At 38.0% G+C, this 72089-nt stretch overlaps 2 protein-coding genes, 1 long non-coding RNA gene and 1 pseudogene across 5 annotated transcripts; 3 read left to right on the top strand and 1 right to left on the bottom strand.

Annotated features, from left to right (window-relative positions):
• Nucleotides 1–11199: 11199 nt before the first annotated feature.
• LOC114314154 (uncharacterized) lies at nucleotides 11200–15042 on the bottom strand. The gene is made up of 4 exons (XR_014327748.1): nucleotides 14661–15042; nucleotides 13901–13958; nucleotides 13775–13792; nucleotides 11200–11565 (listed from the first exon to the last, which is right to left on the bottom strand). It is a non-coding gene; the product is annotated as an uncharacterized LOC114314154 (long non-coding RNA).
• Nucleotides 15043–24546: 9504 nt separating this feature from the next.
• Nucleotides 24547–38107, top strand: LOC114314152 (serine protease SPPA, chloroplastic). Of its 2 annotated transcripts, XM_082866705.1 has the most exons (13): nucleotides 24547–25148; nucleotides 27194–27377; nucleotides 29366–29503; nucleotides 31646–31816; nucleotides 31889–31992; nucleotides 33783–33850; nucleotides 34559–34725; nucleotides 35774–35843; nucleotides 36200–36354; nucleotides 36742–36847; nucleotides 37027–37114; nucleotides 37200–37343; nucleotides 37654–38107. In XM_082866705.1, the coding sequence occupies exons 1-13, from the start codon at nucleotides 24675–24677 to the stop codon at nucleotides 37885–37887; spliced, it is 2103 nt and encodes a 700-aa protein (XP_082722831.1). In that variant the 5' UTR covers nucleotides 24547–24674; the 3' UTR covers nucleotides 37888–38107. The 2 variants fall into 2 exon arrangements, with proteins under 2 accessions (XP_082722831.1, XP_082722832.1); XM_082866706.1 differs by lacking the exons at nucleotides 35774–35843; nucleotides 36200–36354.
• Nucleotides 38108–40359: 2252 nt separating this feature from the next.
• LOC114314150 (receptor-like protein kinase FERONIA pseudogene) lies at nucleotides 40360–44240 on the top strand (annotated as a pseudogene). The gene has a single exon (XR_014327750.1). The product of XR_014327750.1 is annotated as a receptor-like protein kinase FERONIA pseudogene (transcript).
• Nucleotides 44241–45175: 935 nt separating this feature from the next.
• On the top strand, nucleotides 45176–48368 carry LOC114314151 (Pentatricopeptide repeat (PPR) superfamily protein). Its single transcript, XM_028260612.2, has one exon. The coding sequence runs from the start codon at nucleotides 45265–45267 to the stop codon at nucleotides 48232–48234; it is 2970 nt and encodes a 989-aa protein (XP_028116413.2). The 5' UTR covers nucleotides 45176–45264; the 3' UTR covers nucleotides 48235–48368.
• Nucleotides 48369–72089: the final 23721 nt, after the last annotated feature.

Below are 72089 nucleotides of genomic sequence, written 5' to 3'. Positions count from 1 at the left end.
TAGTGGTTTAGTTTCAACCAAGCCTACATCCACTCCTTAAGCTTCACTTGAGATTTTCCGCTATCTTCTAGCTTCATAGGGGTGCTAGCAACCTCTTTACAAATGGAGCAATCCTCCACGGATTTTACACAGACTTCACAAGCCCAAACCCTTGCAAATCTTAGGTGATTCACAATCACTCTCAAGATTTCAAGAACAAAGTGTTTACAATACTTTTACAAGATGAAATGGTATTTTTGCTTTCAAAGAAAGCTTACAATAAATATCTCTCAAATATGGATATATAAAATGAAACTTTGATTTTTCTGTAAATCTCACACAGGAAAGATAGGCTTAAAGCTGTAAGGCTCAGTGTATAATTTCTGAGAAAAGATGTGAGTAATTATAGATCAAGAATATTTTCAAGTTTTTTGTAACTTGTTTACATTAGAGGCTTTGGTATATATAATGAAAATTATAGCCGTTTATAACCGTTGTATTCATTTGAATTTATAGCCGTTTATAGCCATTGTAGTCATTTGAATTTATAGTCGTTTATAACCGTTGTACTTCCATCATTACCAATTTGAATATCATCCACTCCATCATTGCAAATTTGAATATATTTCACTTGAACCTTTTGAATCTTTTGGCCTTTTAAACTTTTATAGCGGTTTATAGCCATTGTACTTCCATTATTACTAATTTGAATATATTCCATTTGAACCATTTGAACCTTTTGGCTTGTTGCTGTGCCAGGCTGTTTGAACCTTTGTTTTGGGCTGTTTGAACTCCTGATTTAATCAAATATTAAATACATTCTAACAATATTTAGGATAAAGGTTTAGGTGAGAAATAATGGGACAAAATAAATTTTGAACCTTTGTTTTGGGCTTTTTGAACTTCTGATTTAGTTAAATATTAAATACATTCTAACAAAATTTAGGACAAAGGTTTAGGTGAGAAATAATGAGATAAAATAAATTTTGGATTCTATTTTTCTCTTTCAAATAAATCATCAAAATAAATTTTGGATTCTATTTTTCTCTTTCAAATAAATCATCAAAATAAATTTTAATTTTATTTTTCTCTTCCAAATCAAATTAAAATATAATTAAATAAATCATCAAAATAAATAAGTCTAACACGAGAAAATTATTTCGTGCTCGTACAAGTGTATAAAAAAAAGGTGAAAATTATGAGATTTATTTGAATGCCTTAGGCTTGGCATTGTTATGTTGTTTTCATGAGTAGATAAGAGATTGTATATATATATATATATATTGTTACCTCGTGCTCAGGAGTAGACGAGTGTTTTGATTTACACGCGCACGTAGATACTAACCATTTGGGGAGTGTAGGTCAAATTAGGGACGATATCCCCGTGCAAGTTTGGCTTCAGAGCGGTGTTAGGTATACGGGAGGCACATGGAATCTATGTGTAGGCCGGAAGTGGAGGGCTGAAGTGGTGGAGTTAAGGTACAAAAAGTTAAGTATGAACTTATTGGTATAGTTTGAATTGCTTTGATTTGTACATCTCGAAAAATAGTAAATGACCTTGATGAATTATGAAATTTGGGTAGAAGCATGTATATGTAATTTTAGATAACTTTTGTGTTTTAACTTTGTACTAAAAAGATCGATTAGAACTCGTAATCGGATGATCTTGGTTACAATAGTTTTTATTCATTTTAGCACTGCAAATTTTAGATGTTGTTTTAACCCACGAAACTAGCTCATTTTTATTAATTTCACGTAAACTGAAGTAGAACAGTATTTTGAACACTTTTTGTGTTTTGAATTTTTCTGAAAAAAAATCATCTTAGGATAGTTTCTTTTCTTTTTCAGTTCTAGATTTTTTTGATTGAATTTCGTGTAGATTCTTCTATTAAGTTTTTCTCTCAACTTGGTTAGTTTTTACTAAATTCGTTCGCAAAGCCTTTTAGGAAATTTGATTCTGTACAACTTTTGTTTTTTGAGTTTTGGTCAATTCGAATGATTTAAGTATGAAACAGTATGTTTTTATAGTTCTTCAGCCATATACTTATGATTAAATAATACTAACTTTATTTTTTACAAAATGGTGGGTCTTATTAACTTTCTATGCAGGGCTGACCCACCATATCCTTTTATGTTTATTTTGTTATTTTATACTCAAATTATATTTAGTTGTGTACGGACAAGAAACTAAATGCCACCGTATCTTGGAAAACTACCTATTCATTTCGGTGCGAGTGAAACTACTTGTCTTGTCCCATAACAAGAATTAATTGTATTTTTATTTGTGTTTGGTGGACACGTGGGTGTCAAATATTTGCACTCATACCAGTATACTTGTATACTGACCCGTTTTGTCTCTTGGCATCTTAGGTGCGTTCTGTTTGAGCGCAGCCAAGCTTCCTTTGTATGATTAGTTGAGAGTACGGTGGTTGTAGACACCCCATTTTTGACCGACCTTAAGACTCAGACGTCACCGATTGAGTGCTTGGTGATGTTGCATAATGTACTCGTTCAGAAGTTTCAGAGTCGCGGCCGTGAGCCCTGCCTCCGGACTTCCGAACCCTTTTCTGTGCCTTGTCTCGGTTTGCGAGCTAGACTCAGTTTTCTCTGTTTCTTTTCCTGAGGGGAGGGAGAGGTCCCGTAGACCATCTCTCAATGTTTGCAGGCTACATTTGGTGGCCGTAAGCCATTTTTCCCATTTCGGAGTCTGGTTCCCGGTTTTCGGAGCCGTCAGGCCGTGTGCCTCGGTTCGGGACCGCTTAACCATCTCCTGTTGCTCTGATTTTTGGCATACATCTTATTTGCTCCCTTTTGAGGGACACTGGGGTCCCAGAAACCCACTTCGTGGCCGAACGCCACTTTCGGTGTTTAACAGCCCATTTTCGGGATCCCGAACTGCGTGTTTTGGCTCCCGAACATTCGTTTTGCAACGGTTTTCGTTCATTTTTGGAAGGTACCTCTGTTTTATCACAGGGAAGGTCACTGAAGGGTGGGAGGCCAGCAATTGTTGCAGCAGCCAGTTATCTCTCCTCCGGAGCCTCCCGGCGCCCGTTTTTCCAACTTCCGGGCTAATGTTGAACACCCTAGGGTTAGTGTTGCCAACTTTCAACCACATATCTGTGATCTACACACCTAGGAGGCCCCTAAAAGTTGGTGGCCGGCCATTAAGGTCACCTGACCCTTTTGACCCCTTTCTTCCGGGCTAATGTTGAACCCCTTGGACCCCTTTTCTTGAACTTTGAACCACATATCTGTGATGTACACACCTGGGAGGCCACGAAAAGTTCATGGCCGGCCAGTAATTCAACTTGACCCTTTTGACCCCCTATTTCCGAGCCAATGTTGAACCCCTTGGACCCACTTTCTCGGATTTTTAACCACATGGTTGTGTTATACACACATAGGGGTACCTCTCCAGTAGCTGGCCGGCCAGAAAATCGCATTGACCCTTTTGACCCCTAGCCGGCCGGCTAGGGGGTGTGGCCGGCCGGCCACCTCCAGCAAAAGTGAGAGGCCGGCCGTGTTCCTCGCACTGTGCACTTTACAGCTGTGGGGCAATATCCCCCAGATATTTTCTGTATCCGGGGGATATTTTGTGGGGGAGTTTTGCTCTCCTTCTCCCCCACCTTTACACCCCCTTTTGAACCCTTTTAACCAGCTGGTGGCCTCACTTACAAGGGTTAGAAAAACTCTCCTTCAAGCTTCCATAGCCAACTCCATCTTCTTCCTTCTCAACTCTTGAAAAAACCCTAAGTCCCTAACCATTATTCCTTCTACACCACCAAGCTCTACCACCACCATCTCATTTCCAGCAACAAGGAAGGATTCTTGAAGGCTAAAGAAGCTGCAAATCCATCCAAGAAGCAACAAAAGTTTGAATCTTCAAGGGTAAGTAACACTTTTACCCTTTTGACCCTTTTTCTTGATCTATTTCTAAGTCCCACTTCTTTTTGGTTTCAAGCTCCGGCCCTAACTGAAAAGGGCCATCTTTTGAGCTCATCTTAACTTCTCATTAAGGGCTCAACCCTGTTTGAGCCCTCCATAATATACTTGCTTCAATGATCCTCTTGTATGTCATAGTTTTGCATGCTATTTTTGGCCCATGAGAAATCTGTTTTTGAGCATGTTATAAACTGATATAAGGCTTATTTTGAGCCCCTCTTCAACATTGGAGAAGGGCTCAACATTGTTTGGTGCTTCCATGTGTCACTTGTAGTTATATCCCCTATTTGGCCCCATTTTTGCATAAATTGATAGCCCTCTTTGCTTCTGTTTTTGGCCCTTGGTCCGAACTAAAAGTGGCCTTATTTTGGCCTATACCTCATGTTTCATTCACACTTTTTTCCTGTTTGGTGATTATTTTATATACTTCATGTTATAGCACCTTTTGAGCCTTGTCTTGCATCACATTTTTGGCATATTTGTATACTGATTTGAGGTCTACCATATACTGTAAATATTCATATTTTTGGTCCATATTCAGTGTTGTAGAAGGAAATTTTTCATTTTGAGTTTTGCTTATACCACTTGCTTCATTACCCCTCTTTTGGCCCCTATCCTTGCATGCTATTTTTCCCCTACCTATACTTGCTGTTTGGCCATGTTTATAACTGTGAAAGTGCATCTTTTGGGACTGTCTAGCTTCTGTCTTTGCATTGCATGTCCATATTGTGCATGTTTGGCATAGCTATAGGCCATTTCGGGTGCCTAATGTTGCATTTCGGGACATTTCCTTGCATTTCATGTCATTTCGCTTCATTTCGGGACTGTTTTCCCCCATATTTTAGTGCTGAAATTCCATTAGTATGCTTGCATATCATTTTTGCCATATTTCATCACATTTTAGTATCGCCTCGGTTTGCGTGCCCGTGTGCACGCATTTCGAGGCACTTCATTTTCTGCCATCGGCTTCTCATGTGAGTGCGGCTGAGGCTCTCTCATGTTAGTATAAGTCCATTTGTCATTTTCCATGTCATTTGCATTGCGTATTCACCGCCTCGGTTTGCGTGCCCGTGTGCACGCATTTCGAGGCACTTCATTTTCTGCCATCGGCATCTCATGTGAGTGCGGCTGAGGCTCTCTCATGTTAGTATAAGTCCATTTGTCATTTTCCATGTCATTTGCATTGCGTATTCACCGCCTCGGTTTGCGTGCCCGTGTGCACGCATTTCGAGGCACTTCATTTTCTGCTATCAGCATCTTATGTGAGTGTGGCTGAGGCTCTCTCATGTTAGTATAAGTCCATGTTGCATTTTCCATGTCATTCGCATCGCTTTTGCATCGCCTCGGTTTGCGTGCCCGTGTGCACGCATTTCGAGGCACTCCTTTTTTACCCGCAGGCATCCTATGTGAGTGTGGCTGAGGCTCACTCATGTTGGTATAAGCCCATTTGTCATTTCCATGTCATTTCATCACATTTTACCATTGCCTCGGTTTGCGTGCCCATGTGCACGCATTTCGAGGCACCTCATTTTAATAGCATCATATCATCGCCTCGGTTTGCGTGCCCGCGTGCACGCATTTCGAGACACATATCATTGCCTCGGTTTGCGTGCCCGCGTGCACGTATTTCGAGACATATATCATCCCCTCGGTTTGCGTGCCTGCGTGCACGCATTTCGAGACACATATCATTTTCTCGGTTTGCGTGCCCGTGTGCACACACTCCGAGGCATTTCATTTTCATAGCATTCTGCCATTTTCTCGGTTTGCGTGCCCGTGTGCACGCATTTCGAGGCATCTCATTTTCATAGCATTGAGTATGTTAGGATTGTATCTTAGTTGCATTTCATGCATATCATGCATATTGCGTCGTGTCCGGAATAGGAGTTAGTCCGGGCACGGAAAACGAGGTGCCTTTCGTACTCCGAGTGACGGAATGTGTCTCAATTCCCTAGTCACCGACACTCCGGATTATCCATGATGGAGTTAGGTTTTAGCTGTAGTTTCATGTGCATTCATCCTATATTGAGTTGTGCATTTCGACTCCTCGGCCATCATGCCTCGGTATGCGTGATTGGTGGCACGAGGATCGAGACATGCATACATCTGTGCAGATACATTGCTATGCCCCTTTCCTGCTCTCTGTTGCAGCAAAACGAAGAATCAGCAACCTTTCGGGGCTTGGCACGCATTTCAAGAACAGGTGTAAACAGAGGCTAATTGGGGCATTCCGGTGGATTTCCGCGCAAGACAATCCGGACATGCATCATCCACTAGAAGCAAGGCAGTCCCTGGCTTGCATGCCAGTTTTACTTGTTTTCTTAGTTAATTCTTTAATTAATTAGAATTTTGTAATATTTTTGGACTGTAATATTCTTTTATTTGGGGACTGTAATATTTGGACTGTATATTTATTCGGACCCTCCGAGTGAGGGCACAACTGTAATAAGTGTGGGTGAGTGTGATGTATGTCTTCCAACCCCACGTCTTTCTCCCTTTTATTTATCCGCTTACGATGTTTAGATTAGGGCATGTTTAAATTAGCATACAGTATGACAGCATGTTCGCATCATTCATCTGTATTGCATGCACTGGGCTCGGCGCATCATACTAACTGCATCGTACTTTCAATTCCAAGTTGAATATATGGTAGTTGTAACATTTCATATATCATCTTAGAATAGCCGAGCCTGCTATAGTTGCATTTTGCATGTGTTGCATTAGGCATTTCTGTATACTTAGGATTCATGCATGATTTCTAATAAGTTTCTATTTTGGCTTGGAGTACCCGGTGAGCTTTATGCTTTAGCATCCTTGCATGCGTGTGAGTATTGCCATGAATAGCATGCTTGCCATGAGGCTATGTGCTTATATGATATAACTGCTTGAATGCCTGTGGGTGAAGGTTGAGTTATCTGAATTGGAGTAAATCATCAAATGTTTCAAGCCTACCTGTGGGTAGCAAAAACCTCTTTCAAAAACACAAAATGTTTTGTTCCAATTCAAGCGATCCAGTCTATACTTGTATGCTGTGCGCATCACATAGTAACCTAGGCTAATAAACCGGAATAAGAACTCACAATGTTTTCAAAAATTGATATCATGGTTAGTAGAGGCCGGTCTATGACCGGGCGAGCGGGGGTGCTCACGAAGTGACCTTCCCCAATCGTACCCAAGTTCCCGAGCCGAGGCAACTTTGGTGATGACGGACACGTGGCCTTTTGGCACCGAGTCAGGGTTTCCTAAATTTCCCAAAATAAAATATTTAGGTGGCGACTCTGTATCTGGCAAAGCAGTCCATGTTTGGCACTTCTTTCAAAAATCTGTTTTCTTAAAATGATTTGCCGGATTTGGACTCTTTGGTTCAGATTTAGAACCGTGACTACAAAGTCGAGTCCGAGCTGTAGCGAGGTCCCCCGCGGGCTTGTTACAGTGGTGACGAGAAATAACTATAGTTGTTGGACATGTCTTTCAGACTTTTTTTTGTTTTCTGGAGTCTAGAGTTTAGGGTTGATATTAGTTTATTTATTAATTTTTTTTATGACCTTAGTATTTTGATAATTTAGTATTGTGGGTTATTTTCCAACTTTACATTATTTAAGTTGTTTTGACTAGTTGTTGCTACTTTAATGTTGGGGGTATTGGATAGTTATGAATTTACGATAGATAGTTTGGTTGGCATTTATTAAAATTTTTTTATCCCTTATATTTTTTTTTGAACATCGAAATTTATTTAAACTTTATGGAGACGAGAATGTTTAGATTTTGTTTCACTCCTAAGATTTGAATGATGGAATATTGATTAGGGTTTAGTCATAATTTAATTTTTAATTATCCAAATTTTAGGGGCATGACACTCCCCAAGTATCCTCCTCGGGAATTTTTTCACTATTCTTTAAATAATAATTGCACCACTAGCTTCACGGGAGCTAGTGAACCTTTACAACAAGTGAGCAATCTCGATTTAGAATCTGGTGCCTAGTTACACCTAACCTAAGTGATTTTATCTCAAAAAAATCACTCACAAAAATATCCTAACTAGTTTTGAATCTGGTATCTACTCACACCTAACCCAAATGATTTTATCCTAAACAATCACTCACAAAAACTCTTTTTTTTAACAAGTATAAAATTAATAAGGGATAGAAAACCCTTTTACAATTTTGCTCAAACTGTGACACCTGAATTTGTAAATTTAATTCAATACTGCAATAAAAGAATTCTTTATTAGTATAATAATAATAATAATAATAATAATAATAATAATAATAATAATAATAATGATGATTAATATTATGGTTGTAGGTGATAAAATGTAATCTAATTTTGGGCCTAATGTAAATTAAATTAAAAAAAAAGAAAGAAAGAAAAAGAAGTGGTGATTTATCACCATCCTAATGCATAGGATGGTGACTAAGTAAGTACCTTAGGCCACGTAGCAAGGAAGAAAGAATGTCACCTGTTGCACAGGTGGCCAAACTTAAAACAATCCACTTGGTATGAGTCCATGCAAACATGACTATAAATAGTGCCATACTTGTTTAGTAAACTTCAGAAGTAAGAACAAAAATTGGAAACCGTTCCTAGTAAACTTCGAATGGAGTGTAGCTAGGAGTTGTAGTAAGAAAATATAGACTAAGGATCAATCTTAAGGTGAGTTATATTATACCTTGAACTACCATAACATGTTTTAAATGTGTCTTGAGTTACCATAATATATTTTACGAATGTTTTAAGTTACCATAATTTATTTTATATAATTTATATTTTATGGTTATGTCAATGTTTCAATTACGTGAATTATTTTATGAACCTTATTTGCTTAAATTGAAACCCATGGATAAGTTTGTTTAAATTTTAGAAATTATTTGACAATAATTTTATAAACAATTATGTTCTGTAAATACCACCTCGTGGGTCCCACGTCTTGGGGCACTTAAATAAACCATTGGCCCTTGTTTGGCCACCTTGTGGTCCCCTATTTGTCATGGATCCAGTGACCCCTGTTCTGATTGTCACTCTAGTGATCCATGTTCTGCTCTGTTCTGTATCGTGGTTATAGTTATTTACGAAATTTTTATTTCAGTTTCTGCCACTTAAATAATTTATTTATGCCACTTAAATTATGTTAATGTTTTACCTTAAATAACCATCCATGGCTATTTTGTGCCCCTATACTCACAGTATAATATTTCTCACTCTGCTATGTACTTATATCTGTTACCCCTTTCAGGTGACGAGGTTTAGCGGGATCAAGATAGGAGATAAATCACAGTGTTTTTTTTTTTTTTTTTTTGCACTACCTGTATTTTTTATTAGACTCTTATAATAAATAAAAGCCCAAATAACTATTTTTCTTTCGTTTTAATAAACATTTGATACTCAATTATTTTATTTTAATTTATTTAATTCGCCCGCTTGCGCTACGATTACAAAATTATTAGAATTATTTTATTTTTATCTTGTTGCGATGCTAAGTCTTTGGGTATTGGGTTTGGGTCATGACACAAACTCTCAACAAATTTTCTCACAAATAATATAACTCAATGAAGCACAATACTGTTTTGAGAATCACAAAATATAATCACTTCTCTTTTCTTCTCTTCTTATTTTTCGTCAACCAAAATACTACTATATATACCCAAAAATATATTTGATGAGAAGGCATACTTCTCCTTTGACTTGCACGGATCACGCGGAGATAGAACCTACGCTTGTCTTCATGACTAGGCAGCTTGTGCAAAATACAGACCAGACAACCGTTTCTCTTTCAACATTTGTGTTTGAAAATATAGGTTAGCTCGCTTTTGATGAATAATAATTTCAATATTTTCAAAATATTTGCCATAAAAACAAATAATGTACAGTGACTGCATGGTAACTTTTATATTAAAATATTTAAATGCACAGTAACTTTTCTATTAAAATATTTGAATGCGCAGTGACTACTCTATGAAAATATTTGTATGTATAGCAAAATTTATTTAAATAACATTTATATCAAAATTAATACCTTTTAAAATTTTTATAATTGTTGGAGAGATTTTAAATACACTCTAATAAAATATAATCCACTACCTCACGTGGGTATATCAAATTTTGTCAAAAGAAGATAACTCACTAATACCAAATTTGTCAAAATATGACAACCCACCAATATTACATTTATCAAAAGAATACAATCAATCAATATCAAATTTGTCAAAAGATGAATGGTGGTCAGATTTTTCAAAACATGAATAGCGAATAGTGAATAGTGACAAACGGATTTTATGCACAGTAACTTTCACAAATTTCAAATATGCACAATAAATATTTTGTGACAAAAAATGTAAAATATGTATATTGAAAAATCACAATTTATCCAATAATATTTTAGACATCATCAAAATTAAACCACATGATTAACAATGGAGACTACTCTAAAGGAGATGAGAGATGGCTCTTTGGCGATCGAGGTGGACCCCAAATCCATTGTCGGCGATTGAGGCTGCCTCGGAACTTTCAGCAGTGCAACTGCTCTTCCTCATACTCCTTCCTGCGCCATCGTCCTCGCACTACCGCCAGTGCCTTAAACCCACCCTTGCACCACTACTAGCGCGCACTACAACAAAAAAGGCCTTTGGTGACAGACTAATTTTGTCTCCAAACATCAAATTTTCGTCACTAAAGTGATCTGTGACGAAAAAATTTTGTCACCACGTTTGTTGCCTATACGTTGTCGCTGGAAGTACCTGATAACGAAAAATAGTTTCATCGCCTATTTTTCATTTTTGGAGATCAAATTTTTCATCTCCAAATGTTGCATTTTTCGTCCTCTATAACATCAATTTCGTCACTAGAATTAAATAATATTTTATTTTAATTATTTTGGCGACGAAATATTTCGTCACCAAATAGGATTTAGTGACGAAATTTTTCCTCACCAATGATATAGATTAAGGTGACAAAAAAATTTGTCACTAAAATGAGCACAAAAGAAAATTCTTCAATGACAAAAAAATTTTGTCGCCAAATATTTCAATTTAACGACGAAATATTCAGCAAATGTGACGAAATTATTTGTTTGGTACTATATCATCAGTGACAAAATTACTAGTCATGTTGTTTGAAAACTAATAGTGACATTTTTTTTTCGTCGCTAATAATAATTAAATCTTTTTGAAATGGGGGTAATATTTTCAATTTAAAAATTTTCTTTTCACTAAAAATTCCTTGCACATTTCAATAACCTGTTCAATAAAATATCTATTACAAATCAATACAAAAATCTGATCATTTTCATAAACACAACAGTTGAATTTCATCACAATATCCACAAAAATACAATATCAACTGCATGCGAATTACCAAACATGTCTCATAATATCCACAAAAGACATGTCTACTAATATCTACAACAATACAATATCAACCGCATGCGGATTACCAAACACGTCTCCTAATATCCACAAAAGACATGTCTACTAAAATCCACAAAAATATAATATCAAGTGCGGATTACCAAACATGTCCTGTAATATCCACAAAAATATAAAATTTACAACGTAACCAAGATACATGTAAGCTAATATGAACAAAAACACAAAATGAGCTAGCTTTTGCTCTCCAAATTACCAAACATGTCCATATCTAATCTCGAATCTGCAACAAAACAAAACACACAAAAAAAAAGAAAAAAAAGAAGAATGCAAGTTAGACAATTATAATCTTATCAATTAAATATACAATTTAACATTCATTTTTCGACTTAGTTTTCAAATCGGGAATTCCATGCAAGTTTCGTAAGTTTTCACAACTTACATTGGTCTCTCCTGAGGTGTTTGAGGTGTTCCACAGGCCTTCCCGTACCTGTTACACGATTTTGGCTCCCGATGGCCTATTTAAAAGTTTAAGTGTTCGAAAAATGCATTTTTAGACTTAGTTTTCAAACTGGGAGTCCCGTGCTAGTTCCGTAAGTTTACATAAGTTACAATGGTTGCTTCCAAGGTGTTTGAGGTGTTCCCGGGCCTTCTCATGGTTGTTTGATGATTTTGGCCTCCCGTTGGCCTATTTTCAAGCTTAAGTGTTGGAAGAGTGCATTTTTGGACTAAGTTTTCAAACATGGAGTTCCGTAAGTTTTCATAACTTCCTGAAGTGTTTGCGGTGTTCTCTAGGCTTTCTCGTGGCTGTTACATGATTTTGGCCCCCGATGGCCTATTTTCAAACTTAAGTGTTAGAAAAATGTATTTTTAGATTTAGTTTTCAAACCGAGAATCCCGTGCAAGTTCTGTAAGTTTACACAAGTTATAATGGTCCCTTCCGAGGTGTTTGAGGTGTTTCCCGGGCCTTCTCCTGGTTGTTTCACGATTTTGGCTCCCAATGGTCTATTTTCAAGCTTAAGAGTTGAAAAAGTGCATTTTTTTAACTTAGTTTTCAATCTGGGAGTCCCGTGCTAGTTCCGTAAGTCTCCACAACTTACATTGGTCCATTTTAAGGTGTTTGAGGTGTTTCACAGTCCTTTCCGTGCCTATTACACAATTTTGGCCCCCCGACGGCCTATTTACAAGCTTAAGTGTTAGAAAAATGTATTTTTAGACTTAGTTTTCAAACCGGGATTCTCGTGCTAGTTTTGTAAGTTTACACAAGTTACAATGTTCACTTTCGAGGAGTTTGAGGTGTTCCTCGGGCCTTCTTGTGGTTGTTTAATGATTTTGGCCCCCGATGGCCTATTTTCAAGTTTAAGTGTGAAAAAAGTGCATTTGTTGATTTAGTTTTCAAACCGAGAGTCCCGTGCTAGTTCCATAAGTTTTCACAACTTATATTGGTCCCTCCCGAAGTGTTTGAGGTGTTCCCCGAGCTTTCTCGTGGCTGTTACATGATTTTGACTCCCGATGGCCTATTTTCAAGCTTAAGTGTTAAAAAAGTGCATTTTTTTGACTTAGTTTTCAAATTGGGAGTCCTGTGCTACTTTTGTAAACTTCAACAACTTAACCTCATCCATGTGTATGATTGTGTACATGTGTGTCTATATATATATATATATATATATCAATGTGTATAAGATACTTGCTTGTCAATTCTTGTCTAAGACTTTTGAGAAGAGTCACCTTAAGATCAAACTCGATTACAAGATCCACAAAACCTGAGGCCAAAACATTCAAATGAATCTTGTTGTGGAATATATGGCTTTCTAATTTAATTAGTATTATGTCGTTGTTGTTATTTATTTATTTATTATTACCATGGAATAAACCAATCACATCTTCGACAAATAATAAATTTATTTAAAAAATATTTTTAACATGTTCCAAGCGTATCATATCATGTACATATTGAAAATTGTCTTGATAGCGTGTCACATGTCTGTGTATCTGCTAATTCTAACTCGTGAAAGGCACAAGGTGGTTTATTATATGAGGTAAAGGATGCTACTTCGTTTGTTCAATTTTCTAACTCAATAAAAAGCATAAAGGTGATGTATTAGGTGAAATCAAGTTCATTATGCACTAAGTGATCATCATGGATGTAATCAATAATAAGTTAGGTGCTAAACCAGGATACTTTGGTTGGAGATTACAATTGAATCCCTAAAAGCTTTAATTGCTGACATCAACAGAACAGATGTCAGCAGCAAAAAATAAGTTTCAACCTCTGATATTCATAATCAATGGCTGCAACATTGCCTTTATTCTATAATTCTTCTTCCCATTACAGCAAAAATTACAAACAAGCAAATTGATTTTAAGGAGCCAGAAGAGATGATGGCGAGATGCTTACATTCTAGACATTGATTTTGCAACCCGAGGAACATTTAAATGGTACTATAAAATTTACCTGCAGTGTAATTCCAGATAGATTTTATGACACTCACCTTTAAGTTTGTAGCCACCTGCCATGTAATATTCAGGTTGTCAAAACAAATGCAAAGAAATGAAGCATATTATAAAAATCAAGACTAATGTTACATAAAGAGCATGTAAGTGATCGAAATTCTCACCCATGAGAAAAGTGCAGAGAGACCAACACCAACTCCAATCCAAAATAGTGGAGACCCACTAGAAACACAACCAAAAGAGTATAAAGCATGAGTATATCTATATAGATACTTAAAAACTTAGAAGTCCACATGGAATTCAAGCACCTAGTTAATAATGCAAACAATTGAAGCACAATAAATAAAAGACGAAAAGAAAAAGTGATTATAACACATTTGATGGTGGGGGTGGCACGGTAAGTTGTGGGTTAACACCAACTGAAGAGTTTTCTTGGCTACTAGAAAAACATTCCTCCTCAGCTTCTCTAGCACTGTATAACAGAATGTGTCAAAATAAGCAGAAAAAAACTCACAGCAAGAATATAACAAAATAATACTGATTGACCTAAACAATAGATGAACAAGATTCATTTGCATAAAAGGAAAAAGGTGAACCAAAGAAAGATGGACAATCATGTGAGCACTCTATACATCATAATGGACCAACAAGAACAACTTCTTCGCTCCGTGAAACTGCCTTTGGCCCTAATTCGAGTTTGAATTTGCAAAATCATTTCAAATTGAGTCAAATCTGATGAATTTGAACCTTATCTGAACCAATTTGAAGCCCTAGCAACCTGAATTGAACTAAAATTCCCTTCAATTAAGTTTCATACTACGGCGAATTCATGTGTGAAAGGTGCAACCATGTTTCCTGAATTAGTTTTAAAGCTAAGTCGAATTGTTAACAACATTTTCAAAGAGAGAGAGAGAGAGAGCATACGGGCAGTAAGACTTGGAGAAAATGACGATGGAGTGGGATACTACTGCCACTGCCCTTACTCGTTGTCGCAACTCGTAGTCGCTCTACGCCACCTCATTGCTTTACACCGCTAAGTGAGTGAGAGAAAGGCGATTGAGACTGAGTGAGCGTACGAAAGAGAAAGAGAGAGACGCCGCTGAGAGAGAGAAAGAGATGAGCGACTGAGAGTGATGCTATTGCTGCTAGATGCTGCTGCACGCTGTCGCCTTTGATGCTCTACGCCGTTGAGAGAGAGAGATGAGCACGACTAAAAGATAGCAAGAGAGAAGAAAAAAAAGGAGGGGAAATTTTGAGAATAATTTGTTAGTTTTTTTTTTTTTTTTTTTAGACGTGGCAAACGAGCGAATTTGACCGAGTTAAAATAGGTTTTGTATTAAAAATATGTTTTTATTTTTGAAAATTATTTTTTGAGTTTTTAATTAGTATTTTTTATTTTAGTAAAATTTTTCAATATTTTAATCAATTAAAAAAATGATTAAAATATTAAAAAAGTTCACTAAAAATTAAAAAAATAAGGATTGAAACTTGAAAAATAGTTTTCGAAAACTGAAATCAACCGAAATTGATTCAAACTCACCTATTTAGTAAAGAGGTTTAAATGGGTTTGGTGGAGGTGGAGTGCTAGTAGTGGTGGTGGAAGAGTAGTGGTGGTAGTGGAATGGCGGCAATGGAAGTGAAGTGACGGCAACGGTAGTGGTAAAGTAAGGCAATGGTGGTGGAAGAAAAATGGTAGCGATGGCGATGGTAATGGTAATGGTGGGGCAGTGGTAGTGGTGGTGGTGGAAGTAGTGGAGAGGTGATGGTGGTAGTGGTGGTGATGTAGTGGCAGAGGCGGCGGTGGTGGAGTAGTGGTAGTGGTGAAGTAGTAGCGATGGTGGTGCAAAGGTGATGGAGGTGGTGGTAAAGTGGCTGCGGTGACAGTGGTGGTAGAAGAGAGTTAATGGTGGCGGCGGTAGTGGTAGAGTGGCGATGGCAGCGGTGGAAGATAGATGGTGGTAGTAGTGATAATAATGGTGGAGTGACAACGATAGTAGAGTAGTTACGATAGTGGTTATGGAGTAGTGGCAGTTGTGGCGATGGAAATGAAGGAGAGGTGGTGGTGGAGTGGTGGCAACAGTAGCGGCGATGGTAATAGATTCATGGCGGTAGAGATGGTGGTGGTGTTGGAGTGGTGGCAATGATGGTAGAAAAATCCATTTAAATAGGTACTCATGTCTAACCCAAAGAGGGCTTTGCAGAATAAGAACTAATATGGGAAAACAAAGAGGGCTTCTCACTTATAGCATGAAACGATATCGTTTTGCATAATAAAACTATAGGAGACAAAATTATTTCATCGCGAAAAATTTTGTACAATAGTGACGAAAATTTTTGTCTCTAAAATGGCGCCCAAATATTTTGCAAAATTTTCTAAGGGCGGGAATTTTTTTGCGATGAAAAATAAAATATAGAGACAAATAAAATTTTTGTCACCTATTGTTTTACTGATTTTAAGCATTTGGTGACGAAATTTGATTTTTCTCTCTAAAAATATTACAATTGGAGACGAAATCTTACTTTTATCTCTAAAACATGTATATTTGGAGACGATTTTTTTTTTCATCATTTGTTTTCGTCACCAAAGACCTTTTTTGTTGTAGTGGCGAGCCCTTTTCCTTATCTTCTTCTCGATGATCTAGAAACCCCGATTTAGGATAAGAGATCTGAGACAAATCCGAAAGACATCTGCGACAAAGAGAGAAGAATAAGGACGAAAATGAGAATAAGCTGCCAGAAATAAAGGTTGCTAGAGGAAGAATGAGACGTCGGTGATGCTCTCTGTTTCGTCCTCCTCTCAGTTTCAATTTTTATTTTTATTTTTTTTAGGGCTAGTTCTATCCTAAAACAATATCGTTTGGGGACACTACAGGAACCATGGCAAGAGAGCCCTACAGAGGATCTGGACTCCACATGGACCCCAAGAATGTGACCTCTCAAATGACAAAGCAACAAGAAGGATTTATGGGTCCAAATTGTCTAGTATTATCGTATAATAAGACAATGCAAGAAATGGAAGTTGGGAACAACTAAAATTACACTCACAAGAGGGTGGATGAAAGGAATGCCCCAACCAAATTGGAGCTCTAAGTCTTTTTTGTTTCCTTTCCTTCAAATCAAGGAGGGTCCATTAAAAGAGCCAACAAAACAAGAATTTCTCATGTGTTGATGACGTGGGTTGTTTGAGATGACCTAAATAAGTGCACTTTTTGTCTTTTTACGAAAAGATATGCAGAAAAGTAGAGAGGTGATGTGATGAAAAAAAGATAAAAAGATAAAAAGATGGATTATTTTGTGTATGCCAAACTTAAGGCCAAGTTTGACATCTCTTAAAAAAGTCAAAAAGTCAAAAAGTTACTCAAAAAGTCAAAAAGTTATCACTATTCATAAAAAAAAATATTAAAAAATTAATTTCTCACACATCAATTCACACAGCCGTGCAACTCATCAATTGACCCGTGAAGCTCTGTGCTACGTTTGAAAGGAAAAATTGCACAGTTTGGTGCAATTTTCACACACTGCTGTTTGATAATCTGAACCGTTTGATGTGTAGAACTTGTCGAGTCCTCTATGTTTGTAGAAAATCACATTGATCGAATATCGATAACTATATGATCAAATCAGTTTTGTATAAAAAAATGGATGGTGTTATAATTAACGATTGAAAAAAAAACACATCTGATCAGGTGATAGCACCCACGAGCCGAACAAAATCGTTCAGTACAATGCCCGAAAATTAGCCAATAATTTTTTACTATCAATTCAACCCTCAGATTGTACGGCTATTGACTTTTCATTTTTAATATTCTCCTACACATTTCTTTATACAATTTTTTAATACATATTTCAAAAAATTAATTCAAACATCCATATTTTTTTCTTTAATTTTTTAGTTCAAAAAGACAAAAAGTACACTTATTTAGGACATCCTAAACAACCCTTAAACACTCAATTATAATAAATCATATAAATTAGCAGGGATTGAAGGAACAGATCCCACTTGCTCAAATATGGGAGTTTGGGGGCTCGCCCTACGATCTAATTAAAATTTATGCACTTGTGACCACAATTCTTATTTTTTGTATGTATAGTTGAAAGGTGAAGGGCCGACAATTCCTATATTTCTCTTGAAACCTTTTTTATTATAGTGAAATGACAACGATTGTGGATGAATTTATAATTTTGAAGTAAGGTCTCGTTTGAGAACATGTTTTTTTAGTAATTTTTTAATTTTTTGGCTAAAATGTTATGTAAAAAAAATTAATATGTTTGGAATGACTTTTTATAAAAAGATGTGCAAAAAGTAAAGAAAAAAAGGAATCCTTGATTTTTTGATATGAATTGTTGGCTTTTTGATTTTTTAGTAATTTTTTGACTTTTTGATTAAAAAAGTCACTTGCCAAACGAGACCTAAATCATGTATATCTTATATGTGTATGTGCTTTACAATTCATGTTTATCTGTTTCGTTTATTTTTCATGTCTTACCAATTTAAGTTAGGTGTGACAAAGTCTTAATTGATAACAACAAAAAGATCACAAATTACACCATAAAAATGAGAAGTTACTAAAAATGAGAAAATAAAAGAAATAGAAAAAAGAAGGAAAAATGATCCTCAACAAGAGCGTTCTAGTGCGTTGTAAATTCTTATCCAAGACTTGTATAGAAAATGACTTTTCTTTTGTTGGGTTGAATTATAAAAATAAAAAGAAACTATAGTACCTTGTGAAAAACTTTTTGTTTTTGTTTTTTCATAAAAAATGAATAGGTATAATCAATTTTATTTTATTTTCTAGATAAATTCAAAATTAAAACATGTTTGTGATAAGACCGATTACAACTCCAGTTGGCTTTTTGTGCAATTTCTCACATGAAAAAAGCTTGCTCTTTCATGTAATTGGACTTTCTGTCTTTTGTTTTATATTTTGACAAGACACAGAACTAATGTGGTGAAAGATAAATGAGGACAGCAAAGAGGTACTTTTCCAACCTATTTAAGAACCATACCTTGTGTGTATTTAGCATGTAGACTCTGCCTCTTCTGTATTTACATTGAAAGTAATTTCTTGTGAATTTTTTAGTCTTAGACGTGAATGGTTTGTCTTTGGTTGGATTGAGAGGATTGCAGGTAAACTGGCCGACACTCCTGACCGTTGAACCAAAAAAACAAAAAAAAAATTTGATTGTTTCTTAACATGTGCAAACCATCCAATGACCAAGTGACCAATCTTGTTGGTATGACTGTTTATTCAGATTTAATGTAAGAAGTCTTTTACACCGGTGGAGAGCTGAGGGCGGTAAGACATAGGCCAACATCCCTTGCCCGAAGTTTTTGAGGTATTTATTTATAGTATTTTTTAGTTAGGGTTTTAGTGTGAAAATATGACAATATTGTAGAGTAGTTTGAGTTTTTTTTTTTGATTAGCAAAAGAAAGATTTATTGATGAAAGAAGCAATGTAAAAAACATCAACAAATTGTAAAGTAGTTGAGTTGAAAGAGTTAGAACTCTGTAATTCTTATAGTGCATGTTAGATTTTTGATCTCTTACTATGAACATATTGTCGAACAACGTTGAAGGGGCTGAATATGAAAAGGGTCGGATCCATGCCTTGGGCCGACCCAATCCACTAAAACCCAAATCCAAGTGGGTTAGATAAACATATGGGCAAGCCAATTAAGCCCAACTTGCAGTGGAAAGGCTAGTTCAACTGCGATGCTGGGTTGGGCTCAGCTGCAAGACTTAATCTATGGGCTGAGCTGATGGGCCGAATCGATCGTTAGAACTAAAGTGGGCCGAGCCCATACAAAGATATCTGAATGGACTAGCCCATCTCCATAAATAATCTTGTAAAAAGCCAAGCTGAGGCACAATGGTACCGAGCTGAGGGAATCTCTCGGAGAAACATGGAAGTTGTGAGTATATGCATGTGCAAGTTGCCACCTCAGCTGGTCCCCTACACCTGGAATCACGGAAGCAGTTAAACCAGAAGAATGTGGTTTGTTACAGTATGACTACAATGAGTATATGCATTCTATGACAACTACCAGATGGTCCCCCACCTTGGACAATGCTAAAAGGAAGCTTGGCAGCACCTGAGCTCTATGGAACCATCTTGGGTAACAAGTAAGGAGTTCTATAAAAACTACATTAACTTCACATTGAAGGTAACTGATCTAAGCTAAACCCTACTTACTAAAACCCAACTCTCTACCCTTAGAGAGCACTTTACTTCTTCTCCGGTTACTCATTGCCACACCGGAGGGGTTTTCCGACCAACCCCGGCCAGGCAGCTCTTACGGTGTTCCTTGTTGCAGGACCTCAATTCCTGGACAGTCCAGTCGAGTGCGAAGCTCCGATCCACTTTCATCTAGTGCGGTATCTGGTACGTACACACGTGTATCTGTTTTGTGATCGGAACCAGTCAATTTCGACATAACACCTTTCCTTTCAAATTCTGAGGAAATTGGGGTTTTTTTTAATGCCTTTTGCAAAAGACAAATTTCTCCTTCTTTGACAGCTTGTAGCTGTCCAGGTGGTGAGACTGAATCCAGCCATTAAACACAATAAATAAATTGTGGGTTTTGTGTAGCTTTCAAGCCTATCAAATGGGTATATATCTGTTCCTTTGTGTGGAGATAGCTGTTTGGCTCCAAGACATAAAATACCCACATCCAATTCTTACTTCTCAAGTCGAAATACTTATTTTCATGTTTCATATTTGACTCAGTAAATTTTTTACATTATTTCTAAAATCATTCCTGCGAACCAAACACCACCTTGTAGCTAAGACACACTACCTTCTAGTTAAGAACTCCTGTCTCGTGGTTGATTCTTTGTCATCCTTTTTGCCTTCCTCTTGCCTATTGTTAATTTTTGTTATGGAGTCCTCTCACAATCTTGGAGATGCAGAAGAGTGTCAAAGCAGCGAGTCCGGGTGGACGATGTATATTGGCTCCCCCATAGACAACAGTGATGACGGTGATGATAATGATAGTGATGTTGGAGACGACAACAACAATGATGATTATGTCAATCGTATCATTAAACATGAAGATGAAAGTGATGATTCCATGGCTTCTGATGCTTCTTCTGGACCGAGTCATCGGGAAAATTCATGGGGAAGTGGAAAGGGTAGTTCTGGAAAGCATTGCTCAAACAAGAAAGATAAGCATACTGTGGAGAAGATGACTGGAAATGAAACAAGGAAGCTAAAGAAAGAGAAGGAAGAGGTAGTGTTTGCTTCAAAAGGAGCTAAAATTGCAAGCCGAAGTAGTGAGAAGGTAAGGAAAACAAGTAGTTGGTTTGGCAAAAGAAAGTAGATCTTGTTCCTATCCAGTGTTTAGTTCGTTAAAATGAGACTGGAAGATCGTTATGTGAACTCGTTCTCATGTTTACATTGAAAATGAAATCGTCATTCACTGTTGCAAGGCCAAGAAATAACCATTCCATATTCCTGATCATAATCATTCGAATGAACCAAACATGAACTTAGGGTTGTTTTTGTATGTTGTTAGCAACTTAGCATGAGCTGTGAGCCATATTATGGACTATATCTGTGATGTGTTTTCAGTGTAAGAAATGTAATAGTCGTTAGCTTTTTAAATGCATGTATCTATCAATAGCTAAGCTAAGCTTTGTGACATGTTCCTCTACAGCTTTAGAATATATTCCAACACTAATACACTCTCCACAGTTGAGCAAGCACATGCACACCAGGAGGCCACACAGTATTCATATACACACACACACAGAGAGAGAGAGAGAGAGAGAGAGAGAGAGAGGTAGGTTAATCTATTATTGTGTGAATTTGTATATATTAGGATGGGAATATCAGAATTTCTATAAATAGTTAGAATCTGACTAATAAAATCTTACTCACATAAGAGTATTGAATCAATAAGTAATTCCCATTATGCATGGGGAGATGGTTCCTTCTTAAATATTTAGATTGGGAATCATGCCTATTAATAGGTCACTGACTCAGTCCATCTTGAAGGAATGATTTTGGATCTCTCAAATTTCATATTTGTAAATCTATCTAAATTCCTTCTATTCGCCTCTTCTAAGATGTATAGGGAATTCTTTAATCACGCTTAGAAGAGTTGTCATGCGTTGATTACCCACTCCTACCTTTTTCAGTGAGGAAAAAAACTGAATCCCTAAACAAACATCATCCAAGACTTTGTTTAACATGAGGTAAAATCGATAAAAAAAGTAAGAATTTGTTTGTCTTGAATTAAAAAATAACTAAAAAAATTAAAAAAAAGTAAACAATCAATTGATCAATAAAGGTGATTTTCCTTTTATTTTATTTTTTTAAAAACAAATTTACAATACATTTCATATACTTGAACCCAAACTCCTTTAAATCACATAGTGGTTTCATGGAAGAGTTCATCGTTTAAATTCATTAAACGCAACACTTCAGCGATCAAAACTTTAATAATGAAAAAAATCAAATATTGATATATTGAGATTATTGAATAATTACTCGAGATATTTGTTGAATAATTACGTGAGATACTTGTGGAATGTGGTAGAACACTACTACCTTCATGCATTTGGCAATCTAGTTCAAAGTTAACTTTTAACTTTTGACTAATTTTAGGTCACATTACCTCTCACATTTTTTACACGTAAAAAGATAAAAAAATTAAAAAAATAATTTTTAACAAACTTTTCAAATCACCCAAATATTGGACAACAAGCCATTTTTGGACAACCTGTCTACATAAAACAACAAAAGAAGTGGCTCCAGCATGGGTGTAGTAGTTCCACTCAGAGAAACAAAAATATAAATATTTTTTATTTCTTTTATAAAAATCTCTTTAAAGATAGGACCCTTTTTGAATGCATTTGATTTGATTGGAATGAGACTTGGGGTAAGCTTAGATAGATTCAAATTGAGGGAAAAAACAAGAGAAAATTACTCTGAAATATGTGTATATTATTTAATTTAATAATTTTTTGAGTAGATCTAAAAATTCTACTTTTCCTCTCTCTTTCTCTCTTTCAGCTTTTTGCCTCATTCTTTACGTTTTCCTCTCTTTTTTTTTTTTTTTTTGCGTTTTCCTCTCATTTTGTTTGTCATGAATGATGACCGGTGATCACACATTTCTTATTGTCTTTCTCTTTCTAATATATAGTCACTTGTGACCAACGATAACCATTGATTGGGGTTCGCCGGTAACCACCAACCATTGACATCAACTCGCGACTTCATCCTCACCGACGGCAAAGAAAATGAGTAGATCTACTCAAATTTGATGAGTAGATTTACATGAGATCTGACTAGATCAAAATAAAAAATAGTTGCCGGAGTATAATATTCTTTCTATATCTATTATTTCCTTCGATTTCTCAAATTTTCTACCTTTTCTCTATTACACAAGTCTATTTTTCTATTTTAATGGAGAAAATTTTCAAATTCTGAATAAATTGTTTTCGAGTATTAGTTACAGACGGTGAAAACTGTAAAATTTTACAGTTTTAATTTTTTTTGGTACTGGAACGAATCATGGTTTAAAAGTGTAAAATTTTACAGTTTCATAACATTCTTTAGAACTGTAAAATTTTGCAGTTTCATAACTTTTTTTAGAATTGTAAAATTTTGCAGTTTATAACATGTTTTTTAGTTTAATTAATAAGGATAAATACTTAATAGATTTTTACTCTAAAATTATAACATTTTACAGTTTCAAAACTTGCTTTTCAGTTTGATCAATATTGGAGATTATTTGCTTAACCTTTACAAAAATTGAAAAATAACATATGCTTTTCCCATTGTTATTGTTTTTTGTCGTTACATTTTTTTTCTTTTAGTTTATCAATATTTAGCACATTTTACTATGTTTTTTCGCTCTAATTTCTCCATTTGTTCTTTTTTTTTTTTGAACAATATTTTGAATATTCCGGTGAGTCTCCAATGATGTTTTTAACGTTCAGTGAACGTTCTGGACATTTCGGTGACTTCCACTGGCATTCATAACAGTCCGGTGAACTTCCGGCGACTTCCCGGCTATACTCCGACAACTTCCCGGTGATGTTAAACATTCCGGCGAGTCTCTGGTGACCCGTCTGACGGAAGTCCGACAGTAGTAGATGTAACAGCATCTGTAAATTTAAAAAAAAAAGAAAAAAAAAAGAATAGGATTTTTTGATAACAATTAATAATATATAGAACTAATTGATACAAATATTTTGTTTGAGATTAGATGAGTTTTGAACTTTGTATATGGGATTTATGGATAAGTTTTCTAAAAAAACAAAAACTCAATACAAATCTCGGCCCAAGTTAACATGGCTAGATGGAGTTTGGGATTAAAAATTTGGCCCACATTTTAGTCCGGCCTGGCCCATTCAAAATAGTGTCCATCAGGTTTTCTACTTCTTAGCCGGCACGATGCGGATTGTCAGGGTTATCTTCCCCGTCGAACCAAACTGTTTTGGGACGATTACAAAAAAAATCTCAGAATTTAAACCTTCTAATCTTAAAATTTTAATTTTGTTTATTTAAATTATTATTTTTTAATTTATTTTTAATTTAAATTATTTATTTATTTATTTTTATTAAATAAAATTGGCAAAAAAATATATTTTAACTATTAAAACAAATGTAAACATATATAAAATATTATTTTTATTGAATTTAATAATTAAAATGTTTATTTCTCCATCAATTTCACATAATTAAAATAAACAAAACAAATAAACATTTTAAAATTTAAAAATTAATTTGGTTATTAGAATCATTTTTTATTTTTTATTTTTTTAAAAAAAATTTCCCAACTGTTTTTGATGCACAAACGACTACGTGGACTTAACGTAGCCTTGTCGTTAGAAACAAAGGAAAACGTTAGCCTCTAAGCCTCTTCTTCCTCTATCTCTCTCATCTCACTCTGCAATTGAGTGTTTTAGAGAGAGAAAGAGAGAGGCAATGTCGAAGCTTCTACACACTTCTCACTTCACCTCCATCCACCGCCGGAGCTTCTCTTCCATCACTCTCTCCTCATCTCCACCTTCGATTCTCCTCACTCCCTCTCTCTCTCCTCTCCGTTCCAAATTCTCTCTCTTCAGTTCCCTCTCAAACCCCCCTCAACCTCTCTTCCAATCTCTCTCCAATTCACGTCCTCGCCGAAACCTCTCAATTCGAGCTTTCGATTCGTCTTCCGAGGCCAAAAAGGACCAAGTATCGGCTGAGAAAGAGAAAGACCCTAATTCTTCTGAAACTCCGGGCGATGGTGGTAATGGAAGTGTGAGGAGCTCGGATGATGTGTATCCGAGCGGTGAGTTTGAATTTGAGGAGTTTGGTGCGTGGAGGAAGTTTGTGGTGAAGCTTCGAATGCTTTTTGCGTTTCCGTGGGAGCGCATTCGCAAGGGCAGTGTTCTTAATATGAAGTTGCGTGGGCAGGTTAGCATTGCTTTACTATGATGAATTTAGGAAAGTTTGCATTAAAGATAATAGCAAAATGCTAGGAATTTCAAAAGTTTTATCAAAAAAATCAAGTGGGTCTCATACTCATGTAAAGATATTTGATAAATTTTTTGATAAACTCTAGCATTACTCAAGATAATAATTGGATTGAATATATTTCAGTTATATGGTAGTGGATTACTGTTGTCAGTTATGTTGTTGTTGTTTTTTTTTTGTTTTTGTTTTTTTTTTTTTTTCAATTTGTTGGAGATTATTAAGGAAGGAAAAGATAGGCCTCCTTTGGTAAGTGGCTGTTTGTCAAAAAAAAGTTATTAAAAAAAAAAAAACCTTAATAACTTGTACTAAAAAGTTAAAGGTTCGCTTTTCTGTCTACTTTTTACACATTTTTTCGTAAAATGTAAAAAAGTTATCCAAAATATACTAATTTTTTTTTTACCTCATATTTTAACCAAAAAATCAAAAAGATACTAAAATAACCTGTTCCCAAATGAGGCCATATATGACTCTGCTTTGTAGACCTATTTAGAAACTCAGTGATGTGTACGTGATATGATTAGTTGATAATTAAAAAAATACGAGAGAGCATTGCCGTAGATATCCTTATTGATTGCCACATTAGGTTTGAAAAGTGAATCTAATTTTTGGACCCGAATAGCAATGCACATTAACAAATATTAGGAGACAACAATTTCTGGGGGTTAAATTTTTTCTGTGTTTGGTTTGTATTGGGTGCAATTGGGGCATGTTAAGGATGTTTTGTGCAGTTGGAAGGGGGGCTGGGTAGGAAAGAGAGGTTGGAAGGCTTGGGATCTTGCAACGTTGTGTTTGATGTGGCTGGTTTGGCTAGAATGTAATTGGCAGATTTTCACGGGATAGAGGTTTCTGTGCCTCGGTTGAAGTATTTTTTCTGGGCGGTCTTGTATAATTGGGTGTTGGGGAGCGTGGTTCTCGACTTATTTTCTTTGGTGGATTTATTGATTCTTTATTTGTTTAGATGTAGGTTTCACAGTAGTGCTGGTTTGTGGTTATATTTGTGAGCATCATCTTGATGCATTTTCTCTAATAAAATGGTTAGTCTTTATTTATCAAAAAATATACATATATACATTAGGAGACAATCATAGTACACCAACACATGAAAGCTTCACATCACAAAAATTCTAAAGTTCACACCATTTTTTCATTTCATCATTGATATTTGTGAACCATGAATTTTTGTTCTGTAGTTGATATTTCAACAGTTGATTTTGTTTGATAGTGGATATGTGAACAGACAAAATGGTGTGAACTGAGGAAAAGCTCAGAAGTAATCAATCTTTGTCTTTAGTAGGGATTGATCTCCTGAGTGGCCAACTGAGTTGGCCTGGTTCTTACTCTGTATTGTCTGAAATACAAATGTCAACTAAAACCTGTATGTATTATGAACAGAAAATAGTAGTGAACTTGATTAACTCAGCTAAGATCAACATTATCTTGGTTGAACTTTCTGGTTCAGCTACATCAATTATCTAGGATCATAGTTGGTGTTCTTTATACATATGCTGTCATATTGTGACCATCCATATTACTTGGCATGGTTTCACCAATTTTTTGTGTCACATAGTTCTTTTGAAACCAGAGCCCACTTAACCAATAGTAAGCAGTACTTACAACCTTATTGTAAATGATAGCAATAGCATAAAACTATGCTGCCTTAGGTTTGAATCAAAGTGTCGTTACTCAATTTGGGTAATTAACCATAAGACTACCATTCTTGTTTGTGATGTTGAGTGCATAGTGGGATCATTGAAGTACTTGATAAGTCCATGAGAGCTTTGATCCATTTCAGACTCAAACAATTCTTAATGATCTAAAATTCAAGTTATCAAGTTTATTCCTATTTATCAGATTCTCTGTTTGTTTGTTTTCTTCTTTCCTGCATATAAATTTTTAGATATTGATGCTCTATTTGGTGATGGAGATGAGATTTATTTACTTCTTTGTCTCCCTCATTTTTTTTTATCTTTTTTAATAATTTTCAGATATCTGATCAGCTAAAGAGTCGTTTCTCTTCAGGACTATCTCTACCTCAAATTTGTGAAAATTTCATAAAAGCCGCATATGATCCTCGTATCTCTGGTATCTATCTCCACATTGAACCCTTGAATTGCGGGTGGGGTAAAGTCGAAGAAATCCGGAGGCATATGCTAGATTTTAAGAAATCAGGTATCATTATTATTTGACATTTTTATTTGGAGTACTTGAAATCTATGGTAAGTTTCTTGCTTCCCTATGTTGAACCTTTGGTCCTTCTCTGGCTTGTTGGCATTTTAGATTGAGAAAAAAGTTGATAAATCCCAGGAGACCTGCCAATTCAACAATCATAACTGCATGTACGAGTCTCTAGTCATATTGAACACATCCGAATGTATAGATTGACATGGCCATATGTAGCTAGATCACATATATTTCTGTCAAATTTGTGAGCAAAAGTGCCATAGAATCACTTGCTGAGCATGATTATATAGTAGACTTCTTTATGACTCTTTCTAATGGTTCTTCTCACATTTTATTCTATAGCATTCCAAGCTTATTTGTTTGGAAATGCCTTGTTTCCTGGATATGGAGTGTTGTATTTATATCTTATAATCTTGGAAGTGAGTAGCTTTTTGAAACATGAAGTCATGTTTTATCTCCCTCACAATATGTTAGTTTTGTATATCTGAATGAAATCTTTTGTCTAAGAGGCACAAACACATCTAAGAAGGTGCCTTGTTACATTATCTCATAACCAACACGTTGTGGACACTCCTTAGACATGGGCTGATGTAGGACGAGTAGGGATTACTTTCTTACAAATAGTGTACCCAGTTTAAGTATACTAGCAGCAGCAGCAGCAACAATAGACTTATAGGGCTGGATTTGGTGGGATTTTGTTGCTGCAAAAGTATTTAAAGAAATAGAAGTTTAAGGGTTTGTAAAAGGATAGGGTTTTGGGAATGAAAACATGAGTGGTTAGGGGCTGTCGGGTGGCTGTTGTGAGCACTGTGAATAGTGATGTGAACAATAATCTTGCTGGATAGAAGAAGAGGAGAGAGAGAGAGAGAGAGAGAGATGTTTCACCCTCACAAGGGATAGGCCAATCACACAAATATAATCTCTAATTTTCATAATATTAACTTTTCTCCAATCATTGAAATTACACATATATTTATAGGTTAAAGACTCTCCTAATTCTATAAGGACTATAACTCAAATTTAGAAACTAAAAATATTCAGCAATTACTAATATTCTAGACCAACTTTAACTTCCAATTCTACTTCAATTATAATAGGAAATTTTAATGACTTCTAGTTATATTTCAATATCAAAATAGGAAACTTGGACTTGTGACCGGTAAAATTATTTTAGACATAATAAAATCCATATAAAGACCCATTTAATAACTTGACCCAAAATAAAATTCATGGGCGACCCCTACAACCCATGCCCAACAATTACTAGAATTACTATTATACCTTTAATTACTAAAACCTACTATAGTGACATGAACACTTGAAATTATTCCAAATCTTTAATTCTTGATACCCTAAATGTGTTTCATGTGAAATTCCAGATTTGCTATTTTTCTTCTTTCCATGATCTTCATTATGGGCCCAACACCTTGTGAAATTGTCCATAATTAGAACATAGCACTATTATAAACAATTGGATGGCAACATCAGATGCTTATGAAAACATAGCTTATGTAGTGAAAAGGGAACATCTTAATGGGAGCCATGTTTAACCCTCTTTAGATCATGATAACTGCACCCTCAAGTGTTTAACCTTTCCTTTCTTAAGAATGTTTAATATTGTATATGGCCATAGAAAGTCGAGCAAGCAATATAAGTAATAGCATACAGAGCACAATTATCTAAATGAGTTTGTCAAGCTGTATCTTCTACAATATTAAATTCTTATTAAAGAAATTTGGAAGATAAAAAATGTATATATTTGTTTCAAAAAGTTGATATGCATGTGTATATATATGAATATAATTGAATTATATATATTGCTATGTCGTTGTCTGTATCCTAGTTTTTGGGGGTTATTGTGTTGGTGTATCAGCATTATATCACATTCGTGTCGTATGTCTATGTGTGTGCTACTTAGTCTTTTAAAAATATTTCATGTATTTGGATCTTTGACTTCATTTGTAAATACCTTGCAGGAAAATTCGTTGTGGGTTATGTCCCTGCATGTGGAGAGAAAGAGTATTACCTTGCCTCTGCTTGTGATGAGCTATTTGTCCCTCCAAGTGCTTATTTTGCTTTGTATGGTTTGACAGTTCAAGCATCATTCCTTGGAGGTAACTTGTTCTGTCACAGGTTTCAAGTTCATTTGACAAATGTAAAATGTCCGCTTATTCTAGCCATTCATTTTGCTTTGATGTGTGTGGGATCTGGAATCAATTGCTTGCATTCCTGTACATGTAAGGCCTCGTTTGGAAATAGACTATTTAAGTAACTTTTTGACTTTTTACGAAAAGATATGCAAAAAAGTAGAGAAAGTGATGTGACAACTTATAGTAATTTTTTGGTTTTCTGGCTAAAATATTCCCTTCCCAAATGAGGCCTTACTGATGTGACTAAACTAAATCCTACCATGAAGATTGTTTCAGACTAAATGGCTTATAATTGACACAGTGGATGGTTTTTAACTCTTAAAAATCATATGGACTTTCTTTACTGCTAATTATTTTGTCTCTCTTAATGGTTGCTTTCAACTACTCATGTTACCATTGTGCATTGTTTTGTTACTGTAATGTGGGACAGATCATATGGTTGATCTTAGTTGTATACATTACATTCCATGTGATTATTCATCATAAAACCTAATATTGCTTGTGAAGCCTACATCATGAAGTACATTATATATATTATTGGGCTCATTTTTTATCACCATATGCTTTTGGGACGTGACTTACCAAGTAGTACATAAATTTTCTTGACTGCTATTTTCAGCTATGCAAGATGAGTCTAAAGTCCTTGAATGTGTTTAGACCACCTTTTTAAAAAGCGGCCACAACTGTTACGTAACGCCGTTACGTAACGGTTGTGGTGGTTACCGCCACCCGTTACCGCCGCTTTTGTAGTGTGATTGAGATTCATAGGTATATCGGCCGTAGCGGCTGCCATAGCGGTCGTAACAGTGCCATAACGGTCTGTTATGCACCGTTACGTAACGGTTCCGAACTACTTCTTTCGAAAAAACACAAAAAAAAAATTGAAAATGGGGGAAGAGAGATAGAGAGAGAAGAGGGAAGATGAAGACGGAAGATAGAGGAGCAAGAGCGAGCGAGAGAGAGAGAGAGAGAGAGAAGATGAAGAATATGTTATTAATTTGTTGAAGCTGTAAAACCTATGCTATTCTATTCAGCTGCTATCACTCAATCATTTGTTTGTTTGTGTCTATCTATATATTTAGGCTCTTATTTATTCTCTTATTTTTGTCATTGGGTATTTTATATATAATAGTTAGTGATTGATTTTTTGTTTAATATAAAGTTATTAATTATTAAAATAAAATATAAAAAACTCAGTTTATAGTGATTTAAAAATATGAAATATATTGGATCATACTTAAAAATTTACAAAAACTGATCAATATTTATTTTAAAACCCAATAAATATGATCATGGAAAAAAAATGTGCGTATCGGTAATTTGTTTTTCAAATTGTGAGAAAAATAAAAAAATTTACGGTTCCGGTTACCGCAACTGTTACGCTACAACCTTTACACCCCGCAACCGCAACCGCAACCGCAACCGCACCACTGTTTCGGCGACCACAACCGCTTTTTAGAACCTTGGTTTAGACCTAAGAAGCACGGACATGGACACAACACGGACGTGTAAATTTTCAAAAAATGCAAGACACGACACGTTGGGGACACATGCAAAACATATATCTTGTATATTTATTATATGTCATATTTTTAAATATTTAATTTTATCAAATTTATCAGCCTTAGGTATGCTATTTTAGTAAAAATGTAAAAAAAACAATTTTTTTTAAACAAATAGTCCTCATTGTGTCCTTAATGTGTCTGCAGTGTGTTCCTAGCATGGTCGCAGCGTGTCCCTACTTGTCCATAGGGTGTCCCAGTGTGTCCGACATGTGTCCAGAGTGTGTCCGTGTCCAACACGTGTCGGACACTCGTACGTGACCTCCGGGGAGGTATCCGTGCTTCATAGGTTTAGACTGTTGTGCCCTTTAAAATATGTTTGAAACACACTGCATTTTTTGTGAGTTCTGTCAGGATGTGTAACTTTATGGTAACAGATGCATATATGGATTAACTTTACTTCTATCTATTTATCGTAGGTTATTTTGTGAGAATGTGTAGCTGAAGTTACTTCTATGTGCAAAATGCAGCTGTACTTTGCATTACCTATGTCTCATGGTTCCATTATAACCGTGGTGCAGTGGTATAAAAATTTGTTTTGCAGGTGTTCTTGAGAAAGTTGGAGTTGAACCACAAGTGCAAAGAATTGGGAAATACAAAAGTGCTGGGGATCAACTGGCACGCAAAAGTATGTCTGAAGAAAACTGCGAGATGCTGACTACATTGCTTGATAATATTTATGGGAATTGGCTGGATGAAATTTCTGTTACCACAGGTGAGTTTCTTGTGCCCTGGCATGATGTTTAAGGTTTAAACTTAATTATGGGGTTCCTAAATTCTCATACAGGAAAGAAAAGAGAAGATATTGAGCACTTCATTAATGAGGGAGTTTTCCAAGTAGAGAGGCTGAAAGAAGATGGATGGATTACAAATATAAAGTATGATGATGAGGTACATAAATCAGTTTCCAGATTTTTGGCATGAAATTTTTGTTAGAGAAATGGTTTATATCCTGTAACAGTTCATTAAATTTAGACATCCATAGAGTAAGACAGCACCACTAGCCAATGGTGGGTTCCTGAGTTATAAATATATTTAGTTCGAAATTTGTATGGGAATAAAAGCATCAATTAATCCACAAGAGTTTACACTAGTGAAATTTTCTATTTTACACCATTTGATGATGTTTTTTGGATTTATTTTCTTGAGTTCACGTCTTATCTGGGTCATTATGCTGATCAAATATAGAAATGCTTGAAGTTTGAGAGTGTTATTAAATTAGATTTTTTTTATAGATGTTTTTGTAACTAAAAGATATGAGTTTTTAGATTATATGCAAGGTTTCGAAAAGCGGTTGCGGTGGCATGGTTGCAGTTGCAAGGTGTAAAAGTCGTAGCGTAACAGTTGCGGTAACCGAGACCGTGAATCTTTTTATTTTTCGCATAATTGAAAAAAATTTACCGATACACACATATATATATTTTCAAAATCACATTTATTAGGGTTTAAAATAGATTTTGATCAAACTTTTGTTAGTTTTTAAGTATGATCCAATATATTTCATATTTTTAAATCATTATAAAAGGAACTTTTTATATTTTATTTCAATAGTTAATGACAATAATTGATTTTAAATGTCTATAAAATTATTTTTGATCAATACCTGAACTAACTAAATAAAAAATATTTATAATTATTAAATATAATGATTATAAAAAAAAAATTGTGTCATAAACAAAAATTATTTTTGAGCTAATGATTTTTTTTTTTTAAAAGATATTTTTTTAGACAATAATTTACAGCTAACTAAATAAAATTATTTACAATTAAGTATTAAATGAAATGATTATAAAAATAAAAATTGTGCCATAAGCAAAAATTAATTTTGAGCTACTGATTTTTTTTGAAAGACATTTTTTAGACAACACATTATAGTAATAAAATAAAAAATATTTACAATTAAATATTAAATGAAATGATTATAAAAATAAATACAACCAATGTTTATATATTTTTTTATGTTACATGCTAATGTGATGAAATAAAAATTAAAAAATAAATTATAAATTATAAAGAAAAAAAATTCATACAAGGCTTTTTCTTTGAGTTTGGATCACTTAAGTATTTGTTCTTTTTTTGTAAGATTTGTTTTTGGAAAGAAAGTTATTCAGAATATTGTAATGATGTATAACAAGCCGTTACGTAAAACCAAAATGGCCGTTACACATGTAAATTTCCGTCACACCACAAAAGCGGGTGTAACGGGTAGCGCTTATCACCGCAACCTGTTACGTAATGGCCGCAACCGTCACATAACACCGCTTTTTGAAACATTGATTGTATGGCAAATGATATTTGATATTTTATTGATTGTTGTTTATGGCATGCATGGAATATCTAATCCAAAAAAAGGTTTGACAAAAGTGGCTGCTATGTAAATTTAAGTATGAATGTTAGTCCAAATGCTATATGATCTTGACTGCTTCATGTAGTGTCCCAATGAATATTCTGATTTACGGCCTAAAATATTTATGCTGCCAGTATAAGCGTTTACATGGCAAAGTTTTTAATGTTCAGCATTTTTGTGAACCATCAGTGTTCGCTAAATGACCAGTTATGTATATAATTGCCACCACCAGCTTAGGGTAAAAGCGTCTATTTAAAGCCCAAACTATAACCTCTCTGTCTTGATTGATATGATGATTTTCAGATAGCTCTTTCCTAATAGGTAGCCTGTACAGGTTATTTCGATGCTGAAAAAGAGACTAGGACTTCAGGAGGATAAGAATCTTCCAGTAGTTGATTACAGGTAGTCTCTTTACTTTCCCCTCTCTCATGGGTCAGCCAGCTTGCAGGTCTTTTTGTCTGCCGGAGATACTACTTTCTGGAGGATGTTATTTTCTGTTCTTTAGAGTTGTGCAATCTTGCATTAAGTGATGCAGATATGTTATGGATGGATGATAAATTTATGGCGTTGATATTTAATGTGTTGGGAATTCTAATGAATTACCTGTACACCTTTTTACAGTTTCTCAATGCAAAATGATCCTGATATCAAATACATTTCAACCTGCTAAGTTCTTCATTGCTTCTGATTTTTGACTAGTGTGCAACTCAGTTCTCTAATTTGAAGTTTGAATGACTGTACTATTAAAGTCCCCCAGAAATTTATCAGTTTTCTCCTAACTAGTTTACTGGAATGCGAAAGATGATGTTGGCACCTAAAATATGTTTCCTAAAACTTTTATCCCCTCTATTAGTCCTTCTTTTTCCCCTTTATTTTATTTTATTTATTTGATTTTCTTTTTTTAGCATTAACTGTCTTCACCTGTCTTTAAGTTTTGAATTTTCTTAGGTATTCTTCATAGTTTTGATGTTAAGTCACCTTGTAATATGCTTATCTAAACATTTGTGCTACAATTAAATTTCTTTGTCCTATTGTTGAACTGATGTAATGTGATTGACATTGCAAGGTGCTGACATGAGCTTACAAGAATTTATTTCATTTCAACTACAGGAAATACTCTAGAGTTAGGAAATGGACCCTTGGTTTATCAGGTGGTAAAGATCAAATTGTCATAATCAGAGCCTCCGGAAGCATTAGTAGGGTACGGGGTCCATTCAGTGTATCTGGTTCGGGTATTACTAGTGAGCAATTTATTGAGAAGATCCGTAGCGTAAGAGGTTGGTTTTATCTGCTACTATGATCTTGAATTTGGCATGTTCACATCTTTGAAAATAAAATTCCTTAAAATAGGCATGCAGAAATGCTATTAGACCTGATTCCAGTAATCGATGGCATATAAGTTGTAGATAAAATTACACTTCCTCACCTGAGGTTTTGGAATAAGATGCTTGGAACCCCCTTTTTTGGAATTGTTTGGAAAGTAGGTAGGGACCTCCCTTGCCGTTAGTATCCATTAAAAATATGTTGTTATCACTAATTTGACTCTACATGTAACTAATTTGACGCATCTTTAATGGTTTTTCTGCATAGATTGACTTAATATCTCAAGAGCAACACTCAAATTTGAAGTCTGTAAGAGATCAACTTGCGAGTGAGCTTGCATTATGGAACCATTTTATGCACATGATTTCTGGACTACAAGCACACCAGTTTCAATGATTTGGCTATGTGCAAGAAACCAGAAAATTAAAATACTATAGTTAATTATTATTGGTAATGAGGAAGTACACAAAGAAAGGTGTGAGAAAATATATAGTGACAAGAATCTATTGGTGACTGCAGTGTTTGTGTGATACGACAAAGTGATTTTCAAATAATTCATTAAATGAAAGGATCACCATCTTGTTAGTGAAGTATCAATTGCACGAAAATGTTTTGAGTACCTGGAGACCTATTGAATGGAAACGGTCAGATGTTTTAATCTGATGAATAAAGAGAAAGAAATACTCAATCTTGAGTTCCAAGTTAAATTGCAAATCCTAATTATGATGATGGAATTGAAAAATAAACGTAGTTGCAAGATTGCAGCACTGATGCTGGATTCAAGATGCATGAGATCTTAAAAATAAATAAATAATAATAATAACAAAATAAAGAAAGACATGAATTTAAATGATGAACTGGATTTATAGGTTAAAGAATTGCTGTGGCATTACTAACTATATTTTACTGCTCACTGAGTTAATTACTTTTCTGTGTTCAGTTAGCTTTTCCTTTGTCTATAATTGTGCTCCTTCCCCAGCTAATGCTGATCTTTTATTCCAGAGTCAAAAAGATATAAGGCTGTTATCATCCGAATTGATAGTCCTGGAGGTGATGCTCTTGCTTCTGATTTGTAAGTAGTGCGGTGTTCTATCATTATGGTAGAAATTTAACAAGTAAAAACACGATATGTACATGTGTTGATGGCATGTATAAGGCTGTTACCATCCAAACCTATTGGAATTTGTTTTACATGTGAATGATTGAGGATTTGAGTATATTCATCTAATTATCATTTTAGATGTCAGTGTTCTTTCTCTATATTTAGTTTTGGATGTCATGTTTATAATTCCATTTACAGATTTATTTATATTCCTCATGCAGGGAATGAAAATTATAGGAAAAAGGGAAAACAAAAGAAAAATATGAGAAGTTCTAACATGCTCAAGCTCATATAGTTGATTGAGCAGCGTTGATGTTTATGTGCAGAATGTGGAGGGAAATCAAACTTCTGGCTGCCTCAAAACCTGTTATTGCATCAATGGCTGATGTGGCGGCTAGTGGAGGGTACTACATGGCAATGGCTGCAGGGACTATAGTTGCAGAGAATCTTACCTTGACAGGATCGATTGGGGTTGTTACAGGTGAACCTAGGAGCTCATAGTTTTATGTTTCCTATAATTTTAAAAGTGAAAAAATTGACGAATTCAAAAGAAAAATCGATGAATGTGCATTCTATGATGTACATTTTCAGATCGTGGTCTTCTTTTGATTTTATAATTCAACTAATTTGTGAGCAAATGGTTTAACAAAACCTTAAATGTCTAGAACCACTGGAAATGGAATCATAAATACGTAATAGGAACAAAAGATCATGATTGATATTCAATAGTTTTTGAAAGGTTGACAAATACTTGTTTTATGCTATGACATTTGTTCTAAGAATTTTAATGTTTCTAGAAGAACTAGATGAAACCTATTTAGGTTTTCCTAGGTTATATGTCTTGATGTTTAGGTATTTGCACTTGTAGGGAAATTTAACTTGGGTAAACTGTATGAAAAGATTGGCTTTAATAAGGAGATCATATCAAGGGGAAGATTTGCTGAACTTACTGCAGCTGAACAGCGTCCATTTAGGTAAGAAGCCCCATTGAGTTGCTAAGGATACATATACTTGTATTTTCTGAAACAAGAACATGGGAAGCATTTTTCCACTCAATGACTTCAATTGAAGTTAAAATTTGATTTTCTCAAGAACTGTATTGTCTAGCCCTTTTCCTGCCTACTTACAAAAACTAATCACACTCAACTTGCAGACCAGATGAAGAAGAACTTTTTGCCAAGTCTGCACAGAATGCGTATAAACAATTTCGAGACAAAGCAGCATTGTCAAGATCAATGACTGTACGGTAGTCAATTATTGTATAGCTAAAAAAAAGTGCAGTACTATTTTCAATTGCTTATCAGAGTTGTAATGATTTTTTGGCAGGTAGAAAAGATGGAGGAGTTTGCACAGGGGAGAGTTTGGACAGGTAAAGATGCAGCTTCACGAGGTTTGGTTGATGCTATTGGTGGGATCTCTAGGGCTGTTGCTATAGCAAAACAAAAGGCTAGTATACCCCAGGACAGACGGGTTGGTTCCTTAATAACTTGTTTCAGTTTACTGTTCTAGTGCTTTGAATAAAAGTCTCTGCTTTTTATTTGTTTTGTAAATATTTCAAGTTCATTATATTGTCTTGATCTTTGTATTGGATCCCTGATAGTCTACAGCCTTCTAACTTCTAGGACAGAAAATAGTACTAGTAGTTTTTTTGTTGGACCATTTGTAGATGCTGAACTAGGTTCATGGCTAGTTTTTCAAAACTTTTACATTAACATTGATTGTGTGAGCTGGCCAAATCAATTTCTTCTACCGCTTTGTGATTTGTATCCTAAATGTGCAGGTTACTCTTGTCGAGCTGTCCAGACCATCCCCATCCCTACCAGAAATCTTAAGTGGCGTTGGCAGTTCTCTGGTCGGAGTGGACAGGATGTTAAGAGAACTACTAGAAGGCTTGACGTCATTCGATGGAGTCCAAGCCCGGATGGATGGGATCATGTTCCAAAAACTGGAGGGAGCTTCTTATGTCAGCAACCGTTTCTTGAATTTGATCAAAGACTACTTGAGTTCACTCTGACCTCAGAGCGGTACCCATTGTCTCTATCTTTTAAATTTCTGTTATTTTTCTTATACATTTCAACTTTTTTTTATTATTCACTTTTTGTTATTTCTTGGTGATAAAAATTGTAAATAGACCTTGATGTCAAGAGGATTGACTATAGGGGAGTGGAGTACACCACATAAAAGAAAAGAAACAAAGAGAGGTGAGCAATTTATCCTTCTGGCTATTTTCAAAATTATACTTGTACATGAATATCAGATCAATATGATATTTTTTTATGGATAATCTACACACAACCCTACAAAGGGGCGTTTTGGGAACCTTGGTAAAAAGCTAGTTTTTTTGGCCTTTTAGCTTTGTTACACAAAAAAGCCACAAAAAAATCAAAAAGTTGCAAAAAAAAAGGTCGAACTTTTTATTAACTTTGTAAAACACGACAAAATAGATAGTTCAGATCGTCGGAGTGGGTCTTAGGGGCTTATGAATAATAGAAGTGCATAGTAGATTGGTAGAGTAAACAAGCACATGAAAACCAACCCTAGACCTAAGTACAAACTACAAAGGCACATCATAAAACTCCAAATAACCCTCCCTAGACAGGTATAGAGATGCAACTGAATATCTTTTTACCCGGAACATTTCAGACAATCATAAAAACAGATTAAAAGTCGATTAATCGAACACACAGACCACCACCAAAAAAAAAAAAAAAAGAAAAGAAAAGGAAAGAAAAGAAAAGAAAAGAAAAGAAAAAGGACTACTCCAAATGTTGAGGTTTCTTACAAGAATTTTCTTTGAAGTCTCTGATATTAAAGTTGTCTTTCCCCTGTTGGATATGTGAAACCTCTGGGAAGTTGCTAATTACATTCATCTAATATTTCTACACACACAAGGGTTTTTTGTTAGATGCAAGATTCATAATGCAGATGAGTGTGAAAAGATATTATGTGAGTGAATCTAGAAGCACCTCAAAAGTCTAAAAAGCCTTGCCCCTAATTCGAAAGTTCTTCTCTGCTCCCCTTGTGTCGTTTACCAAAAAAAAAAAAAAACTGTCAGAAAATTAGCCCTACTTTTAGATTATATTTTTTGCGATAATAGGTCTTATGTATCAGACTTATTTACTCACAAGTTCCGTAAATCACTTCTCTACTGTCAACAACTTAAGCCCTTTTAATAATTATTTAAATTTGCAACATTAACAAAAGCTCGTACATTAGTTTACATTTAAAAAAAAAAAATTAGATTGATTTGATAATTATAACTTTTTTATTTTATTGCGGCTGTTTTTTAAAAAAATGAATGATAAGTTTATTTTTGAAAATAAAACATTCAATTTATTTTTATATTTTTGGAGACAAATATAATAAGTTGAAAATTTATAATTATTAAATCAATTTAATTTTTCATAACTGATATATATATATATATATATATAATAAATGATTTGATTTATCAAAATAAGACCCGTGATGATTTCCAATAATTTCTCCATACCAACACCCCTTCGAAAAATTATTGACATGTTATCTCGTAATACACCAACACACAAATAATACACCCCATTATATAAATCAATTATATTTGAAATACTATAGGGGTATTTATTCATAATTTTTTTTCACTTATTTATATTCTACTTAATCTAAATTATTTTCTTATGTTCCAATAAGTTATATAGGTGACATAGTTATTAAAATATCCTTAATAATAATATTCACATCGACAGTGTGAATGTTCATACTATCAAATATGAGCATTCACATCACTAAGTTGTTAAGCATTCAAAAAATATTTGTAAGGGTAAAATTGTCTATAAATACTTTAAATATGATAATTAAGATTTGGTGTATCAAATGTCCAAATAATAAGACTTATTGAAATATAAAAAAATGTTATGCACTAATTGTGATATAAATATTTGAAAAAGAAATTTATAATAAATTTCGCTTGAACAATTTTTCTACTCTCCTTCCACTCTTGCCAAGTAATTATAGTTGATTATGTATTTTACCCAATGATAAAAGATTATGAGTTTCTACATAGTTTAAAAATTAACAAATCACAAAGCACCATTAGTAGGGTGTTTTTTATAACTTATTTTAATTTAAGAGTTTGTATCAGATTGTTTTGTACAATTTTTACTTATAATTTTGTAGACTAAAATTTTTAAAATAAACTAAAAAAAAATGATTATTTAAAAATTAGAAAAGATGTGTTTTTAACTTATAAGTTATAGTAACTGGAACAAGCCGAGTTAATATTATGAACCAATGCGATATTGTGGACCTCTCCTAATCCACTCTCTTTGACAAAAATTCACGTGCCACTTCTCTCCTTTTCTTTCCTTTCTTCTTGCCAAAGGAAGAAACAAAGAAATGATGTTTCAAGAAAGAAATTTAAAAAAAAAAAAAAAAAGAAGAAAAAAAAAAAAAGAAAAGAAAAAGGAAGATGCATAGAAATACATATATTGACTCAAAGGATGATGGAAGTTGGAATGGATATATTGCCTCCTCCGAATGACTCTTATCCACCACCAAATTAATCAACCTCTCAACATTCTTCACTTATTTGAGAAAAGAAAGAAATAAAAAAATAAAATAAAAAAAAGGTGAAGAAGCATGCGTTTTTCTCATTTCTCAACTCTCATCCTTGCCTACTCCATCTTCTTCCAATGTTGTTTTTGTGCCATTGCTAGTGACTATGCAACTCCTCATTCCCTAGTTGACAACATTGCCATTAACTGCGGCACCTCGGGAAAATCAACTGCGGTTGATGGCCGTGAATGGATTGGAGATATTGGCTTCTCCAATCTTGCCCCGTTCAAATCAACGTCGTCAAAATCCAACCATCGAGCCTCTGACACAGTCAGTCCTGTCCCCTACATGACTGCTCGGATCTCTCATTCTCAATTCTCCTATACACTACAACTCAGTCCGGGCCAAAAATTCATCCGTCTTCATTTCTACCCTACTTCATACTCGGGTTTTGGACGGTCCAAGGCCTTTTTCACCGTGAAAGCGGGTCCCTACACTCTCCTCAGCAACTTCAGTGCCTCCCTGGCCGCGGATGCTTTGGGCTTGAATTCTTTCGCTAGAGAATTTTGCGTGAACGTAGAAGAAAACCGAGCACTAACCATAACCTTCTCTCCATCTCCTGCTAGTTATGCTTTCATCAACGGAATTGAGATCGTCTCCATGCCTGCAGGCCTTTATTACACCGATTCAGGGGTCTACGTCGTTGGCCAGAAATACAAAACCTATATAAAAAACAACACTGCGCTCGAGACTTCTCATCGCTTGAATATTGGCGGTGGCTTGATTTTATCGGTGGAAGATTCAGGCATGTTCCGGCAATGGTTCGATGACACCAATTACTTGCTAGAATCGAGTGGTTTATTACCTGTTACTGGCACGGTTGCTGTCAAGTTCATGAATGCAGCACCACCAAAACTTTACCAAACAGCGTGGTCGATGGATCCAAACATGCAAACCAACCAATTGTACAGTTTTACATGGAAATTGCCTGTGGACTTGGGATTCAGGTACCTGGTGAGGCTCCATTTCTGTGACCTTGAATATCGGGCCAAAGAAAGCCACTACAGGGAGTTCAGTGTCTTCATAAACAATCAGATGGCTGAGGCTTACACTGATTTGCTCAGGTGGAACGCTGGAAACGGGGTTGCAATGCATAGAGACTACATGGTGACGATGGAAGGAGAAAGAATAGAGGGAAAGCGTGATGTGCTCGTAGTTGTACACCATCACTACGAGTTGAGGACTACGCAGAGAGAGGTAATCTTGAAGGGGTTAGAGGTTTTCAAGCTGAGCAACCCTGACAACAATCTTGCTGGTGTGAACCCTATGTTTCTAATACATGCCCCGACAACTAGTACCCCAAAGCTCCGAGCCTTGGTGTTTTCCTTTGGTGGTGTGAACACAGTCGCAACTGGGGTAGTGATTTTACTCTCTCTATTGAATATCACTGTTTACCAATTGCGTATTTGGGGAGAAAACTATGGCGAAAGAAACATCTCCTCGTCATCAACAGCCAAGAACTTGTGTCGTCGCTTTTCAATTCATGAGATCCAATCGGCGACCAACAACTTCGATGATGCATTAGTAATTGGACATGGTGGATTTGGTAAAGTATATAAAGGGCTCATCGATGATGGAGCCACCACTGTTGCCATAAAACGGTTGAATTTGATGTCCAATCAGGGGCCACGTGAATTTTGGACTGAGGTGGAGATGCTCTCCAAGCTTCGACACATTCATCTCGTTGCTCTGATTGGCTACTGCAAAGACTCCCAGGAGATGATCCTTGTCTATGAATATATGGCCCATGGGACTCTCGCAGATCATCTCTACAAAAATACTAGAGAAGGTCATAGCATTTGTTGTCTCAATTGGGAACAAAGGCTCAACGTTTGCATTGATGCTGCACGTGGATTGGATTACCTTCATAGGGGAACCCAACCAGGAGTCATACACCGAGATGTAAAGACAACAAATATTCTTTTGAACGAATATTGGGTTGCTAAGATTTCAGATTTTGGATTGTCCAAAATTGACACCACAAGCCAGTCGCACACCCATGTTAGCACAGACGTTAAAGGCACATTTGGATATTTGGATCCTGAGTATTTCTCGAGCCATAGATTGACTTGGAAAACCGATGTGTATGCGTTTGGCGTGGTGTTGCTGGAAGCGCTGTGTGGGAGGAAGGCTGTGGATGCAGAACTTGAGGATGAACAACAACACAGTCTAGCCCTCTGGGCAAAGCACTGCATCAAAGAGGGAATGCTTGATCAGATCATTGATCCTACTCTAGGAGGGAAAATATCATCGCGTTGTCTTAAGGTGTTTGTGGAAGTTGCTAGCAAATGCTTGCATAAATGTCCAAATTTACGGCCTACAATGTTTGACGTGGTGGGAAGCCTAGAGATTGCATTGGCGGCACAATGTCAGAGAATTGATCCTTCCATAAAGATAGAGGAGGTGGAGGTGGAGGTGGAGGTGGAGGTAGAGGCAGACTATGAGGAGGATGAGGATTTTATCAATCTTCGTAGGGCAGAATTTGAGGAGATTATTGGGATTACAACTCTGGATCTGGGTGGTGCTGTTGTTGCGCAACGTACACAAGGCCCCATGTTTGGGCAAGACGAAGGGGAATTTCAGGCCAAGAGAAAAACCAATTCAACATTCAGCAAGTTGGTAAGGGGTATTACACGTAGAGCTAAAGGTATGGACATGCCAAAGGAGAAGACAGAGAATGGCAGATCAGTGAAGCGGAAACCTTTACCAGTCATACCAGAGGAACCTTTTCGACATCTCTCAGTCGCCCAAATTGAGTTAGCCACCAATAATTTTGATTCTGCGTCTATTATTGATTGTGATGGTTCAGACATTGTGTACGAAGGCTATCTAGAGGATGGAAGCCTTGTGGTTGTCAAATGGATATTAAAGTCGATGTTCATTGGTTGTGAGTTTTGGGATGAGATCAGGATGCTACCCAAGCTCCGACATCCTAATCTTGTCCCTTTGGTTGACTATTTCCCCTACAAATATGGCGTGCTCCTTGTGTCTGAGTTCACCGCCAATGAAAGTCTTCACGACCATCTTTACGATTGTGAGACTAAGGGTTACAGTCCTCTTTCCTGGAACCAAAGGCTTCGAATTTGCATTGACGTGGCTCGTGGATTACAGTACCTGCATAGAGGTTGGGAGCGTTCTATCATACACCCGTGTCTGCAAACTAGTAAAATTTTGTTGGCTGAGGGGTGGGCTGGCAAGGTTTCGGATTTTTGGTTGCCTAGGCGATTCAAAGACGATACATATATGACATCAGTATATGCAGCTCCAGAGTACATATATGGTCTATTAACCGATAAATCTAATGTGTACTCGTTTGGCGTGGTCTTGTTAGAAGTAGTTTCAGCTAGAGAAGAAGCATTATATCTTCCTTCACTGGAGAATAGGCCACAGCTATCCCAACTGGAGAAAGGAGGGTACATCGATCCGTTTTTAATTAGAACTAAGAAAATGGGAACTGCGAGTCTGAGGATTTTTGTTGAGATTATGGAGAGTTGCTTGCAATTTAACTGGCGTGAACGACCATCAATGGGTGATGTGGTAGAGAAGCTTGAGTATGCATTACAGCTACAGGAAGAGTTCACTGAATCTGCTAAGTAGGATGTCAAAACTTGGTGATAGCTACAATTTACAAATGTGTAAATTAATCCTACAGTCCCAGAGAATTCAACCAAGAATTTTCTGGGTAACGTGGTTGTGTAGTAGTGATTAAATTAGTGTTGTGTAATGAATTTGAGTTATAGATTGATATTTTTTGGGTAAAATTTAGAGTAACAATTCTGAGATTGTAGTATTACTGAATATGAAATACAATATAGATATAAAATATGATATGACGATATGGCAAATTCTAAAAGATTAAGATAGAATGCATTTGTAAAATAAGAAAAATTTTATTATTATTATTTTTAATATTGTATTATATATAAGCAGTTAGTTTATTTATTTATTTATTTTATATCAAGACAAAATTAACATGTGGGAATTAAATTGACACATATAAAATATTATGGATCAAAATCACATAACCCACATACTTTAGGGATCATTTGTGTATTTAGTCTCATTAAATTATGTAATGCAAAATTTTTCGTAAAAAGTATATGAGTTGGGTTTAGAGTTGTTTCAAGTTATTTGGTCACTAACAATAATTTGATATGTTTTGAGATTTCTAATCCAAATCATGAAAGTCAATACGTTTTAAAATTATTAAACTCAAAATCAAACTGAGTTGAGGTTAAACCAAATCAATTCAAATCATGAAAATCAAATTTATTAAGTTGTTTTGTGCACGACGCAACTTAGGTCATCTTCAATCTTTGAAGAAAAATTTGACTAAAAATGTAATAAAGCTTTCCAATAGGAAAGTTAATATATATATATATATTTAGAAAGTTAGACCCACATGTTATATCATTTTCCATATTTGTGTTATCTATATTAAAAAAAAAAAAAAATTGTGTTAGTAATCTCGTAACAAGCAAAAAAAAAGAAAAAGAAAAAGGATTATCATGTCATTATTTTAAACTGTTGAAAATTTGGATTTGAAAATAAGTTTTTCTTCACTGTAAAACTTAATTTTATATGAATTTAAAAATTTTAAAAGTGACTAATTTGAATTAAAAATTTAAATAAGAGCCTGAGTAATGTTTTTAAAATCCCACTGAATCTAATCAGTTTAAATAAATAGGTGTGTTCTAGAAAATGGAAAAATATTCAACTTGTTATATCTGTTGAAATGAAAAAACTGATTTGTCATTCCATTTAGCACTCTTTGGCCATTTCCAAGCTACAAAACTACATGGCTCTGGTGGCGCCACCACTCTCATCCCTCCGCCGCCGCCACCATCACCACCACCACCAATACGTCTTCCGCAGAACCACGCAGAAACCAAACGCCAAAGACTCTCTCCATTCAATTCGCATTCCACAATCATCTCTTTTTCCCACTTCCCAAACACGCCAAAGAAATTCTCTCACTCCGACCAACACTTCAACCCATCAGCTCTCCTTCCCTGAACAACTACCCAAGCTTTGCCACTCCGGAAACCTCGCCGAAGCTTTAGCCTTGCTGCAACAAAACTTCGATAATGTCTCTTTCGATTCGACTCAAAGAGCCGAGGCGTTGAATGTGTTATTACAAGCCTGTGGTCACCACAAAGACATTGAAATCGGTCGAAAAGTTCACGAGATTGTTCAGAGATCGACCCAATTCAGAGATGACTTTGTTCTCAATACCCGAATCATTACGATGTATTCCATTTGTGGGTCTCCTTCAGATTCTCGATTGGTGTTTGATCAATTACAGAGGAAGAATTTGTATCAGTGGAATGCAATGGTTAGTGGGTACACTAGAAATGAGCTCTGGTTGGACGCAATGTTCACATTCTGTGAATTGATTACATTGATGGAATTTAAACCGGACAATTTCACTTTCCCTTGTGTGATTAAGGCTTGTGGAGGGCTTTTGGATCTGGGTTTGGGACAGAGTGTTCATGGAATGGCAATGAAGATGGATTTGATTTCGGATGTGTTTGTGGCTAATGCACTGATTGCAATGTATGGGAAATGTGGGTTTGTTGAGGAAGCTCTTAAAGTGTTTGAAAAAATGCCCGAAAGGAACTTGGTTTCGTGGAATTCTATTCTTTCTGGGTTTTCGGAAAACGGGTTTTGTCAAGAGAGTTTCAATGTGTTTAGGGAGATGTTGGCGGGAGAGGAAGGTTTGGTACCGGATGTTGCTACGCTGGTGACTGTATTACCGGTATGTGCATTGGAAGGAGAAGTGGAAATGGGAATGATGGTTCATGGTTTGGCTGTGAAATTTGGGCTGAACCAGGAACTAATGGTGAGCAATGCCTTGATGGACATGTATTCCAAATGTGGGTTGTTATCGAAAGCCCAAACCCTTTTCGATAAGAATGATGATAAAAATGTAGTTTCTTGGAATTCCATGGTTGGGGGTTATTCTAGAGGAGGACATGTCGATAGGACCTTTGGCCTTTTGCGGGAAATGCAGACAAGCAGTGTGAAAATAAAGGCTAATGAGGTTACCTTACTGAATGTATTGCAAGTTTGTTTAGACAAGTTGGAACTGTTGAAACTGAAGGAACTTCATGGCTATTCACTTAGAAATGGGTTTCAGTGTGATGAATTGGTAGCCAACGCATTTATTGCAGCCTATGCAAAATGTGGGGCTCTGAGTTCTGCTGAAAATGTCCTTTATGGTATGGAGAATAAGACGGTGAGCTCTTGGAATGCACTGATTGGTGGATATGCACAAAATGGAGATCCGTCAAGGGCTTTAGATATGTACCGTCAAATGTCATATTCAAGGTTAAATCCTGATGGGTTCAGCATTGGTAGCCTTCTTTTGGCTTTTGCCCACCTGAAATCCCTACAGTATGGAAAAACAATTCATGGATTTGTGCTTCGAAGGGGTACAGAAACAGATTCATTTATTGCTATTTCACTTCTTTCACTTTACATTCATTGTGGGAAACCATTATTTGCACGGGATGTATTTGACAGGATGCAAGATAAAAATTCAGTATCTTGGAATGCAATGATTGCTGGTTACTCTCAGAATGAACTTCCTGATGAAACCCTAAATCTCTTTCGTCAAATGGTTTCCGATGGAACCCAACCCAGTGAAATTGCAATAACGAGTGTGTTTGGGGCTTGTTCGCGGTTGTCAGCTTTGCAGTTGGGAAAAGAAACACACTGCTTTGCTTTAAAAGCTCACCTTACTGAAGATGTATTTGTCGGTTGTTCAATCATAGATATGTATGCAAAAAGTGGCTCAATAGAACTATCTCAAAAGGTTTTTGATCGACTACAAGAGAAGGATCTGGCATCATGGACAGTTCTAATTGCAGGATATGGAATTCATGGATGTGGGGAAGAGGCCATAGAGCTATTTGAGAAAATGCAACGATTAGGGTTGAAGCCTGATGGATTCACGTTCATTGGTATTTTAACAGCTTGTACCCACGCTGGGCTGGTTGAAGAGGGTCTGAAATATTTCAATCTTATGCAGCCGGTGCATGGAATAGAACCAAAATTGGAGCATTATGCTTGTGTTGTGGACATGCTTGGTCGTGCTGGGCGATTCAATGATGCTTTAAAGCTTGTAAATGAGATGCCAATGGAGCCTGATGTTGGTATATGGACCTCATTACTCAGTTCCTGTAGAATTCATGGTGAGACGGATTTAGGAGAAAAATTTGCTGAGAAGTTGTTAGAATTGGGGCCAGACAAAGCTGAAAATTATGTGTCAGTCTCAAATTTATTTGCCGGATCCGGAAATTGGGATGATGTCAGAACGGTACGGGGGAAAATGAGGGAATTAGGCCTTAGAAAGGATATTGGCCGCAGTTGGATTCAAATTGGAGGGAAAACTTACAACTTTGCTGTTGGTGATAGAATGCTCCATGAGTCAGAAGAGATGCAAGAGATGTGGAGAAGATTGGAGGAGAAGATAAGTCAAATTGGATATGTACCCGATACAAGTTCAGTGCTTCATGAATTAAAAGAAGAGGAGAAAATAGAGATTTTACGAGGGCATAGTGAGAAGCTTGCAATTTCATTTGGTTTATTGAAGACAACAAAAGGCGTGACACTGAGGGTTTGCAAGAATCTGCGCATTTGTGGAGATTGTCACAATGCAATCAAGTTGGTATCAAAGGTTGTTAATAGGAAGATAATTGTGAGAGACAACAAGCGCTTTCACCATTTTAGCAACGGGTTGTGTTCTTGCGGCGATTATTGGTGATGCAGAAGAAGCCAATTTTTTTTCATAAGAATCTAAGGCCTAGTTTGGGAAGACTAAATAAGTGCACTTTTTGACTTTTTATGAAATATGGGTTGGGTTTGAAGTGATGTGTTAGAGAGGTGATGTGACTTAAATAAGATGATGTGACTTAAATAAGATAGTGACTTTTTGACTTTTTGTCTTTTTTGTCTCATGCCAAACTTGGCTTAAATATGACTGGGAAATTGATACCTTTGGCTTATAACCAACCTTCAAATTTCCTAGGTCTGTACATGTTGGTCATCTGTTTTGCTTTCAACTTTCTTCTCACATATTGTTTCTGAAAACATCTATGCTTTGGCTTCACTAGCAGCTTCCTGTTATAGTTGATAAAGAATTGGTTTCAACTAGAAATTTTGATGGTTGAAGGATAAGTAAGTGTACATAGACATTTTGTGACTGTAGATTTCAAATTTTGAATGATAAGAGACAAATCTATCTTGTTGTTTGTTGTTAAAGATTGCAATAATGATGTCAAACCAGCATTTAGGGTATTCAACCTAGCACATACGCCTTTCGTGCACCTATCCATACATATATAAAGCAAAAGGATGTTAACGCCTATCTAAATTAAATTATTATTTTTGCCTAAATATTTACATTCAAGTAAAAAAGTTATTAGCAATTTTTTTTTTTGCGAATTCTATTATACACACCTACATACCATATACACTCTTAGTTACATAATTTTCTTCTTTAATTATGACTAATTTTTTTTTTTTTTTAGTTATGACATTATTTTGAGATATTTGGTTATGATTTTTAGTATTTGATTATGACTTTTTTTTAGTTATGATTCAAAAAATATAAGGAAAATTATTTAAAAGTCCTATTAGGGAGACTTATGCTACACATGGTCCTAGTAAAAAACTTAAGTTCTCATAAGTCCTGTGAGAAGTTTGTTGACACATTTACCCTCAATATTAGTTGTTAATATCATAAATAATGGCAAAATCATATATAGGAAATTAAATGTTACCATAGATCATATCTATATGAATGTGAATTTGAATTTGAATTTCAAAATACACGTTATATTTGGAGATTACAGCTTTGATTAGGCATATTTTTGGGAAACAAAATATATGAGATAGGTTTTGTCTCATTATGCTAATGTAAAGGGATGCTTCATTATAAAACATTTGGAAGGCCACCACTGAAAGGAAAAGGAAAGCGATTCGACGGTGAGGTTCGACGGGGCGGTGTGATCAGGATTGTGTCTCCGGTCAACCACGACGAAGGATGGCTCCAAAGCGTAAGTGTGGCCTTCCCCCTATTTTGCAATGTTCATTCACTATATTTTGGTTAGTAACTCAATACTAGGGTTTATGTGAATATGGGATTGTTGACAATCTTAGTTTGTATCGATCAAAATCTGTAATGTAAGTTGTATATTTTGTAAGTTTTATGAGGATTACATGTTTTGATTGTTTTCAATTTGAAGATGTCAGCCAATATGTGTGGGTTGTCGATTGGGTGTGTTTTGTGACTTATTTGTTAGTGTTTTCGGATGGGGGTTCAGTGGGTTAGCGAGTTTGGGTGTTTTGTGTGTGATTTGTTGTTGTGTTGTCGAATATGGGGTATATTTGCTATTTTTTTTTTTTTTTGGAACCCATGCAAATGAGTGTGTTTGATTGTCTGATTTTTGTGGGTTTACGTTGTGATACGATGTCATTTGATTGTGCGCATTAAGTAACAAAAGTAAGTTGTCGAATGTGACTGGTGCCACGTCCTTCTGTTTTGTGTTGTCTTTTGTTTCTGAATGTGAATGTCACCCAAATGTACAGTACTGTTGAATGTGAACTTGACACCATGTAAGTAAATTATGAATGTGAATGGGACCCCATATGAATAATTTTTGAATATAAAGCTGACCCCATTTCTAAATGTGAACATGAATTTGTGGGACTATTTGTAAATTGTCATGTTATGCTACACTGTCATTTAGTCGTTTGCGTCCAGTAAGAAAAGTAAATTGTAATCTTACGACGGAGTTCAACCTACATTTAATGAAAAAATTAAAAACACAGTGAATTTTTTTTTTTTTTTGTCTAAATAATCTTGATTATTTATATGGGGTCCCATTCACATTCATAATTTACTTACATGATGTCAAGTTCACATTCAAAAGTACTGTACATTTGAGTGACATTCTTTTTAGGGTGCCACGTCTTTGTGTTATGTGTTATCTTTTGTTTCTGAATGTGAATGTCACCCAAATGTACAGTACTTTTGAATGCGAACTTGACACCATGTAAGTAAGTTGTCGAACGTAGCTCATGCCACATCCATGTTTACGTACTTTAAGGTTTGTGAATGTGTCTGTAAATTCGTGGGAGACTATTTGTACATTGTCACAGTGAGTCGAATAATGCAAGTAACACGATCTGGGGTCATGATTGTGGTTTCATGTCTCCATGTCTAGGTTGTCACATTTGTGTTTGTAATGGGTTGGTCGTCAACATTTACGTAGCGCATTACATTCAGTACTTTACCGTCATATTTCTAAGCGTATATGGGTATGTGGGTACATAATTACGTCTTAATTTATGAAATATGTGGTGAGGTAATTTTCGTTGTAACGTCAATTGTATTCTGCGGGACGAATACTACATGTTTTAAATTTGAATGTGAATGTGATTTCTTAAGAAAATGCTAGATGATTGTCACAATGAGTTCAATAATGCGACTAACACGACCTTGGGTCGTGATTGTGGTTTCACATGCCCATTTTATGTTGTCACGTTCGTGTTCGTAGTGTGTTGTACATTAATATTCACGTACCTCATTCTCATTTATAGTTTGACTTTATTCAACGAATTGGCATGTCTTCTATAATTTCTGTAGCAACATCAATTGTATTGTGCGGGACGAATAATACGACTACAGGTTGTGGTTTGTGTTGGGTAGATTTGGTTCATGGTTCAATTTGCATATGTCATATTGTCTCTCATTTCGTCACATTAACAAAGTTGCACATATCTGTTATATATTGTCACACTCGTGTTCGGGGTGTGTTACACAACAATCGTTGCACTTCACGTTATGGCTTTTATTGTCAGATTATTTGATAAAATGGCATGCACCACATAATGATATTTTTTGTGTTATATCATGTATGACATTGTTCTGTATCTGGCAATTTGCATGTTGTGTTGAAAATTTTGATATTTATGCTGTTTGTTTTTGGGCTGAAGATGTTAACACCCATATACACATGTTCGTCATGTTCATTTTTCTTTCAAACGAACGGTGTTGTGGTGCTTTCAATCATTAAGGTATTGTGCCCTTTGGATTATGTTCACATGATTTATAACTGCATTCCTACTAAAGAAGGATGTGCATTAAATTGTGTAGCTTAGAAAATGCATGTTAATCTAACAGAAGTGAAACGTAATGACACGTGAAAATGTTCAAATTAATTTTGACGTTTATTGAATGAAACAAAAACATATCTTCAAACATACTCATTGAATGTGTTGGACTTCAAATTTTGTATTGTCATCCAATTAGAATGTTAATGTATTGTGTGGGTCTGTGAATGGGTGTGAATTGAATACATGTACTATCACATCTTATCCTATTATATGTTAATGTTCACAATGAACATATTAACTCATCTTGTCACATACTACTATTAATTTCCATATTTACATTAGTTATTACATAGCTATTGGCCACTTGTTTGTATACGAAATGTGAAATGTTTATGGCATGTTTATCAAGTGGTACAATAAAGGCTACGTCCCCAAAGGAGTCCAAAGTAAACACTCGTGAAGGGAATACATCTAGTAAAAGACGACAGTGTCTATCTCCGTCAAGGAATGCGAACTTAGTAGGCCAAAACAGTGTTGGAAAAGGAAAGAAGGCCAAAAATGAACCTCAAAAACCATTGCCCAAACCATCTAGATTTTGCTACCGGTTTAACATTGCAGAAATTGTGAAGGTCGTGGTAGCATCAAATTTGAAAGATGAGCATTTGCATCATCTTCGAAAAAACACCATTTCTGGCCCATGTTTGATGCTATGCGAAAAATAGAACTAAATCAACATGATTTCCAAAAATACGATGATATTGTAATGAGGATCATTCAAACATTTATTCCGAAGAAGACTGCTTTCATGATTGGTGGGAAACACATTGACTTGACGAGCATCGATATACAACTAATATTTAGAACCCATGCTAGCAAGCAAAGTTTAAATGTGTCACATGGCCCAAGACTTCTGACCAACTTCATCCAACGGAGGTGTCCTAACATAGCACGCATAAACTTGAAGACCATTAAGGAACTGTTAATAGATGCATTATTGGGGAACACTAGTAAGGACCACCAGGATGTCGCAAAGTTACTGTGTTTGTACTTATGTGGGAAGTTGTTATTTTCCACTTCGGGCAAGACCGTGGGATGGGAGTTGTCCGAGTTGTTGAAGATCTGGACAACATGAAAGCATATGATTGGGTGGGAGCAATATGCGCAACATTGATGGAATCAATTAAGGGGTTCTACTCTAAGCCTGAGAAAGTTACTGGATGTGTAACTACCTTGTTTGTAAGTGCTCTTTATTATTTTTTCCCCCATTTAGTTAATTATGTTTTTTTTTTTTTTTTTATAGTTTCGGTATGTATATTTGTTTATAATAAATTTGACAACTTAATTTTTTTAACCCATGGTTCTACAGTTTTGGATATGTGAGCACACCAACTTGATCAATGCTGATCATGGAGATTGATTTCCAAGGTTCATGAAATGGAATATCAACTAGTTGGTCACAAAGATAAGATCTGTGGACATCAATCAGCCGCATGATGTTGAAGTATGCATGTGTGTTAGTGTTAGCATAAATATGAGATTTGCCAATTGCTATTTGTGATTTTTTTTTTTTTTTTTTTTTGCAGGTTATGATAGGCGAGCTGCACATGAGTCATGTTGAATGGAAACAGTTGGCTGCATCATTCGTCCCATGTTTAATTGAACGGACCATCACGAAGGTGAATAACGTGAAGGAAATTGGAGCAAAAGGCGAATGTTCGTATGGCAGTGGGGTTGATAGGAACACGGGTTCAACTAGTGGGACAATTGTAGATGGCAGCATTTTAGGATCCACTAATGGTAATAGACATTGTGGTCAGTGTGCATCTACATTTAAAGAATACCATAAAGCATTGGCTAAAATTGGTGTGCTCGAGCAAAAACTATGTTGTCAATGTGATGTCATTGTTGATTTAGAGACACAACTTTCAATAATGAGGGCATCAAACGAAGAAAAATGTAGAAAATTAACACATGAATACACACTATGCAATAACCAGAAGGATTGTGAGATAGAAAGGATGAGGCAGCTAGTGGTTGAGCTTAACGTCAAAAACGCAAAGCTTATGGATCAATTGGAGGAGTATGCAGTGCATGAATATACCCGAGCAGTTGCTGGTATACAGGATATAGTGCAAAGGCCTCTGACCATGTACCATTGTGAGACAAACATACTTGCAATTATGCCATTGTTGGCGTCGTCCCCGTTTGACGTAAATGAGAAGGCAGAGTTACGAGGGGTGGATACCCATGTGACCCCTACCCACCAAAGTGGGCATGTGGCGTGTGATGTAGATATAATGCCTACAATCAGTCAAAATACTGGGATAACAGCTGTGTTGCAGAACTCACCTGTGAGAAACATTAAAAATAAAAATAAGAATGAGCACAAACCACTGGAGTATGATTACCCCTTGGTTTTGGGGAGGTTGAAGAAACCACCCGAGGGTGGTGTGGTCGCGGTAGGTGAGTGTGTCGATAAGCAGATCATGCACGATGATATTATAGAGGTTGATGACCTTGCAGAGCTGAAGAGAACATTTTCTTGGTTTGACTTGACTAATCGTTTGCCGATTTGGAAATTATTAACACAAGAGAAAGACAAGCTTAAAGAAGCTTACGAGAAATGCGGGGATAGGTACGTTTCCAAACTTACTTTTACCAATTTGCAATTGTACATGAATTTAGTGTTGAACAATGTCTTGTTGAATTGTTATGTGCGAGTCTGGACTGGGCAGAATGGTTCCAATTATGTGTGTTTCAATGACATACGGGTACTCATTAAGGGACTGACGTTACAAGGCAATATAAGTATGGTATCTATAATTATTTGTGCAACGTCTGAAGATTATGAACCTGCGAACGCCCTTTAATAACATAAAAGTATATGTGTCAAGTAAAGTCATAGATGTTTTACTTGTGCACATAGGTAATTGATGCGTACGTGGAAATGCTGATGTATGAGCAACAAATCATGTCAGCTGGATCCACGAATGAGAAGAAATCATATATTTTCAGCACTTTGTGTTTGGTAATATGTGACGTTTGGTAAATGGTTGTTAAACATTTTATGTTTGTGGTAACTAACACAAAATCGAATGTGGGCAGCCTACGATTAGAGATGTGGATGAAGATGTACGTGACATGTACTTGGCAGTCCGTGCCCCTCATGCCCTCAAAGTTAAATATATTCAATTCATAATCCACTTAGATAATTATTGGACACTAATGGTTTATGACACCGATGAGGGATTTTGGATACATTACAACTCATTGAAACCAAGACGTATGAAGGAAGACAAACATTGCTGGGAAGCATGGTAATTGGTTAGTAAACGTGAATTAGTTAATTCCGCTGGTCTTTGTAATTTATATTTGACAACAATACTAATTACTTGGTAATATAAATTTGATAATAACGTAGAAGGGATACTTTAAAGATTACATAAGGTGCAGACTAAAGGTTGGCATAGTTGAAACGCAAGATTTGGTGAAAGAACTTTTAGTGGTTGATTATTGTCTGCAACAAAAAGCAAACTCGTAAGTGTGAATTATGTTTGTTTGCAATGAATGCCATTAATGTTTCCATACATTACATGTGGTTCGTTTTAACATATTTACTAATGTCTATAATTTTCCTGGCAGGGCTGATTGTGGAATTATAATATGCTTCATTATGAAGCAACTCGTGCGTCATCTTGATGTGGACAAGTCAATGGAAGGAAAGAGTTGCAAGACGATGCGAGCCAGAATGGTTAAGTCATTTGTAAACGACCCAATAAGGTCATTTGTTGATGACAGTTGACAATCGGAACAATCGGAACAATCTTCCAATGGTGCCAAATGGGTGCATCTTTTTTTTTTTCTTTTTTTTTTGGTCTAAATGCACGTTTAGTTAGTTTTTGAATAGCACAGTACGTTTGACGTTAATTTTTTTTTTGTTATTATCATAATTTTGAATATTTTGGGTAGCATTGTCAATACGGTGTCCGATTCGTAAATTTTTTGTGAAAATATGTTAGAATGGTTCAGCCATAATTTTTTTGTTTGCACTTGTTTGTTATAATAAGGCGGTATGTATCAGTCAATAATGGCAGTAGAATTGTTAATGTCAGTAGAAATCTAGGTTGTCTAAATTATTGGTTTAGACATTCACGTTACGTGTCGATGGTGGATTGTTCTAACCAAATTTTACTTCCCATCTTTACTACGCAGAATGTGAATGTGAATGTAAATGTATGGGACTGTGTAACATGCCCGGGGAGTACCCTCGCGTTAAACAGTTTGGACTCCCGAGATCTCTTTGATCTAGTCTCATTAGTGCAATGTGAAACATAGATGAGAGTCCAGATTTGACAACTTTTAGAAAATCTATTTTATTGCAAAACCTTTGCCAGAAATGGACTACGTCATCGGATTTCAGAGTTGCCACCTAATATTTATTTTGGAAAAATTAGGAAACCCATGACTCGTGCCAAGGCCACTGTTCGTCGTAACCAAAGTTGTGTCGGTTTGAAACCTTAGGTATGAGAGGGGAAAGTCATTAATTGAGCACCCCCGCTCACCCAATCAAAAGATCGGCCTTTACTAAACCATGATGTGAATTTTATTTTTTTTATACGTTCATGTTCTCATTATAAATCCTAAAATTTACTATGTGAAGCGTACAAGTATAGACTAGTTTGCTTAAATTGGAACAATTCAATTTCACCTTTGCTTTTCGAAAAGGGTTTGAATTTGCCAATTTACAAAATGGGCTTAAAGTTTGTGAGCTTAAAATGTACATTCGTTGAATCATTCCAATTCAAGCAACAAGCCTTCATCCACAGGCATTCAAACAGTTTATCATTTAAGCAATTAGTCTCATGGTAGGATACTAAACATAATAAGAAAATTATGTACAAGCAGGATGCTAAAGCATAAAAACTCACATATTTACCGACGTCCCGCGAACAGCTACAAAACAAAATTAGTAAAATATGCATGATCCTATATACATAATCCTAATGCAATTCACTCATGAGATGCAACTAAAGATTCGGCTTCTAAAATATGACATGTGAATTAGGTAGCGCGCATAATCACATAGAAATTGATTAAATCAACAAATACAAACTTAGCTGAATCAAGATGCATGAAACATGGATGCAAAGCATGGATATGCATGGCATGTACGATATATACATATGCACAGTTAGGGAAAGCGATTAAAGAATGAGATAGAAAAAAGCGGGATGGGGTGGGGAATTATTACAACACTTTAAATAGTACAGATCCGAGGGAGATGAATAAAATAAAATCCTTACAAACTCTCAAAATAAAAATAAAATAAAGAAACTTCATGTGTTTTGGGAAAACAGACTGTCCACAATCAATAACCCAACTCAGTAGTCCACTGGCACATTCCACTCATTTTCTTCACTGGAAATTGGGCCCAACAAATAAGCCTAAAATTATGAAGCCCAACGTAATTTCCATCATGGTACGAATTATATGTATTGGGCAGTGCCAACTCATTGATCTGCTGCTTCAGAATACACTCATAGAAAGGGATCATAATATCCACTTGATGGTCACGTGATAAACGTGCATGGGCCAATCCAGTGACAACACCACCAAGACCACTAACTTTTGCTATTGGTGCCATTTCGGCCGTTACATGAACTACGTGCATCAGATCAGAATGAAACACCTCCAAACCAATAACTTCGAACCATAGCTATTGAAATCTATACACAAGTCTTCAAAGTCCCAAACGTTGCTCAAAAATGTTGATCGCATCTTTGATTTGCTAGTAAGGAGCTCCTTTCTCAAGCCTTATAGTAAGATCCACAACTGAAACATCCACTGTCAGAACTTGGAAAGCCATTCCAGTCAACTTGCCATTCAATGCTGACAGAACTTTTCCGATTGCCTTTGCAACACCAGTGCTGTTCAGAATGATATTGAAAGAAGCAGATCTTCCACCCCTCGTATCAATTCCATGACGGCATTATTGTGAAAATATTCAATTTGCAATTTCTCCTTACTTGCATTTCCAAGTTTAGAATCAGCCACAGCTAAAGTTTCACCATCACAATGAGCACGCAAGAACTTGTGCAGACCTTTACTAGGCTTGCTATCTATCAACAAGGTGGCTGCTTGTTATCTGTTAACAAGGTGGCTGCTGTCTCTAACAACAATGCCGCAAGGTTACCAATGATGCCGGAAGAAGACGGCATAGCTCCAGCGTTAGATTCACATTACGATGGTGACGAGCAATTGTTATCCACTGTCTACGGATGCGTCGGTGGTGCATGCGGTTGTAGTTATGGCATTAGAGGAGAAGTTTCTTCTTCTGTTCATGTTCTTCAGGGTTGTTTTTTTTCTTCTACAGAGCTCTCTCTGCTAAATACATAGAGAGAGCAAGAGCAACGATTTCCAAATCATCTTCTTCTTTTTTCTCCATGAGATCGAGCCCGTCCCCCCAACCTGAGAGAGAACCAGGTTGGTGGTGTTTTCTCTTTTTTTATTTTTATTTTTTATCCCTCAGAGAGAGAGAGAGAGAGAGAGAGAGAGAGATAGTGCATTAATCAGTTGTCTGTGTCTCTGTCTGTGATAGGAGAGAGAGAGAGATATATATTTTTTTTAACTCTCTTCCACTCAACCACTCTCTCTCTCTCTCTCTCTCTCAAATAATCAAATTCTCCACCCACCTTTGAACCCCACTCCCCGAATTCAACATCTCTATCTCCCTCTCATTTTCTTTTTCAATTTTAGATTGTCTCCTTTAAAATAATGCACCACCCACTCCCTTTTTAACCGAATACACTTTAACACCCACTCTGCACTCACTCATTATAATCTCTCTATCATCTATTCCAACGCCCCACACATCCTCACAAATATCTTATCTCCATCTCCACTCCAAAAACATTATCATTCCTCTGACCCTCTATTCTCATTTTCTTATTATGCTCCATTCACAAACTCATCATAATACCAATCACATCCTGACCAAATATTTTATCCTCTATATATATATATATATATAAATTGAATTCAATCCTTTTTATTATTATTATTATTTTCTTTTTCTTTTTTTCTTTTTTTATTATTTTCTATTTATCAAAATAGCTAAAATGTACCAATTTATATAACACCACCTAAAAATATGTGCACACACATAAAAAATACTACAAATTAATAATTTGGCCAAAATGGGTGAGGTTTGGGATTACAGCTTCAATTTGATTTTTCTGCTGAAAAATTCATAAACTAAAATATTCCACTTTTCATCATCGGGTGTTCAAAAGAAAACACCCAAGTCTTAGGGCCGGTCAAAATAGGGTGTCTACAGTAGCCCCTCTTTGACAGAGCTCGAAGTCATTTCATGACGTGAGTGAATGTCAAAGCCCGAAGACGACTCTTTTGACAAGGCCGTAAGACTTGGGCAAACAAAAAAAATGCAATACAAGTGGTTGAACTAGAAGGTTGCCTACGTATCCCTTTGCAAGGAATCAAACCGACATAGTTCAGGGGCAAGAAGCTAATGATATGCAAGAAGATTTTGGGAACTGGACTTATACGCTACGCGAAGCCAAGCCGAATAGATTAACAACCCAACACGTCTCACGTGAAAGAAGGAAAGATGGTGTGAACACCAGGCGCACCTGATGTTTTTAACCGAGTAGATCAATAATATAATGTGTCTCACGCGAAAGAAGGAAAGGTTGGTGTGAACAACAGGCTCACCTAATGTTTTTAACCAATTTACAATCCTAATGTGTCTCACGCAAGAGAAGGAAAGATGGTGTGAACAACAGGTGCACCTGATTTTTTAACCGAGTAAATCAACAACGTGTCTCACACAAAAAAAGGAAAGATGGTGTGAACACCAGGTGCACCTAATGTTTTTAACTGAGTAGATCAATAATTTAACGCGTCTCATGCGAAAAGAGGAAAGGTTGGTGCGAACAACAAGCACACCTAATGTTTTTAACCGATTTACAATCTTAACGCGTCTCACACGAAAGGAGGAGGGATGGTGTAAACAGACAGGCTCACATGTTATTTTTAACCGATTTGCAATCCTAATGCGTCATGCGCAAGAGAAGAAGGAGTGGTCTAAACAGACAGGCTCACATGCTATTTTTAACCGATTTACAATCCTAACGCGTCGCATGCAAGAGGAGAAGGGGTGCATCGCATACAAATGTGCATACCTCACAAATGAAAGAGGAGGTTGCATTACATACAAATGTGCATACCGTACAAATGAAAGAAGAGGTGCATTACATAAAATGTGCATACCGCACAAATGAAAGAGGGGGGTAGTGTGAATAGACAGGCACACCTGCTGTTTTTAACTAGTTTACAATCCTAACACGTCTCACGTGAGAGGATAAGGGGTGGTGTAAATAGACAGGCTGACCTGCTATTTTTAACTGATTTGCAATCCTAACGCATCTCACGTAAGAAGAGGAGATGTGGTGTAAACAGACAGGCTCACTTGCTGTTTTTAACCGATTTGCAATCTTAACGCGTCTCATGTAAGAGGAAGAGGGGTGATGTAAACAGACAGGCTCACCTGCTGTTTTTAACTGATTTGCAATCCTAACGCGTCTCATGCGAGAGGAGGAATAGTGAACTTGAGATCCAAAAGTGTCTCACGCGATAAGAGGAATAGTGAACTTGAGAGCCAAATACCTCTCCTGCGAGAGGAGGAAAATGAACTTGAGATTCAAACGGGTCTCACGCGAGAGGAGGAATAGTGAACTTGAGATCCAAATGCGTCTCACGCGAGAGGAGGAATTGTGAATAAATCCAAACAATGTTCCTAGCCGTATTTCATACGAAAATAGAGAAGGTTTCACATTTCACGTGAAAGGAGCAAATGTGGTGTAACCAACATACGTACCTAACCGTATCTCATACGGAGAAGAGGAAGGTTTTAACCAGGTAAACTTCAAATCCTAACGCGTTTCACACAAAAGGAGCAAAGGTGGTGTAACCAATAGGCGTACCTAACCATATCTCAAACAGAAATGGGGAAGGTTTTAAACAAGGGGAAAAACAATGATGTAACCAACAAGCGTTTCTCAATGTATTTCATACGGGGAGAGGGAAGGTTTTAACCAAGGAGAAAAACAATGGTGTAACCAACAGGTGTATCTCAACGTATTTCATACAGAGAGAGGGAAGGTTTTAACCAGGGAGAAAAACAATGGTATAACCAACAGGCATATCTCAACGTATTTCATATGAAGAGATGAAGGTTTTAACCAAGTAAACTTCTCATCCTAGCACGTTTCACATGAAAGGAGCAAAGGTGGTGTAACCAACAGGCATACCTAACCGTATCTCATACGGAAAGGGGGAAGGTTTTAACCTAGTAAACATCAAATCCTAGCACGTTTCACGTGAAAGGAGCAAAGGTGGTGTAACCAACAGGCGTATCTCAACGCATTTCATACGGAAGGTTTTAACCGAGGAGAAAAAACAATGGTGTAACCAACAGACGTATCTCAACATATTTCATATGGAGAGGTGAGAGGCTTTAACCGAGGAAAAAAAAAAAGAAAAGAGAAAAAAAAAAACGATGGTGTAACCAACAAGTGTATCTCAACGTATTTCATACAGAGAAATGGAAGGTTTTAACTAAGGAAAAAAATAATGGTATAACCAACAGGCGTATCTCAACATATTTTATACGAAGAGAGAGAAGGTTTTAACCAGGTAAACTTTTCATCCTAACACGCTTCACGTGAAAGGAGCAAAGGTGATGTAACCAACAGGCGTACCTAACTGTATCTCATACGAAGAGGGGGGAGGTTTTAACCAGGTAAACGTCACACCCAAACACGTTTCACATGAAAGGAGCAAAGATAAGTTCGAAGTCCAAACGCGTCTCACACGGGTGGAAGAAGGTATGGTAGAATGACAAGGGGTAACCTCTATATGTAGAAGCCATGGATGCCACTTTTCTTCCTGATCATATTCACAACTTTCCCTATTTTCCAACGGGGTGACAGACTAGGTTGGTTCAGTATCCAGAATTGAGGCGCATACACGCTACCTCAACCTATAGGGCTGCCATACAGATTTCAAGCTAGGGATACACCCTTGGGTATCTAAACCAGACTTTAGTCTCGAAAATTCCAAACCTTTGCGTTCTAGGCATCGCCATTCAAACTCTAGTTTCCACCGTCACAGTTGGTCTCCTAAGAACTCATTACAAACACAGGCAGGTGGCTATACCATACCGCTTGAAGTCGTTCGGGCACGATAAACACCAAAGGAATTACACCTCTAGAGGATTTAAGGTCTCCTAGACCCCGGGAGTGCACAAGACAGTGTGATGCACAAGATAACGCGCTTCAATTGAACCACACAAGATAGTGCAATGTGCAAAATAGTGTGATTGACTTGGAGTGCACAAGATAGTGTGATACGCAAGATAGCGTGATTGAATTAGAGTTATGCGGTAGATGCTCAAAGTGAAATCATTATATGATAGATGCACAGAATGAAAGGAGGAATTGTAAGTTCGAACCAAATACCGTATACGTATACCATATACATAATACAAATAATACAAATATGTATACAAGCACACACATGCAAGCTAAACCATATACAGAGACATACACACACACACACACACACACACATATATATATATATAAATACACACAGATATTTACATACGGTATACACATATACATATACAGACAAAATACATACAAATATGTACATACAGTATACACATATACATATACATATACATATACAGACAAAATACATACAGATATGTACATACGGTATACACATATACATATATAGATATACATATATACATTGTGTGGGGAGAAAATATTCAGGCAAGCCTGCACTCCTTGCTTCCGAGCTCCGTTTCTATCCGATCACCTGCGTGCACAACAGCGGTGAGCTACCCGGCGGTGTGTGGCCGGAAAACCCCTCCGACGATCAAGTTAGCACACACCTGAGGATAGAGAGAATGAGGAGTGAATGGAGTGTAAGTATTTCTCTTACCCAATGTTCGTCTTCTAGGCATGGGGGCAGAAACTTGCTTATATACCTTCTGTGCCCCAAATCTACTCTCAGTGATTTCTCGACACGTGGTTCTGCTATCCCATCTGTCAGCACAAATCTTGCTGAACATCACCTAACCCGACTGCCAGCCCACTCTACTAGGAGCTCGGCAGTCGGGCTGAATCTTCTCGGCTGCCGACGGCCATGCTGTGTTCCATGCCCAATTGCTTCAAGAACTGAGATCCTTTCCAGCCATGCTCGGCAGCATTCCGGCGGAACCAACCTTCAGACTGGTCGTACCGGTCAACCAAAGGCTATCCAGCCGGGCTTCTGGCACAAGCTTCTCGACCGAGCTAACGGTGCGAGCCCTTGACCGAGCAACGCAAGTTGCGCGATTATCACCTGCGCAAATCCAAATGGCTCGGTCCATCTCTGAGCAGCCCTAACTCCGGGCAAATCCAAAGTTATCTCGGCCCAACGAACCATTGGGCCTCCAATTTGCTCGGCCTCTAACTCAGCCCATAACCGGCTCATAATTCTCCCTTTCAATTGCCCCTTAATTCCGTCCGCACAAGTGTGACCGGGATTACCAAATTTGACCGGGGTAACACTTCCTCAGTTTTTAATACGGTGACCGGGCTACTTGACATGCCTGTCTTCAAAACTTGCCCAGTCGATGCCTCGATTCACCATCTTGTCTCTTCAGTACTGACGCCGCCGTCAATAGGGACGCGTGTCGTGGGTTGATTGGCCTCGAGTAGCCAAACATCACGTCCGTTCAGATTCAAATTTTTGACGGTCTTATTCATCTCTATAAACATATTGAACCTTCTTTCATTTCAACCTTACCGACTATCTCTCCTCCTTGCCGATCCAGAGCTTCTGCCTACGTTTGCTTGCCATTGCTGAGTTCGTCTTCGAAGAAGAAGACTTTGCCCTCTCCTGGTAAGCTCTCCGAACCCTTGTTATTACTGTTTTCGTTTCATATTTTTCTTCTTTATAGCACCAAATTCGTAGGTTTAGGGCCTCCCCTACCCAAAACCTTCAATGCCCCTTAGCTTCTTCACTGTTCTTCAATTTCCCTGATGAACAATGAAGATCTGGGGCGGACCGGGCTCCAGATCTTCATTCGATCCAAAAAATCACTCAGACCGAGCAAATCTATAGTTTGTCCCAACCTTAGGAGAAACCGGGGTAGCAAAAAGGACTTGGCCGCTCGACCGGGCTAATCTCTGGTTCGCTTGGGCGACCAAGCTCCTTGGCTAACATTTACGACCGAGGTGGTTTGGCACAATCCACGACCGAGCTCAACTCTAGCTCGTTTCGCGCGACCGCGCTGCCACTTATAATTACCCTTCGTTTTCCTGCAGAGTCCAAGGGGACCAAAGACCAATCCTGAGGCTCTCAAGGACCGAGCAGCCATTAATTCCCAGCTTGTGCCAAACCACCTCAGCCGAGCTAGATTAGTCAGTCAAACATGGGGAAATTCCGCTTCCTTATGGACACACCTGCTGTCTTGGCTGCCTTTAGGGAAGAATACGGTATCTCGGCAGACGTCCACATAGAGCTCGCCGAGATAGAAACAACTCCTTGGGGCAGGCTTGACCAATGCCCCTTCACCGTGCTGTCAGTAATTGAAGGAGGCCTCCGCTTCCCGGTCAACCATTTGATGACCGAATTTCTGCGTCGCACCAGGCTAGCACCCATCCAGGTTTCGACCAACACCTACCGAATAATCAATGGCGTGCACGAGCTAAACAACCGGCTAGGAACAAACTTAGGTTTAGCCGAGATACTACGACAATACACCCTTGGGCACACCGGCGACAACCTGGCCTATTATTTAAAAATAAGACCGGGCAAAGAGAAGATAGTAACCGGCACCCCGGACATGGACTTACATGATGACGAATTCTTCTGGGTGTCTGGTAACTATGAAACAGCCGACGTACCGGGCTGGTTCATCAGCAAGAACTTTGGTTCCACATGTAAGCCGCGCTAATTTGCTCGGTTAAGTCCCTGTCTTCAACATTCTGTACTTACTATTTTTCCTGTTTCTTTTGCAGCAATTCAAGCATTGTAATCCAACTACCAACATCCCAACGTTGAAGCCATCCGAACCGTGCTCCGTTACAGCCACCGGGATTGTAACGAGTTGCTTGGCTACACACCGACCTACAGATACCCAGCTCCACGCCGGAGCAAAGTTACAGACTTTCTCCGTGCTTCAACACCTCCTCCGGACCCATCTCTACCGGACGTGCCACTAATCCGGCTGACCGAAGAACAAGAGATGGCAAAACGGAGCCGCATCAAGAACCTCCTAACAGCCACCTCAGCCAAGATACTGAGCATCACCACACACTCTCAAGTTACCAAACAATCTAGCGGCCCGTGGTTGCCTTGGCATCTCCAGGTGCCAGGCAACCCAGACAAGAAGCTCGCCGGGCTAGCAAAAGGCCTCGCGCAGACCCATCCGCCAAGCTAGTTACCGAGCTAACTACCGAGTAACCCACCGTCACTGTCAACCTAACACTACCATGGCGACCGCAGTTGAAGCACCGGGGAAAGGACATTCCGGCTACCACTTCCATCAAGGGCGACAAAGAGCACCTGCTCGCCTTTGACCTTTCCAAAGCCCTTCTCCTACCGACTGACGTGGTCGGCAGCGACCACGTTCCTGACACCCGGTTGGTGAAATCTTCTGTTAAGTCCATGGCCAGGGTAAGTCTCAATCTTTCACTAAAATTTTACCAAGTGTTTGCACGGTTTCTGCTCTGATCAGACTTTCTTCTTGCAGGCCATCCAGAAGCAACACTTGGTCATGGAGCGAATCCATCGACTGCGGCAGAAGGCGAATGACACTGCCGGCAAAGTCCAGAGTCTGCAGACCGAGCTCGGCCGAGCAAAGTCCTCACTTCAAATTGCCAATGCTGACAACAACAGGTTACTCGGGCAGCTTGAGGAGGCCGAGAAGAAGAGAGATGAGCTTCAGGCCGAGCTGGACGCACTCAAGGCGTCAAGGGAGAAGGAGTGCGAAGATGCCAACAACGCCGGTTTCAAGGAAGCCGAGGACAGCTACAAGAAGTAGGTCTTCGCAACTCAAGACATTTACTTCAAAGCGGGCTGGAAGTCAGCCTGCGAACATCTCGGTCAAGGTCCTAACACTGATGTGTTTGCCGCTTCCCCGGCTACCTTCCTACTGGTCTACCTCGTGCCCTGTGCCAACGACGTCTTCAGCGCGTTGTAAGCTGAGTCCGGGAAGAGCTTGCCAAAGAAACCGAGGTCAATGCCGATGAGGAAAGCAACCAAGAGCAGCCCGGAGAAACTGAGAGCAGTGTCCAAGAGCGAACAATGGTCGACCTGGAAGCAGCTGATGACGAATTCTCCAATCTTTCCCCCCTTGTGTAATTTCTTTCATTTTTTGCTTTGCAAATGTAACCGGGCTCTCTGCCCCTCCTTTTGTACTTTTTTGTTTAATTAATGAAAAAGATTTAGTTTTACCAAGTGTTTGCACGGTCCTAGAGCTGAGTAACTTCAACCGGACAGAATATGTTGGTAAGACAAATTTCATTAATTAACTCATATAACCGGAATAAATCATCTCGGTAGTACACCCAGAGTCGAGCAAAACTTCAAGTCTTTCAACTGGAGTGAACATCCCGGTTGAGAATACCTAAGTTGAACAAAACATCAACTTTGCAACCAGACTAATCATCTCGGTTGAGAGTACCTAAGTTGAACAAAACATCAACTTTGCAACCGGACTAATCATCTCGGTTAAGAGTACCTAAGTTGAACAAAACATCAACTTTGCAACCGGACTAATCATCTCGGTTAAGAGTACCTAAGTTGAACAAAACATCAACTTTTCACCCGGACTAATCATCTCAGTTGAGAGTACCTAAGTTGAACAAAACATCAACTTTGCAACCGGACTAATCATCTCGGTCGAGAATATGCAAAACTCAAAACAACAAAAAATGCCAAGGCAAAGATGAGTCACTTCTATATATTAACAAAAATGAATATTACAAGAAGTGTACGGCAAAAAAATTATTTGCACAAAAAAGAGGGCAAAAGCTAGAAATAATACAACTTGAGGTTGGCTGCATTCCATGGCCGGGGTATTCCTCTACCATCTAAGTCTTCCAAGTGATATGCTCCCTTGCCCGCCTGACCGGTTATCTTGTAGGGTCCTTCCCAATTTGCCCCTAGTTTGCCTTTGCCTGGCACTAGGGTATTGCCCATGACCTTCCGCAAGACCCAATCACCCACTTTGAACGGTCTGGGGTGCACGGAGTTGTTGTATTTCCTTGAAAGCTCTTGTTGGTAGGCGGCCACATGGATAAGAGTCTTTTCCCGGCGTTCTTCCACTAGGTCCAATTCCAAGGCCATGGCTTCAGCGTTCAGCTTGGGCTCAAAACTTTCACTTCTGAGAGTGGCCATACCAACTTCCAAAGGGATGACCGCCTCCATGCCATATGCCAAAACAAAAGGAGTTTCCCCGGTAGATCGCCGCGGGGTTGTTCGGTATGCCCAAAGGACACTAGGGAGTTCCTCAGCCCACTTTCCTTTGGATTTCTCAAGCCTCTTCTTCAGTCCATCAAGAATGGTCTTGTTCGAAGCCTCGGCTTGACCGTTGGACTGCGGGTAAGCCGGAGTAGAGTTGTAGAATTCGATCTTCAAATCCTCACAAAACCCTCTGAATAGGCGTCCGTCGAACTGGGTGCCGTTATCAGAGATCAGAATTTTAAGGATGCCAAACCGCGCGACCACGTTCTGCCAGACAAACCGCTTCACGTCTTTCTCCTTGATTGTTGCCAAAGACTCCGCTTCAACCCATTTGGTGAAGTAGTCTGTGGCCGCGATGAAGAACTTCTGGTTGCCTGGTGCTGTTGGGAGCGGCCCCACTATATCTAGCCCCCACATAGCAAAGGGCCAAGGGCTAGTGAGGGGAAGAAGTTCCCTGGCCGACTGATGGATCTGGTGGGCAAATTTCTGGCATTTCTCACACCTGCGAACATATTTCTGGGTGTCGGCTTGCATGCACGGCCACCAGTAGCCTTGCGAAATAGCTCGGTAGGCCAAGGACCTGCCCCCTATGTGACTACCACAGATGCCTTCGTGTATCTCGCAAAGGAAGGCTTCCACGCTACTAGGGTGCACACACTTCAGGTAGGGGCCGGTGAAAGACTTCTTGTATAAAGCGCCTGATGGAGAAAGCCAAAACCGCTCAGACTTCACCCGCACTTTATGCGCTTCCTTCTTGTCAGCTGGAAGGGTCCGTTCTCTAAGAAAGAGGATTATGGGGTCCATCCAAGAAGGACCTAACTCGGCGCGGAGTACTTCTGTCTGCCCGGCATCCTCAATGCTGGGCCACGGAAGGAATTCGATCAGAAGAGGGTTGGGAGATGTGCTGTCGACCATAGAAGCAAGGCCGGCCAACTCATCTGCTCGGCTGTTGTCTTCTCGGCCAATCTGTTGGACCCTAATCGCCTGAAATCGCTTGATGAGGTCTCTTACCAGAGCTTGGTACTTCATCATTCTGTCATCCTTTGTCTCGTAAACCCCAGAAACTTGGTTAACCACAAGCTAGGAGTCACTGTAAACCATTAGTTTGGATGTTTGTATCTGAAGCGCGCTCTTAAGACCGGCTAATAGCGCCTTGTACTCGGCCTCATTGTTGGATGCTGGGAAGCCAAGGGTGATAGAATGTTCAATAGTCAGTCCGTCTGGCGAAATCAGGACTATACCCAACCCGACACCGTGACGGTTCGAGGCTCCATTAACAAAAAGTTTCCACATTTCGCCAACAAAGAGCTTTCAACACTCTAAGGGGTCCTGAGAAGCTTGAAGGTTGATGGGATCACGGTTGCTCGGCTGTTCGACTTCCAGTCCCGTGCTGAGCGATTCCACTTCAGCCCCCCTTGGTGATTCGGCGCCGGACTCAGCAAGTTGACCCATAATGCTTAAGTCCGTAGGCGAATCGCCAGGTTGCGGTATTATGCCGGCCGCAAGCTCTATGCTGAGTGGTTCCATTTCTATCCTCCTCGGTGATGGGGTGTCGGATAAAGCGGGTTGGTCCATGACAGCCAACTCGACCATCGCATCACCGGTTTGTAGTACCGTATTAATTGAAGGGGCTTCGGCGGGGCGCGTAAGCTCCACGTCGCCATGCCGCCAAGCTGTGGTATTTCGGTCAAGCTTGTATTCATTTCTTCATCTGTCACGGCAATATCGACCGGGCACGCCGGATGAGTTCCAGGTGAGAATTCAGCAACGAAATTGGCCAGAGTCTGGGCTTTTATGGCTGTGCGCGGCTGGAACTTCACATCAAACTGTCCTAATTCGACCGCCCACTTAAGAATCCGACCGGAGAAGTCTGCCCGTTCGAACAAAGCTTTGAGAGGGAACTCAGTCAAGACGATGATGGTATGGGCATGGAAATAGTGTGCTAACTTCCTTGAAGCCATCATCAAGGCTAACGCAAGTTTTTCCAACGGCAAGTACCTCGACTCTGCCGGTAGCAAGGTTTTGCTGACGTAGAAGATGAGTAGATGTTTGATTCCTTTCGACCGAACAAGCACTGCACTGACTGCATGCTGCGATTCGACCAGATAAAGGTAAAGTTCTTCTTCGAATTTCGGTGTGACCAATAACGGCGCGGAAGACAAATACTCCTTGAGCTCAGCCAAAGCCCGATCACACTCTTCATCCCATGAGAACTTTGATTTCAAGGCTTGAAAAAAAGGGCGGCAGCGATCTGATGACCGGCTTATAAATCGGTTAAGCGCAGCGGCCATTCCGGCCAGATGCTGCATATCCTTAGCCGAGCTAGGCTGTTTCAATTCTTGCACGGCTCGGATTTGTGTAGGGTCTGCTTCGATACCTCGGTTCGTGACTAGGAAACCCAAAAAATTTTCGGATCCCACGCCGAAGGCACACTTAGACGCATTCAAGCGTAACTTGTGCTTTTTGAGAATGGCGAACATTTCGGCCAAATCGGACAAATGGTCTGCTTGATACCGGCTCTTAACCACCATATTGTCAATATAGGCCTCCATTGTCCGCCCCAGCAGGGGAGCGAACATCTTGGTCACCATCCTTTGAAAAGTTGCTCTGGCGTTCTTCAAACCAAAAGGCATGACTCGGTAGCAGAATAGTCCCCTTGGTGTAGTAAACGAAGTGATCTCTCGGTCGGGCCCATGCATGGCAATCTGATGGTAGCCGCAGTAGGCGTCCAAGAAACTGAGCCTGTTATGTCCAGCTGTTAAGTCCACAAGCTGATCTATTCTAGGCAGAAGGAAGCTGTCTTTCGGACAAGCTCGGTTGACGGTCTTGTAGTCAATGCAAACTCGCCACTTCCCATTCTTCTTGGGCACCACGACCGTGTTTGAAATCCACCGAGGGTAGTACACTTCCTGAATTGCTCGCGCCTCAAGCAAGTTCTTCACTTCCTCTGCAACTACCTCGGCGTGATGCAGCGCCGATCTCCTTGTGCGCTGAATGACCGGCTTTGCTCCGGGGAAGACATTGAGATGATGGCATATAAAACTTGGATCGAGACCGGGCATGTCGTAAGGTGACCATGCGAAGACTTCGATATTGGCCATCAAAAATTCAACCATGTCGGTCCTTTCTTGGGCTGTAAGGCTTGAGCCGAGCAAGAAAAACCTGTTCGGATGCTCTGTATCGATGTACACTTCCACCAATTCCTCGACAGCTTTGTCCTCGGCCTTGGTGCCCACATCGTCAAGGACTCCCCGGTCTCCCGGTCCCTCAATCATTTGAACGAAGCCTTTGGCAGCTCGGCTCCCGTTGACCACCACGAAGCATTGCTTCAACATGACTTGATCGCCCCAAATCTCCTCGATTGCCCCCATAACCGAGGAGAATCTCATCACCTGGTGATAGGTCGACACTACGGCTTGCATAGCGTGAAGGCATCCCCTTTCAAGGATCAAATTATAAGTAGATGGCACTTGCAACACCCAGAACTCCACTTGTTTGACAACGGATTCCGCTTTGACCGGCAGGATAATCTTTTCCAAAGGCCACTCCAATTGTGAGTTGAAGCCAACCAGCGGCGAAGTTGCCGGGCCAAATCTGTATCCCAGAGCTTGAGCTGTTTGAAAGCGTCGTAGTACATAATCTCGACCGAGCTTCCCTGATTGATCAAGATCCGTTTGACATCGAATTCTTTGACGCGGAGTGTTACTACTAGGGCATCGTTGTGCAGCGTCTGAATGCGCTCTAGGTCTCTTGAGGAGAAACTGATCACGTCTTTCTCTTCGGTCTTCTCCCTTTTGATTGCAGGCTGAACCGACAAAACTTCCCTCATGTGTTCTGCCTTCTTGATCATTCCTCGGAGTTCGTATACACGCGCCGGTTCCACTATGCCGTGGATGACATTGATAACCCCTTGGGGAGGCGCATCTTGGTCATCCGGTCCCCGCGGATCAACCGGAGCTTGATTGGCCTTCACGCCGCCATCAATGTAAAGGTCCAAGTGTCCGGCTACGACTAGCTCTTCCAAGTGTTGCCTCAAAGGCAAACAATCCTCTGTCCGATGGCCTCGCTTCCGGTGAAATGTGCAACGGTACCGCGGATTGAAGCCCTTCTGTCCGTTGCCTAACTTAGTCGGAAACCGAACATACTCCTCGTCACGGATTTCACTAAGTATGCGATAGATTGGAATCTTAAAGACCGTGGTGATGCCTGTCCTTACTTTCAACCTTCTGTTAGCATCGGCTACGTCATCCCGGGGGTAGTCATCTCGGTCATTCTGACGTCCCCTATTGCGGTTTTTGCGATTAGTGCCACGGTCCGAGTCCTCAGCGCGGTCGCTGGATCGGCCGGCCTCCTGCCCGACCGCGTGCACTTTGCCAGCTGACCGCTTGTCTATTGCTACCGAAGTTGCCTTCATGATAGATGCTGACGCATCATCCTCCACTCGGATGTGCTCATTGATGCGCTGCATTAGCTGGCCCATGGATGTCGGCCGGTGTATGGTAAGCGAGTCCCGCATTCTATGTCTGACCGGGAGACCTCGCTTGTATTGTGTGATTGTAAGGTTGGTCGGGCAATCCAAAATCTCGTTGAAGGTCTCCTAATATCTGGAGTTGTATGCCTTCAATGTGTCGCTCGGTTCTATCTTGACACTCAGGAGGTGATCAACTTCCTTTGGTGTTTTGGTGTTGGTTTTGAAGCGCGTCACAAAGGCTTCGGCCAACTGCTGCCACCTTTCAATGCTCCCCTCCGGCAGCCTCTCGAACCATTTCAAACCCAGCTCGCCCAAACTCGACGGGAAGATCAAGCTCCCCTCCGGCAGCCTCTCGAAGATCAAGCACATAAATGACTTACATGCATATACGGGTCGGTTTTTCCGTCATAAAGCGTGAACTTTGGCTGGTGGAAGCCCGCCGGAAGCGGTGCGGTCTCAATATCCACGGAGAATGGAGTGGC

This window comes from Camellia sinensis, chromosome 4 (assembly GCF_055761805.1).
Source record: "Camellia sinensis isolate YWXY chromosome 4, ASM5576180v1, whole genome shotgun sequence".
In the NCBI taxonomy this organism is placed as follows: Eukaryota; Viridiplantae; Streptophyta; class Magnoliopsida; order Ericales; family Theaceae; genus Camellia; species Camellia sinensis.
The sequence above is the reverse complement of the archived record's forward strand: the minus strand, read 5'-3'. Positions and strand labels throughout refer to the sequence as shown.

What these genes read in the sequence shown, in the direction of transcription:
- LOC114314151 (XM_028260612.2), top strand. Translation starts at nt 45,265, where the DNA reads ATGGCTCTGGTGGCGCCACCACTCTCATCCCTCCGCCGCCGCCACCAT.
- LOC114314152 (XM_082866705.1), top strand. Translation starts at nt 24,675, where the DNA reads ATGTCGAAGCTTCTACACACTTCTCACTTCACCTCCATCCACCGCCGG. An exon ending in TCAAGCATCATTCCTTGGAG is followed by an intron (nt 29,504 to 31,645) that starts GTAACTTGTTCT and finishes TTTGTTTTGCAG; the next exon opens with GTGTTCTTGAGAAAGTTGGA. An exon ending in GAAGATCCGTAGCGTAAGAG is followed by an intron (nt 34,726 to 35,773) that starts GTTGGTTTTATC and finishes CTTTTATTCCAG; the next exon opens with AGTCAAAAAGATATAAGGCT.